Genomic DNA, 72,089 nt, shown 5'->3' with positions numbered 1-72,089 from the left:
ACGAATTAATAACAATGTATACCTTTTCGGAACAATATTTTGGGTGATTTCCAGCTACCACTAAGTGTATTTTATACCGATATATACGAATATATAAAAGGCAAATCCCTGACTAACTCATTCCTTAATTATTCTATAACTTCCCGACAACCCAACAAGTTTAAATTTGCCAATCGTATACGTCATGACATATAGAAAAACTAAGGTATTTCCATAAAGATCAAACGTCCCTATGGATTGAAATGGGGTTGCAACACGTAGAAGTCATTTTTGTTTTTAAAATTTTCCAATGTCTTAGGCAGATATAATATGACACACACGCCTCATCACCTAAATAGAACAAATAATTCTCATATAGATCAAACCCTTAGGGGATAAATGGCATTGCAACCCCTATAAGACTTATACTTTATGTTTTTACAACTTTATAATGCCCTACAAAAATTAAATTTGACACACACACTCTTCTCGTCATCTATATAGAAAAATAAAATCACTTTCATGAAGAGCAACCACCCGCTTTAAAACCCCTAAAAGAACTATATTTTGTTTTTAAACATCTAGCAATCATAGGAAGGTGAAATTTGACACATGTGTATCATGCCCGGTACAGGCTATTAACAGACAACCGGTATAAAAAAACCTTAAACCGGAAGTAGGTGTATATATATATATATATATATATATATATATATATAAGTAGAAATATATATTTTCTTAATCGCAACAATGCAAACACTGCTACACGGCACCGGGAGTAGATTCCAACCATAGTAAATTGTCACTTTTTGACCGAAGTAGACTTTTTAAACGATTATATAGTGCGGGAAATACCTTTGACCGGAAGAAGATTTGAAATGTAGATGTACTCTTTTTGAGTGAAGATTTTTAGACGTATGCATGTGTATACAGGGTGAGTCAGAAATATGGTAAAATATTTTAATACGTGATTGTAGAGCTAAAAATAAGAAAAAAATGTTATATAAAGGTAGGTCCGGAAACGCTCCATTACTGAGTAATGGCTGGCGAAAGATTTTGCTTTGTTTTCAGTTCACCTGGTGAAATTAAGTGATTCTTAAAGGTTTTTTTCTTACTTTTTAACTCAAATAAGATGGATTTATAAGGAAAATCACCTGAAAAATCAAATAAAACCACTATAGAGGTTTTAGCGTGAACAGTTTTTGAGAAAAAGTATGAAATTTGCCAAAAATCTAATAACAAAAATATCGTCTTAAATGTTTGATGTCGAATAACATTGTTAAATGACCAATAAACAAATTGTTTTTCCTAATACAGATTGTAGAGAATTTAATTCTGAAAGCAACCATAATAAGCAAAGTTAACTAAATGTGTAAAAAAGTTATGAAATTGGCTCCTCGCGTATTACACTACACAGCAAATTTTTACTGTTTTTATAAAAAGGAATGAGTATCTGATTGGTAACAGCTGATGAAAAAGAAACATATTTTTAGTTCAAAATTTTATTTTTAAATACAATAAATATCTACAATCGCTTTAAGTCTCACCGGAAGATTAAAAATGATGCTCTAAATGGCCTCCATTGTTCAAAATGCACGCGTTCAGGCGTCTTCTCATCAAGTTTCGGAGCCGTTCAAAAACTCCAGGTGTCTGCTTAATGGTTTCTATTCCCATTAGAAATGTTTAATCGGTGTTCTTCAATGCTATCTATTGGGGAAGAGTAAAATAATGTTTTTAAATGTCCCAAAGGTAAAAGTCCAAAGGATTTAAGTCCGGTGATCTTGCTGGCCATGAAACTGGTCCACCTCGGCCTATCGATTGATTTGTGAAACTCTCATTTAGGTGTCCAAGAATAGCCAGAGAGTAGTGAGCAGGTGCCCCGTCATGCATACGCCACATGTTTTGGCGCAAATGCAGAGAGTACATCATCAAGAAGGTTAGGTAGCTCGTCTCTTAAAAAGTTCAAGTACACCACGCCATTAAGCCTGGGAGGAAGCACGAATATTACTAAATGATCTGCTAAGATTCCAGCCCAAACATTTACTGAAAACTGATGTTGTGGGCGATTAGGTTTGATAGCATGAGGATTTCTGTCTACCCAAATGTGGTTGTTATGGAAGTTAATGATAGCTGTTCTTGTAAAGTGAGCCTCATTGGTAAAATTGTATTTAAAAAGTTTGGATCAGCACATTTTAACAGAAGCCATCGACAAAAACAACATGGGGAGCGTAGTCTTGTAGCAAAAGAGATTGGACATGCTGGAAGTGGTATGGGTGTAACTGGTACTCGTGTAGTATTCTCCGAATACTAGATTGGCTGACATTGAACTGTAGTGACAATTCTCTAGTGCTCTTTTCAGGATAATCAGAAATTTCATTAAGCACCAACTCTTCTAATTCAACAGTCCTACATGATCGGGTGATGTCCCTAAAATTTTGGATGGAGCATTACTACGCTCCGAAGACCTCAAAGAAACCTGTTTCAGACAGGCGTTGATGAATAGTGGCAAAAATCTTACGCTTGGACACCTGCGGTTAGGAAAGTTCTCTTGATACAGACGTCTTGCTGAAGTACTATTGCAGCGTCCCAAACCATACATTAAAATGCATGTCTGCTAATTCAGAGTTTGAATTCTCATGAATATTACCTTCCATTTTTAATAAATGAAACACACAACACAAAATCACTAATAAAATGGATGGAAATAACTGGTTAAAATACTTAACACAAGCACATAGTATCTTTACAGTTTGTTGTTTTGTTCAACAATGAGGTGACATATGTCATCTAATAATAAATGCCCAGCTGATTATTTATTATTTAAAAATGTTTAATCAGTTGTTGTTTAAATGATTAATTATTACCAGCTGTTACCAATCAGATACTCATTCCTTTTTATAAAAACAGCAAAAATTTGCTGTGTAGTGTAATACGTGAGGAGGCAATTTCATAACTTTTTTACACATTTAGTTAACTTTGCTTATTATGGTTGCTTTCAGAATTAAATTCTCTACAATCTGTATTAGGAAAAACAATTTGTTTATTGGTCATTAAATTTAACAATGTTATTCGACATCAAACATTTAAGACGATATTTTTGTTATTAGATTTTTGGCAAATTTTATACTTTTTCTCAAAAGCTGTTCACACTAAAACCTCTTTAGTGGTTTTTTTTTTTTTATTTTTCAGGTGATTTTCCTTATAAATCCATCTTATTTGAGTTAAAAAGTAAGAACAAAACCTTTAAGAATCACTTAATTTCACCAGGTGAACTGAAAACAAAGCAAAATCTTTCGCCAGCCATTACTCAGTAATGGAGCGTTTCCGGACCTACCTTTATATAACATTTTTTTTCTTATTTTCAGCTCTACAATCACGTATTAAAATATTTTACCATATTTCTGACTCACCGTGTATATTCTTGATCGAGGCCACAACACATCAAAAACATCTTAAACCGAAAATAAATTATAATTACGAGATATAGTTTTTTTAGTCAGAGCAACAATGCAAACGCTACTACGACACCGGATGTAGACTAAAATGACCGGAAGTAGACGCTTTTTGATCACATAAGACTTTTCAGAACTATGTATATTGTATGTATATATTTTCTTGGTCGGGGAAACAATGCAAACTCTACTACGGCACCAAAAATACTTTAGACTGGAAGTTGGTTATAATGCCTGAAAGTAGAAGCCTAGAAACCGAAGTAGATTTTTCAAGACCGAATATATTCTTGATCGGGGCAGCAATGTAAATGTTATTAAGTCACCAGGAATAACTTAGACCGAGAGAAGATTAGCAGGACCGAAAGTAGACACTTAAAAAAAATAAATTAGGCTTCTCAGACCGAGTGTGTGTATATGTTTTAATCGCGAAAGCAAGGAAAACTCTACCATAGCGTGCGTGTAATCTAATTGATCCGAACCAGAAATGCTTCTTCACACGCTAAACCTCAAGTAAGAACCAGTGGACATTCTGCTTACCCTTTAACCTCTTGACAATGAACACTGAATTAATACGTAAAAAAAAACATGTCTACTTCCGATTTCAAATCATTATAGAGCTCCACAAGACGTGCTTGCATTAAGATTAATACGGACTTACAAATTGTACTACGATTATTATATTTTCCTCCATTCTGGCATTAAAAATTTCAAGTTTTATTAAAATTGTTGAAGCTAGTCATTCAAATATTATAGAATGTTGCAGAGGAATGTGTGTATTTCACTGGTATTCACAAACATTGTTTCACTCTCCGACTTTCACGGTTTTAAAACAATTGCTCTTTAAACTTAAATTTGAATTATTCTGAAATTAATCACAAGAGTAGAATGTATTTCAGTGACAATCAATGATTTTCAGGGGTGTTTATTACCTCATTATTATGGGCGTAGGCTACCTGTTGTTAAGTAAGAAATCGCGTACAAAGCAGAAGCAAAAAATGCTTATGTTCGAACCTTGCTTATAATGTTACTACTTTGTAAACTAAGTATTACTACATAAGTACTACTTTTCATTTAATTAATTTTCATTGTAGCAATACGTCGTGAACTGTAGTTCGATATCTTGGATAGTGTGTTTTTATATTTGAAAAACTATAAAAATACCCATTTTACGAGATGAACGCAGTTAGTTGATAATCATACAAAAAGGTTGAGAAAACTGTATACTAAGCATAAAATACCATTCTATAGTCTTGAACACTCAAATAATAATGTATAAAATTGATTTTATAAATTGAAATAATGAGATTTGGGGCAACTTTGTTTTCCGTTTATCTATAGATTCTACTTTAAAACCGTCCTCTGCATGAAAGTACAACAACTGAACATTATCCAACTCTGGATTAACTTACTTATGTTGAGTTTACAACGGATCTGTATAAACGAAAAATGTAAATAATGCCTTAGAAATAACTTAATAGTAAAAGAAAACAAAAACAGAGTAGGCCACATATAAAATTGTTTTGGATATATTACAAGAAATCTCATACAACTGTGTAATCTGAAAGTTCCAAAGAGTAAATTGACTACAAAAATTATACGCCGTTAAACCACCACCACCGTATATTCAGGTTTTATAACCATCAAACAACTGGTGACTTCATCAAAGCGTGACAATTCAATAAACTCGTTGAGTTCACCGTAGCGGATCGGTGGCAGTGGCATGGACAACAATGTGATCGCGGCAGCTACGGCGAGCAACAAGTCTGCTATCCAGCTGGCAGTAGCGTTACGTCATCCCATGACGTCATACGATGACGTCAGCCAGACTGACTCACCGCCACACCGCAGTCGAGTCCGCGACCCTCCCTATTTGCCTCTCCTTGTATACTGTATGTCTGTCTATTGTTTTAATTTTAATAGCGGAACGAAGGACAGGACAGCTCAAATTGGTTACTTATTTAGTAGTTTTGCTTTCCAAAATAATTTTGAATGAAATCTTCTACGTATAACATTACCAGAATTGAATTGTGGGGCATCAAAGTTACTCAAGTTTCTCAAAATCAAAAAGAACTGTTGCAGTAGCCAAAGTTCATAATGAAATAAGAAACTAATTAAGTAAAATAGAATTTAATGTTCAAGAAAGATACCTTTAATTAAAATTAAATAGTATAGGCCTACACAAGAGACAAAATTACAAAAATCTAGCCTTTACTCCCATGGTTTAGTGGTATTTTTTTAAAAAGATATCAAATTTGAGTGTTTATGTAAAAGTGTTTCTGTTGCAAATATTGTTTTTAAAAGTATAACACTGCACTTCAAGCTTTAGCGTTCTTTATACAGCAAAACATGATAATTATTTTTCATTGGGTGAAAATCACAATTTATCACATATAAATATGTAAAGATTTCATCATGATTTCAATTGTACATTATCAAATATTAAGTCTTATTAAATATTTAGTGTAATCAAATAATCTGCATACTAAGTTAGATCAAAATTGATCTGCTCGTAATGATCTCGGTGATACTTATATAAACACACATACAGATGATGAACATTTTGTAAAGCCGACTTTTTTATTCGGTCAGACCTAAAATAAAATAGTTCTACTAAAAACGAAAATTAAATATTTTGATAGCCATAACACATTTTTTCCATACTACATGCATAAGGAGGAAAGTACTGTACAAACGTGTTCAGTTCCATATTTGAAAAAATTTTCAAATTTGTTGATTTTAAATTCTTGATGACATGGAAGCAAGCAAATATTCAGTAGCGTAACTAAGGAGAATAGAAGCCACCCCCCCCACAAAAATACAGCAGTTAACTGTTTTACTTTGAAGTATGGTAGGTCTCTTAATTTATTTCAATTCGGTTTGTTCTGTACTACCCGGTGTGGTGTGCTCTTCAATCAGATTCACTCCCTCCCCCCAACCGAGTTAGTTAGCCTAGTTAGGCTTCTGCACATATCATAAATTTGGTTTATATTTTTTCCATACTACTAATAATCATTTAGAGGATATGACAAAATTAATTAATTTTACAGTATTTAGTTTGTGAAACTTTTAGCATGGAATAAGTAACAAAATCATTTACCATCTTTTTGGAGAACAAAATAGAAAATTTCAATGAAAATTGCTTGGTAAATGATTTAGAGAAATTTTTCGAAATCGATGAGATTTTAGCTCTTTTCTCTGTGAAATGTAACTTCTGACAAGAGGAGTCCTCCCCAGGAGGGTTCACTTCTGGCTGATTTATACCTTCCAGTTAAACCTACACTGAGTGCAGGAAAAACCAAATAAATATGGGAAACCTTATGGATGTCCAGGAGTGGCAAATCACTAACGCAAATGTCAATATATTGGAGTACAAAGGTAGATCGACAGGTCTAATCTACTGCGGGTGATGACTGTTGGAGTTGGAGGGGCTCCCTAATTGTTAAGGGCTGTTGCTAGTCTATAAAAAAAGGACCACAACCCCCTGCCTACTTTAACTGGAGTAGCAGGTACAGAGCTAGCTTCCCCTTCATCCGAGGGGACATAACTGAGATTAATGCCCGGAACCCTTCCTCATGATCTTGATAGGAGAAGGCCCCTACCCCCAAACCTTACCCATCTAGAATATCCTCACTCCGAAAGCAGCACAAAGGTCTTTTTAGGACTAAGTGGAATTTTTCAGCATCTTATCCTAAGAAAACAACTTTGATAGTTTGAGTTTAATGCTCAAAGGGCTAAATAGTAAACCCTCAGATGGCTTATATAACAAAACTTGAGTGTTCTTTCTGGTTTTTACAAGGAAATTGTGTTGCATTTGTTTATTACAATCTATGATAAAACAAAATTGTTCGAACATTCAAGATTCCCTTCATTATATTTTGCCATCTAGTTAACATTGAAAGTCAATTTATATCTGTTTCTTCAAAAAGGGATTTGTCATCCTCTCCCTGTGGCACAGAGGCTAAAGCCCAATGGACAGCTTAGGAGGGGGTCAAACTTAAAGCTGTGGAAGAGTGGAGCATCCATCAACTTACCAAAGAGCAAGAACCATTCTACAGAGGACATCCAACAAATAGTCAAAAGCTTAAGCTTTTTATTGATACATAACACAAAACGAAAATTCCCTTCAGTATAATACTTTGAAAATAGGTAATTTTTTACCATTTTCGCAACTTTGCAGCTGGCACTAAACATGCAACTACTTCATAAGTTACTAAAGTGAATTAAAGAGGTTTATCGGGAATTTCAGTCACTATTTGGAATAGTTTAGTTTGTTGTCAATACATAAATATTATATTTGTGGGAGTTAAATACATCATAGAAGCGGAGATGACACAGTGACTCAATATGAACTTAGAGAAACTCAAAATAAGTTACTACCCGGTAGAAGTGTTAAGTTGTATATTTCATTTAAATAAATTAAATTCTTACCTTTGAAGACTTCAATACTATTCATCATAAATATAAACCATCAACATCTTCAACAGTGTCATCACTCTTTCTTTATTATCTGCATAACCGCTTACATTTTCATATTATTTAGGTAAAATGAGAAGTTTAAGCATCTGTGAATTTGAAAGTCTTCTCTGTATGTTGTTTATCAACCTTGTTATGTAAGAGCCCAGATAAAACGAATAGATTGTTCAAAATATCTACAATTGGTCTAGATCATTTTCTTGAGTAGCTTCTCAAAATCATTTCAAATCTTTTTGTCTGGTTTCTTATAAATCCTCCCTCTTACAGTTATCCAATTGGACTAAGAAAGAGTTCCACTATTGTGAGGCTGTGTACTCTATAATTTTAAAGTGGAATTACAAAGTAAATCCATATTTTTACTGTCAAAAATTCATATGGTAAATTTTATAAGTCATTGAAATATATTCAAAGACCATGCAACAATTTTTTATATGCTAAATATGTTTTAAAAAACATATTTGGTAAAATAAGATAAATACAAATAATGTAGAAATATTTTGAGATTATTTACGATTTAGTTACAAGTATGTTATGTGGTGATAATAAGTTTAATTTGAATCTCCTTGTACCTATAAAGTTAAGTAACAGAATTTTACTAAACGACGCTCAAACAGTAAAATTCGTCTTAATTCAATGGGGAAGAATGGGCAGGTACCACTGATATACAAACATCATTGGGCAAAGTGAATAAAAGGTAGTAAATTCTCAAACTAGGCAATTGTTAAGTAGGCTATATTCTACGTATATGTTACATCAATCATCATCATCATCATCATCATCTGACGTTTCCGTTATCACGGGTCGTCGTACACAGCCTCCTCCACTTTTGTCTGTCATTCCAGGTCTCCTCTTCCTCCACCTGCATCTTCTGTAGTCCCCTTCTCTCTATGTCTTTCCACACTTGGTCCTCCCATCTTCCTCTCGGTCTTCTTCCTCTTTCCTCCTTCTCCAGTGCTATTCTAGGCATTCTATTATCTCCCATCCTCTTCACATGCCCCATCCACTGTATTCTTCTTCTTTCCATTGTCTCTTGCAGTGAAACTACCTTCAATCTCTCTCTGGTTATTTCGTTCCTTATTCTATCTCTTCTTGTAGTCTTCTCTATCCTTCTTAAAAATCTCATTTCTGCAGCATCATCTCATTCTGTTACATCAATAAAACTTAAAAAATATACTACCTCTAAGATAGTATTTTCTAATTTCTACTGGATAATAAGAATATTCAAAAGCTTTTTTTGGTGAATAAGAATTAGTTTGTACGAGGGGTATTAGAAAAATAAGGTTCCATATGCCGCCGAGACAGAATGCAATATGTTGGAAGAAATCTGGCAACACGTTCTTACTCATCAGCTATCCCTCTCCCTATCCATACCACTAGCGCCTGGTTACGTCCAACAGTGCTGGCCTAGCTGCCTTCGAAGATGAAGCTCCCTATCGTTGTTACCGCCAGATGCGAAATTCGTGCTGTGATACGTTTTTTAAATGCAAAACAGATTTAACCTATTGAAATTAATCGTCAGTTAATCGAAGTTTATGGGGAAAACATGGGCGTTTCACTTTACCCCCGAAACCAAGCAGCAATCACGTGAATGGCGTCATTCAACTTCGCCTAAAACGAAGAAGTTCAAGCAAACAAATTGTGCTGGGAAATTCATGACAACCATCTTTTGGGACAGGAAGGGCCTGCTTCTGATCGACTTTTTGCCTCATGGAACAACAGTAAACTCTGACAGATATTGCAACACATTAAGAAAACCGAGACGCGCGATCCAGAACCGCCGTAGAGGAAGATTGTCCAGTGGTGTGAGGCTTCTCCATGGCAAGGCTCGACCTCATGTCTCACATCAAACTCAAGAACTGCTGACAAATTTTGGCTGGACTATTGTGCCCCATCCCCCCTACAGCCCAGACCTAGCCCTAAGTGATTATCACTTATTCCCTAAATTAAAGGAACACTAGGATGACCAACGCTTCAGTACCGATGATGAAGTCAAGGAAGAGGTTACTCAATTCCTCAAAGGATTGGCGGCAGAATTCTACAACATGGGGTAGAAAAGTTGGAGCATCGTCTACAAAAGTGTTTGGACAGAAACGGTGATTATGTGGAAAAATAGCTTATATCTTTGGAGGTTTAAATTGATGTATAACACTAAGTAGAAATATAGAGCTGTCTATAATACCCCTCGTACTTGTCAGAGTTAGGATACTCTTAAAAATTCTTTAAGGTTAGGTAGGACAGATTTGGATTCAGTTGCAAATATGGCGTTGTCATGCAAGTTCGTCAAAGAAAGATACACCTCCAAAGAATAGTTAATTGTAAAGAACTTCTTAGATTCAAGGATCGTTGTGTTTAATTTTTGGCATCTGAGGTTTAGTCTGTACATGAGGAGACAAGATCAGACCCTCCTCAGCAAATGGAAATTCTACTTTGATGATCCAGGTAAGTTTAAACCTTGACATTTTAGTTTGATATACCACTTTTTGATAATCGTAACTATGATAACAATCATTACTTTATAATAAAATACTGTTGCTTTTATCAAAACACATATACACACTTTTTGTTGCAGGCTTCCAGAAAAGGTAAGTTATGAGGCAGTCTACAGCAGTACTGTTACAAAAACTACCCACTGTGTAATTCACAAGAAAGTAAAAAAAATCAGACAACTAGATTCAATTCCCTTCCACTGTACAAGATATGAATGGTGTGACATGTGATAGTGTTCTTGAATTCTCATGCTTGTGACTTGAATCTTGTGCAGTGACAACGCCTGGGCTCATTTCTCCTATCTGGACTCCAGCAGTTTTCGGGTATGCTAACCCATTTTCTTTCTCCTTTTTATGTCTTTTTTTAAATAGACTAAATATTGTTTATATGATGAAGAGGATAGATTTCAATTCTCAAAACTGTGTTATACATTTTGTAGTATGTAATGATGGAATATGTCTGAAATCCTATTACTATTATTCTTTCAAACTAGTTTACTAATTTTATTCACATCACTCATATGATGATCTAGAAATCTTCAATATCGTTAATGTTAGGGTTCTAACAATTTTAGATCTATACAATTAGATATTTTACAAATCCTAGACGCTTTACGGACGTATGCAGATATATTCGCTAAATACCGTATTTGCAGTGGATAGTTTGGGGATATATCATTCATAGAAAGTTTGCAGAAGTATCCGTAAAATCAGAGCAAAACCATACCAATTAATGCTTTAAATTAAAACCATAATTATCAGACACAATTTATCAAAATATAAATAAAAACTTCCGAAACAAGAATTTAATGATTATTTTTAAGGAAACAGTTTTATGCATTGACGACACTGCAGTCTTACAGCATGCCTTTTTTAAGGTATAATACTGTCAACACAATTATTTAGTGCTAATTTACTATAACACACTAACTTTTATTTCGAAATATGTCAGAAAAAATGTTTATATACATTTTTTCCGGAGTCGAAAAAACATGATGTATTTTGCTGATTTTTGCCTTGGAAACTTTGATTGAATGTCTTTGAGTGTGTTCTAATCATTTTTTTTTCTACCACGAAATTGGAATAAACAAGAATGACTGATATGGTTACAATAGTTACACTCTGTTTGCTAAAGATATAGTACTGTTAAAAAATGTAAAATAATTTATTTGTCTTATAATTTTGTTATATTTTTATTTAATTTAAGTATAATTTGGCATGTTTATTGTTCTTTTAGAGTACTATAAAAAAATATCTTCTCACACAAAAAATATTTTAGGTTCTGGTGCTGTAAAGAAGCAAACTTAGAAATTAAACCGAGAAGATTGTTTTGTATATTCAATAGGGTGGCTCGAAAAAAAAAAACCTTTTTTGGAGTAATCAAATTCTAATAGCGTAAAAAACTTGCGCATAGACGTCATTATTAAGGAAAAAATATAAAATTAAATCATTTTCAAAATTTGAAATCGCGCAGAGGGCTTAAAGTTACGAAAAAAATAAAAAATTTTGGCAATTTTCGAAATCGCAAAAAAAATCTAATTTTTAATTTTTTGTTTTTGTTTTAATAGTTAAAAAGGGTCTTATAGAATAGCCTCAATGAATATAAATAAAATTTAGACTAATTCCCGTTAAACCGAAATCGCGCAAAATGCCTATAGATGCGGGGGTTTTTTCGTAAAAAATCGATCTTCCATGATTATGATAATTTTTGTGATTTTCAATATTTAACGTGTTGTTTACATAACATATTATATTTAGGTTTGTATTAAGACTCTTGCAAGTGATAATCAAATAAATTTATTAGCCAATCACATCATATTACATCATATTACACATTATGCATGTTATTGTGATAGGCAAAAGGTTATTTAGATGGAAACTCCTTTGAATTGTGACTTGAAATCAAATGTGGGCATCAGCTGTCTTGATTTTAAGGTAGCTCTAATATATCCATCTCGATTTTCTTGCCCGCACACTTTTTCTGCTGATTCTGTAACCAGTTTTACACACCTCTCAACTGCCTGGGTGTGGCATGGGAACTTGAGGTAATTAAACTCCGGTAAGGCCTTTTATTTCAATAAAGAAGCAATATGTTCAGTTGACATCTTAGACAGAAGTGGCGGTGGTGTTAACTTACAGGTAGACCAATCAATTAGTTCGGTATAGTTGTTTGCACTAAAATTGATTGAAGGTATGATGAAGTCTCTAACGAATCCTTCGGCTAATGGCTCATTTCTGGATTTTAGGATCCTCCTGTATCCGAGTTCTCTAATGTTTGGGTTCTTATCCATTATCATAGCCAACATGATATTTTCAGGGTGACAGAAGAATGCGTTCCTTTGAATCACTGGATCAATGATATTCTTGATACTTTCTGGCAGATATCTGGTTGATTTGACTACCTTCAAAATATGCTTCGGTCCATCTTTCACAGTCCAGTTTTTCTTTATATCAAACCACACAGGCGCATATGTCTTCACTATGTAATTTGCAAGAGTTCTGTAACTCAATTGTTGGACTAGTTTGGGAGACATATAATCTTAAAACCCGGTTAGCACAGGTAAGCCAACGAGAGTGACTGATGGGTCCCAGGATCCTTAGCAGCCAAGTCTGGATTACAGATTCCTGTGTTGACTGCTCTTACAATGTCTAAGAGGTACTGCTGATCTTTAACTCAGATTGGATTTAGTAATATCAATTACTTCTGATTGTATCGGCTCAAAATCTACAACAGGAAGTTTCTCACAGCCAGGGAGTTGTTTTCCGATTGGGACCACTGAATGAAGCTGGCCCTATTGTAGTTCCATCCAAGTGTTCAAAATAAATGCCTATATGGCAACTCATTAAAATGTAGCAAACATATAAACCATTGCAACGAACGGCGACACTTAAGTTCTATTTTGTGTATAACAACCATTTCTCCATCCAGTGTTTGTGGCTGTTCCATCACATCCGACGGCCTCCACTGCACTCATATCAAATCCCTTACTTTCTAAGTGTTCCCAAATTACTGTCCTGCAATTCCATTCCCGGTCCCGTTTTTTTGGTGTTACATGGCCAATGTATTTACCACCAGGGCTCACTTATTCACACTGACATGTTCCTTTTTATAGTCCTCCGGTACATTTTCGATCCAATCTTCTCCTGAGTTATAGTTTTTGTCTTTTCTTCCGTCAAAATAGATTGCGTTTACTTCTTTCATCTGGTTGTCTTCTTCCGTAATTACTTTTCGAATCTTCTCTTTCTCTCTCTTCTTATTTTATTTCTGTCTATTACTTTTGCCATGTTTTCATCACATATATTCCCAAATCGTGCAAGACACCAGTAGCTATTGCTGCGGTCGCTCTGTCCGACACCCCGAACCTGTCACTCATCAAGGATGTTGTTGTCAACGTTGAACGCATTTGTGTAGACGAAGAAGGCAACAAAACCCCTACATCGCACTCAACATCTGGTAAATTTTTCTTAATTTTCTTTTTTTTTCATTACTGCAACCACTTATAGCACCTTTGCTTGTACTGGGAGTACTAGGCTCAAAAGAAGTTTGCGATTCTTGAGACAACAATTGTGCTCTTCTCTCTTCTCTCTTTCTTAATTTAGTTGTTTCTTGTACATCTAAACTACCAATAGCCATAATTCTGGTTGTTCTTTGATCATAGATAAATTTCAACTCAATGTCTGGAATTTTTCTAGTTTTATATCACATTTACAGGCTACACTCAAAGGACAGTTGCCCTTACAGATGACAGTACCACATGTGCAATTCAAAGTTACTTTGCATTTACACGCAGCAATATCAAAAAGTTTGCTTTTTGCATTCTGTATGAAAGCCCTCAATTTTTTTCTTGTAAAAACCTTTTTCACAATCTCGGTTTATAAGATTTTTTTAATTGCATTATAAGAGGTTGTAATATGATTGGATCAATTGGACCACACGAGTGTGTGTGACTGTTGGAACTGTGGCCTTGTTGTAAATTCCAACTACTTGAGTAGCTACACAATCGGCAATTGCTAAAAATCCTAATTCTTTCTTATTATTTAGGGCTAAATAACAAAGAACGTTTATACTTCTCATCCAAGCAACAGAGCAGGATGTCCTCGTATGTTGGCAGCGACAATCCACTTAAGTTCTTTGGGCACACCGATGATAGGGCACGCAATAGTCTGTCTTGTGACACGGGGAAGCGTTTGGACATGCCATTTCAAAATTACAACATATAAAAAACACTTTATCACAATGTTCATCACATCACTGTTTGATTGCACTAACAACGTAAGCAAGCACTAGCAGTAACGCGGATGATTTGCAACTGACCGCCCGCGTGTCCCGTAGCCTGGGCGAGTCTATCCGTCCAAGCGGAAGGGGAGTATGTTTTGAGGAGAGCTAACTAGTACCCTTTACTTTCGGCCTTTTGCGCGAATACAGTTTAGGGATTATCTGTTCGGAAAGTATGTTTTCCGTGTTGGGAGAACAATTTTTGAATGGTTTTCAGTCTATTAAAATATTAACTTACTAATTTTTTATATTGAGGCATATATTTAAAAATCGTTAAAAAATCATGAAAGATCGTTTTTTTACAAAAAACGCCTCAACTTCAGGCCTTTTGCGCGGTTTCAGTTTAAAAGGAATGAATCTAAATTTTATTTATATTTATTAAGGCCACTCTTTAAACCCTTTTTTAACTATTAGACCCCAAAAAAATTTAAATTTGAATTTTTGCGTGTTTTCGAAAATTGCCAAAATTTTTATTTTTTTTCGTAACTATAAGCCCTCTGCGCGATTTCAAATTTTGAAAATGATTTTTTTTTAAATATTTTTTCCTTAATAATGACGTCTATGCGCAAGTTATTTGCGCTATTAGAATTTGATTACTCCAAAAAAAGGTTTTTTTTTCGAGCCACCCTAATATTCAATCTCTCTCAAAAAACCAATATTTATTCAGATATACTTAAATACTAAAATACAAAGGCATTTTTTAAAACATTTTATTAAAAGAATTATAAATATATTCCTTTTGTAACTGAAGTTTTTAATTATTTTGTAGATCTCAGGAAATTGATCATTTTGGGTACGGTCTTTTCGCTTATGCCCAATGCAACTTAATAAAAAAATTCTTCAAAAGGTTAAAGAGCCACGCCCTTAAAGGGTTAAAGTCTAATTAACCTGGTAAGAATAAGTATCTATATATTTAGTTCCGTAATAATTTCGGTCCCAGGGAAACGTCTCGAATGAAGAAAACAAGATAGTAGCTTTTTGAGATTTATTATACAGCTTGAGTGCCAAGGACAGTGGAAAACATCTCAGATATGGAAAAAATTACCTGGGCTCCGCCCAAGAGGCCTCTATAGTCAAAGAAATCTCAATCAGAAATGCATTCGTGAATAAATTTTGTCTGAATTTCACATAGAGAGAGAGAGAGAATATCTTTATTTTACAATCTTCAAAATTGAAAATGGTGTCACTTAATACAATACATTTGTCATGGTAATTTCAGTCCAGAACTTGCTTTACATATTCGAAGTAATTTTTGCATCACCACAGTGGTTTTATTAATAATCTGAAATATACCAGAAGAAGATAATGTATATTATTGTTTATTGATGGCAGTGTTTTATTTAATGCCTGAGTTTGAGTAAGAGTATTTTTATATTTTCAACACACAGATACGTGATTTTAAGGGACATGTTAATTTAAATCGGCAAACATGGAAACCTCCAGTCACACCAATAAATATTTTTATTTTAGAACTTGATTATTAACAAAATAACTAATTAATAGAGAAGGAAATTATTTAATAATTATTATAATAAAGAAAAAGATGTAAAACTATGTCTTAATATTCCCACTCATAAATCACTCTTTAATACGTCGTATAAAACAGATGATACCTACTATATAATGTACAGTGACTTTTAGTACACGGAGAGCCCATGTGAACAGTGCATTATACAAAAAGCTATATTACAATTTGATAAACAAGACTGATTACTAAATTTATGTATCACTAAAGTGTTACAAAGAACTGGATAAGCGTAGAAAATTGTAAATGAAATTACATTTGAACTGTAAACTATTAATTCCATCATTCTAACAAAAGGTTATGTAAACATTGCATATATCATTATTTATTGATTTTAGTGTTCTGTTTAATTAAAATGTATAGTCCACAAATTCATGTAAGAGTATTAAGGAACATTGAGCAAAAAGCAGCAATTACTACTACGAGGCATTAGTTTCTACTTTAAAACCGCTGTATAAAAACACAATTTATATTAAATTGTTGGTAAATCTAGGAATTTAACTTTTTTCTCTCAAACGGGCAAGAATGGGCAGGTAAAACCTGCACCTCTTGTATTAACAAGATTTTTGAATCACTAAAACATTTCACTTTCAGGTTCCAACAAGCTCCAAAAAATTAAAATAAAACTACACAAATTTGAAGATGAAAAAACTAATCTAGAAATTATTACACGTTAGAAAGGGAAATAACATGAGTCACTCTGACCTCCATTGTTCAATTCCATACTGTAATATCAGAAATATTAATTTCAAGATTAATTCCATTAATTTCAATTTAGTAAGCAATTAAAAGAAAGTGAATATAAGAATTGTATCATTTCAATTGAGACAACATTTCAAAAGTTTAGAAAATAGTTCACAAATTCTTCAAAAATAAACATTTATTTCCAAAAAACGAATATTGTTAAGTTTGATACATTTATATACAGACTATTTACACTAGGTGAAATCTTGTTTGGCTTAAAATAAATTATATACAGTAACTAAAAGACAATGAATAAATCTCTATTTTGACAAACAAATATTTGCTAAAATACATTTATTATAAATACATATCTTTTAGACCTAATGAGGAAATGATTATGAAAAATAAATAGACAGCATATAGTCACAGGTAAGAAGTCTGAGATATTTAATGTAGGGTCTGACTTAAAAGGTAGCATCAGTTAAAATTGAATGCGTTAACTTTTTTATTTATACTACGTACCTAGTTCAAAAATCTTAACTTCATAGATGAATAAATAAAACAGTTTTATAATTAAAATTAATTTATTATAATAAATTCTAAATGTTTCATGAAATTTCATAAAAGCAAAACTCTAAATGCTGAATGTTCAAGAACACATAGCTCAATGACAAAAATGTCTTAATTATTAGGATGGAATTGAAAACCTGAAAGTTAAATTTATTACATTTAATACTAGCAAATAATATTAGTTTTTAATAAGTCTATCAGTTGATAAATTTTAAACAATTTCATATAAAATCATCTCACAAAGACAGGTAATATAGCTTTACAATAATCTTGTATAAATAATTGAATTAAAATTTATTTCATTTAAAATTCAGTACAAAAACTTATATTATAAAGTACAGTACACATTTCACATCAAAAATATTTATAGTATTAATATGCCAATAAAACTGCCTAACAAATGAGGGTATACATAAACAATATCAGTAAAAACTTCAATTTAAAAATTAAAAGATTTAAAATTCTTAATTATAAAATTCTACACGTTCAATTAAACACTGTTACAAACTTTGTGACTAAATTTAAGATATTAAAGTGGATAAAACTAACAAACATATTGAAAACTAATATAAAGAATATAAAATGTATTTATCAATGTAAAAAATATATATATAACTTTAACGATTTAATAATGTCTAAAAAATAATCGTGTGTAACTGAATTTAAATACCAGTAGACAAACATAAAATTAAAAATCCCAACAATAATTGACTTCACAAGTAGCAATCTCCACTAAAGTCCTGTTCAAAAGAGAAAGTTGTAATACAACAAAAAAGATGTAACAAAACCTATATTCTATTCAAATATTGTAAAGAAATAGAGTAAACAAAACATTGAACAGTATCATTCTTCCTTATATTTAAGATTCACTCACATTTGTTGAAATCGCAGCTAAATAACTTAAATGGTATACAGAAAAACATTTAAAGAAAGCAGGCGCCGTTAAAACAAGAACAACATTAATTAACATTAATAACTTAACTAGGAACTTAATGATACTGTATAAAGATTAACTTAACTAATTAAAATAAAACAACAATGAAATCAAACTTACCAAATTACCTAACTTGCCAAGATCTGAAAACGAAAAATTATTTCCTTTGGTACTATTGTAAACCACAGAGTAAAAGAAGAGTTCAGAACAACTGTTGTGGAAGTTGTTATCTCTATGCAACAGACGCAAGGGATGACATCTTGCTAGAAGTGTCCAGGCTCAGGCAGCGACAGGAGCAAGCCGTCACTGGGCACTCCGAATGTTCCCTGTAAACAACATCATATAACAGGATTGATCTTTATAAATGGGAAGAATTGGGAGATTGAAATAGGAAAAGCAGAAGAGGGTTGGCAATTTGAAGATAATGGAAGATGGGGAAACAAAGGTAATGGAATATATAATTGAACAATAGAAAGACTTTAGGACAATTGTAACTGCAGTCTTATTATACATCTTGGAGATAATTTATTTCGCTCTAAGATCTTCCTTTTCAAGACACATCAGTATCCATAGCTACTTCACAAGGCACAACATCAACTTTAATCTTCTTACCCACAGAACTTCCATCTTCTCAAAAAAGCCCTCATACAGGTATGCTGGAGCAAAGCTATTTAATATGCTTCCACAGTCAATAAAGGAAAATCCACCCTCCGCATTGAAGAAGAAGCTCCAGCAGTGACTTGCAGACACTCCATTGTACAGTCTGGACGAATTTACTACTCATGCAAGCCCTCATCTCGACAACGCCACTCCATATTAAGTTGCATACAAATGAATTGTAATTATCAATTGTTTGACACCATTCTGTGCTTGAGACTCATGAATAAAATTATCTGTATCTGTTCACACCTCCTAAATTAAAAACATGTTGGTTTTTTAAAACAGGATTATTTTATTGGGCAGTTAAAATTATTGCACAATCGGTGATAGAACTTGGGAACAACCTTGTTGTGTTGAGCGAATGAAGAGGAAAAAGTACAGGAATGGCTGGATACATGGATAGAAGACATGACACATTATGGGATGAGGTTCATTGATAAAGGTTGACTGTAAAGTGGAAAGAGCGAGTATTGGTAAGTTGGAAGTACACAATCATAAACTGCAGGAAGAGGAAATTGATGTTGTAGGAAGAGATGAAAAGAGAGACAGTTTCAAATACCTAGACTTTGTGTAACAAGTCTGACTTTTATGATGAAATAATGATTTTGGTTTCAATTTTTATTTGTTAATAGGAGAATTTGTGATAGGTTGATCTTTAAAAATTGTATATACTCTTAAAATTGATACATTTTAAAATTTTATTTTTGTTTTGTAAATTTAAAGCTCCATAAATTCCTGACAAATTTTTACTCGACAAACCTCTGTATCACATTGTAATATATTTAATTGAGAAAGACATGCAAGCATTTGGTAAAACAATAATAACAATTTACAGATTTATGTATTTATTTGTTTAAAAAGTACAAAACAGACTTTAACCATAAAAATGCAAATGTCGTTGGATAAAACATTTTAGAGTATATTATTATTTTGTTTGAATATAATGTGATATAAATACAATGCTACTTGCTATAATACATTTTATATAAATCAGAAAATAAACTTAATTTTTTTCATTGATCAAAATCAAAATAAAATACAAATTTGAAGTTATAAATGTTCAACTTAAGTAGCAAATACAATACCTAAGTATTTTCTCTTAAATTAAAGGAAAGTCTACAGTAAATGACAGTTTTTAGAAGCTTTAAAACTTATGTGATTAAGATAAAATTATAACGATAATACTAATGGCTGCAGGTGGCTATCATCTAACCTCAAATGCTACTCTTTTATGGATAACGCAACATTATTAAACATTAAAATTACTATAAAAATTGCAATAACATAACAAATTATGTTATATTCTTTAAGAAAATACAGTTCTGCATAAATCAGTACTAAATTTATTGATATTAGTCAATAAATGGATATGTACTGTACCTAAATAAAGGCTTTTAGTGCTCGACGTCCGACCCTGGCGAAGCCTATATATGGGCTCTTGGGGTTTCACCAACAACCTAGCTTGAGCCTAAATAAATGCTCTTGGCGTTTTATGACTTTTGACAGATTCGGCCTTTATATAGGCTGTTGGCACTAAAAGGGTTAATTTAAGATTTTTATAACGGGTATTTTTTAAATAATATGCATACAGGCAAATATGTTACCAGGGTGAATTAATTATGAATTATAAAGTCACACAACAATGTTTTTTATCATCTCTATTAAGGTGATGTGAGGGGGTAGGGAGGAAAGGTTTAAGTAAAAGATGGTTAAGAGGGGATAGGGCACCATGGAAAATAGTATAAACCTAAAGGGAGCCAAGAGTCAAACACTGGACTAGGGGATAGGAGCAGATTGTACAAGTTGTAAGATGGAGTTAAAGAGGAATAGCTATGGACTCACTAAAAGATACAGAATGAAAATTTAATTCTCTAGAAGAAGAGTCAAGGAAGAACCAGCGTTGGAAGGGGTTGATAGGTGGTGAAGGGTAGAGGCTGAGGTGATTTAGAATTTACAGAACATGATGACACAGAATGCCAAAGAAGATTACATGAAAGAAGAATTAAGGAAAGATACAAAGAGGAAACCTTAAGACAACTGATTGAAGGGTTATAAAGATAAATGTGAGAAAATAGGAGATAACTGGATGAGAGTGCTTAAAAAAGGACTATACGGAGACTGGAAGTGTGTCGCTGCACTGAACAGATCTAGTGATCAGTCATGATAATGACTTACGTATTAAATGAGATACAATCCAAAAATTCCTGGAATGGGTCTGTTAAAAAATATTGAAAATAAGTATATTATTTTACCTTATTTTTCTTCAACTTTTATTCTTTTCTTATACCTTGTACGCTCTTCTTGCATTCACACACTTATTTCTCATTTCATACAACATTCCCCATCACTTTATATGAGTCTATAAATTCTTGTCAACAATTTATTGAATGATATCCATATCGGATTACTGGATGGTGTCCAAGTCCGTCTACTACGAATCCTTAAGACCAAACTGGGTTACTGCTTTATAGGGTTTTACCATAATCGAGTTGGAGCACCATTTCCACCTAGAGTCTCTCCATCTTCGACACACAACCTCTGATCTGCTCTTTTTATACAAGCTGGCCAAAGGTCCCAGCTATGCATGTTACAGTGAAGTTGAATGGTCGCAGAGAACTGGAAATGTATTTCCTGGTAGCACGGATTTTTTCATGAGACATTACCATCTTTAAGGAGGGAGATTGCCCAGCAATAAATATAATTTGCTCTTTATTACGGTCATTTATTGTAACTTATACCTAATTCGAGTTTGTAGCTAGTTAACTGGCAGATTTGGGAAGGGAGACAACAGAGAACGTTAGCGCATCCAGTTATAAATAGGAGTTTTCACCTCAGGCTTTTATCTGTTGTACCAACCTAGGGCCTTTACTTAACTAAACAAAAAGCAAAGTTTATGTATGTATACATTTTGTAAATCTAATCCATAAATCAGGCCAACCAACCCTTTTTCTACGACTCGTACCCACACATAGGCTTGCCTATCTGGTATGCCTTTTTCACTATTGTAAGGAATGTGTTTTTTGAATTATATTACAAAAATTTTAATTTTAATTAATGTATTCTAAGATTACAGTTTCTTTACATAAAAATGAGTTAATTTTTGTAATTGACTGGTATGCATTGTAAAATTGGTATATACCATTTGAAGCAAATAAACAAAAAAACTGTCCATACAGTGAGTGTTTTAGTGCGTCTATGCCACATGAAATGGACATTTCTCCCAACAACCATGTATGACTGCAGGGTAATTTAACATAGAAAATAGTACCTGATGATATACCAGTTGATGTTCCAACACAATGTAACGGGACAAAATTGGTTGCAGGATTGGGGATTTCTCTAAATAAACACTAATTTATCAGGACTTCCAACCATCCAAATAAATGTCCCTAATGACTTACTATTTGAAGCCCATAATTTTCTGAACCTAGTTTGGCTGGATGGTAAATGTAATGAGTATTTATCCCCATCTTCATAAGTGACCTGACTATTACATAACAATATCTATCTGTTACTTAACATTCTTCGTAAGTCTGCAACATCAATGCTGTGTCACTATATTGAAAATTATGGGTTACAGATACTTGGGGACATACAATTTTTAGGTATATTATATGACAGATGTGTGAGTGTGTGATTTTTTACCATGATTTCAGATAAGTTTTTAAGAAAAAATACAAAATATTTTTAAAGACGAGGCCTATTATATGTAAGGCCTTTTTCTGCCCATCCTTGTTGCCCGTTGGCCTGTGCAAGATCTTATCAAACAGATTAAGGAGGAGCAGTCTATTCAGTAGTAGCTAGTACTGAAAAAAGGGGTACGGTCACAGACAGGATTTAAACCCACTCTAACTCAGATTCGATGTCTCATGTCTTAGACCGCTCGGCCACCAGTACTCCCAAAAGACTTAACAAAATTACCACTACGAAAGGATTTCACGGACATATTAGAGTACAGCTTTTTGTTGATCTAATATTGGCATTCAGAACTCATTTTGGTATGATCAACATTGTGGTTCCAATTTGTTTCTGCATATTTAACTACATACATAGGTTTCCCACCTAAGATGATGATCTAATACCAGATCACGAATGCTTGTTTCCTCTTTTGTGTAACACAGTATAACAACAAATATCCATGAGAATCCTGTAATCACATAAAATATTATCACCAGTGTAGTCCAAAACCAATGACGAGATGATCTACTGACCTGAACCACTGGGTGATGTGAGAGGCGTGTCCACCGTGTCTGCAGGTCTGGCACCAGGTGTACCAGGAGTTGAAGGGGGAGAGACGGAGGGGTGTGGTCGAAGGACGGGAGGGAGAAGGTGAAGGGTTCCCGTCATAATAAGCCGGGGTTCCCATGTTCACCAAACAGACTGCACAGCGTGGTTGGGGTTTGCGACAGTTGGGGCATGATGTCATCTATAACATGACAACGTTACTTAGTCAATCGCAGTGACTGAAACATCAAATATACATTTAAGACTACAATATGTATATAAGGACCTTTGCCCACTTTCTGACTTAACTTAATTAAATTGACTGCTTAACAACTTAATTTCAGGATATGTTGGGTGATGACTTACAGACAATTAGTATACTAACAAGGAACATGTGAGAAACAATGGGAAAATAAAGTGTATTATCAGTATTGGACTTTAATATTTGGAGTTTTTTAAATGGAAATTGCAATTCAAAAATTAGATTTATATATTAATAATTTTTGTAAACAATTAAATCTTGCAGTTGAAACAATTAATAACATTTTAAGAATATACCTCACATTCAAATAATTATTCTTAACAATTTAAATCTGCTTACACTATATTTTTCACATATTATGCCAAATTTTATTTTTCGTAACCAATTTTTTAGTGTTTCAAACTAGGATTATTTAGTTTTAAACTAATGAAACTGATTTCCCTTACGTATTTGTAGAAAATTGCAAATCACATCACAACAGTATTTATTTTCAGGTTCTTATTTGTATTTTACTGCAAGACTAACCAAATTGCTTGGAAAAATATTTAAATGGGGGAGATGTATGCCTTCAAATTTGATTATGACGATGCATCTACTCAAGCAACTATCTCGTTGTGTTGGTTTTTAGTAAAAAAAAAACTTTCATAAACTCCTACTACCCAGTAGTCACCCACTTAGTTGAAGGGCCAGCTCCTTCACCTTAAACCGTCATGTTAAATCAAATATGAAAAACCTTCGTATTTGATCAATTTGTATCAGTAATTTCCAATAGTGACAGCTCAAAGCCGAATCCTGAACCATTAATAAGGGATTTGTGAATCGATCAATGGGAATATCTGAATTTGGCTATACCATTAATTACTGGTTGACCGACATTACGCAAATTACGGATCAGTAGAAAGGGTTCTTGTTGTATTTCTAATAAAAAACTATTGTGCTTTTGTGAATAATACGAGGTCTGTCCAATAAATACACTGACTTGTTCAATCTAGCAGCCATGATGCGGACTAGTTTCATGAGACCCAATAATCTGTCAGTGTTTGGTGGATCGTCACACTGTGCATATGGTGCTAGTTATGTTAGTTTCTGTTCTTGTTTTTACTGATTGTCAAAAACGGAAATTGACGAAATCATGGAGTAACGAATCAATATCAAGTTTTTGGTGAAGTGCGGTAAAAGTTATCAAAAATTTACTGAAATGTTGATAGCTGTTTATGGTGATTATGCTCTGAAGAAAACATCCGTTTTCTAGTGGATTAAATGTTTTGAAAATGGCCAACAAGACACCACGGATGATGCAAGGGCAGAACGACCTTCAACCACCAGTGTTGAAAACTACATTGATTGTGAGCGGTCCCTTGCCCCTACCAATCGTCGAAAAAACTGTCCAAATGATAGCTGACGAACTGAATTTAGGAGAATTAACAGTGCACACTATTTTAGCCAAACATTTGGGTTTCAAAATTAGAGCCCAAGGTGCTGACACCAGATCATAAGTTGAATGAGTTACTAACTGGAAAAATTCACTTTAAACAATGCTGGATTTGTCAATAGGGTAATTACCGTATTGACAAATCCATTTGTCAATAGGGTGACGAACTGTGGTTTTATGAGTATGACATTGAACTGAATTCGTAAAACAAGGAGTGAAAACAAAATATAAATCTAAAACGACAAAATCGAAAAAAGCCAATTTATAATCAAAGTCATGCTTCTGAGTTTTAATGTAGTTTTAAGGTGTTGTTCATCAATTTCTTCCTGGAGGATGAACGGTAAATGTAGACTTCTTCCTCACAGTTCTCAAGTGTATGAAAAATTGTGTGCAACCAAATTTGATTCAAGGCGATGGATGGATCCTTCACCATGACAATCCACCTGCACATTCAGCATCAGTTGATCGCCAGTTTTTGGCAAAAAATTCAATCACCATCATCCATCTAATCAATCAATTCAATCATCCTCCTTATTCAACAGATCTCACCAGCTGCGATATTTTCCTTTTCTCAAAATGCAAAAATGTGATAAGGGGGTATCACTGGGAAGATTTGGACACAATAAAGCAAGAAACAACAAGAAAACTAAAAAGCTTAACTGCCAATAACTTCCAAGGATACTTTAAACTGTGGAAAAGAAAATAGAATAAGTGTATAGCAAGAAATGGAGAGCATTTTGAAGGAGACAAAATCAATGTAGACTAAATCTTACAATAAAGTTTTTATGACCTCACACATATTTCACATATTTACTGGAGACCTTGTATTTCATTTGCTTTTTCTATTTTCTGCTTATGGTTGAGCAATGTCACATGTCTGCTGTATGTATGCATGGATGTCAGCAGTAAATTTTTGTTTTATTCACAATTTTTGTAGTTGTTTAAATATTTCCTCTATAACATATATTATGTTTATATTTCTTTATAATGACTAGATGTGGTTTAAAATGTGTTTAATAAGTGATTAAAATTTATGTCCATATTTTTTGCAGATTAAAAGCATGTATTCTAGAAGCCCTTTGCCCTTATGACTTTGAAATGAAAATGAAATGAAATGAAAAATGACTTTATTGAATACAACGTAAAAACATATTCAATTGGCGAGGTTAGGACTATTAAGTCCTCTCTTACACCTAACCATAAATTAATAAACTCTACTATTACTGTAAAATAAGAGCCACAATACAGTTTACATTACTATTTTACAATCGAAAATTATAATATCTATTTATATAAAGTAATAAAATGAAACAAAGGTTTTCTATGAAACTAAAAATAAATACATAGAATAAAACTTACAAGGAATTTAACAGACATTCATCCATCACCATTCATACAAAGCCATCGTCCCATACCCTATGCCACGATATCGTCAACCCGAAGAGGCCCAAAACAGATGGTCCCTAAGCACCCCCCGAAAACCGTTCCCGACTACGAATACCTCTAATATGATCCGGGAGATTATTCCAAAGTCGACAAGCAGAGACTGTGAATGATTTACTGTAAATAGAGGATCTATGAACAGGAATAGATAACAGAGAGGCTCCACGTCGAGTATTCCAATTGCTTGTTTCAGAAATGAAAGAAAAGCGTTCAGACAGATAGGAAGGGGAATGATCGTTATACAAAATAGAATGTAACATGCTGAGAATGTGGAACTGACGGAGTAGATTCAACTTTAACAGATGTAACTGATTGATGAAGGGTGTTATATGGTCATATCGTCTGAGGTTGAAGATAAAGCGAACACAATAATTTTGAGCACGTTGTAATCTGTCCGAAAGCTCAACCGTCATGTCATTTATAACTTCGCTACAGTAATTGAAATGGCAGAAAAATCAGGGTCTTCACTAGCATTACTTTCAAATTCAAAGGTAAATAAATAGCAAATTGCTTAAGACTATGAATACCAGCAAACACCCTGCCACAAGTCTCAGTAAACATTATTGGCCCAACTAAGAGTTTTTGTAATAGTCAGTCCAAGACTTTGTTCTCTTAAAATATAGCTGTTTCTCTGAATCTCTGCAAATCCCTTTACAACAGAGTGGTATCCATAGATTATTTTTTATATTATCAGTCTCTAAAGGGTTAAGAATGAAAGAAATTGGATTTATTGGCGATTTTGTTTAAATCATAGTTAGGTTTAAAAGAAGCTATTACGATTCGAAATTCACGAATCGGGAATCAATTTTTTTTAAGATTTGGAATCGGATTGAAGAGATTTGAAAATTCACAATTTGTTTATCACTAACTTCCAGCGAGCATTCGTATCGCAATACTTGGAAGCTATAAGAGTAGGCCTATAGTTGTAATTTAGAAGTGTACAATTAATTATTTGGTCTGGTCTGAAACCCATATTTTGTAATTATAAGCATTTCAATATGAACATCATAGAAATCTGTAGAAATTAAATAGATAAGACTGATCTGGTTGTATCCTTTGTCTGCTAGGTTAATAATAAAAACACGCATGTGTTATATATAAGAAGAATCATTAAAGATGAAACACAGATTCAGTGTTACTCATAAAAGGCTAGGGAAAGTAGCGCTCATGATATTTATAGTAATATAGTGTTTATGGGTATGAATATAACTAGGTCAATGATAAAACAGATATATAATGAAGTATAGGTTATTACTAACCTTAAGTCGATTGCTGGTGGCACCGAGCCTAGCGAGCTGGCCTCGGCTTAGTGAAGAAGCCTGCATATACGCCGATACACTTTTACCGCAGAAGTTACACGACACAAACACCTGCTGCACAGGCTTGGTGCCAGGGTTTCGTGTGCTGAGTGCGATGTCCACTCTCGCCCGGTGGTTCCACATGTGCCAGCTGTTCAGCAGGTTGCGATAACTGTCAATAACCACACGTGGTTTGTTTACTGATAATTTACCCAGCTTCACTTGGTTATGGTACACTACGGGTAAAGAAAATAGGTTCTGAGTGCAACGTTTAAAAGGCACTAACATTTAACATTCTGGCTGTCAATACCAATCTTACTGGACAGGATGTCAGACCAGAACAACATTGCTGCTGGCCGTATAAGGATTAACAGCAACTTGTACTCTTCAGATCAAAATTTTAGAATATTCTCCCACAAATACAATCACGGTCTATTTTTCATTATTCTCGATTTGTAAGTTCTAAATAAACTGATAATTGCATCTCTAGTGCATATTTCATACAGTTGCGGAGTATACCCTAACAGCAGCCGATACACGAGTTTATTGCTTACCATTTCAATAAATGGGATAATTATGAGACAAAAAAAAGGAAAACTGGTGTCAGTGTGAGTTGACTGACTAAGAGGAGGTTTCAACACCCACTAATTTAGTTAACACTTAAACTAACTTTGCTGTTAGATCTGACCAACAGAAACAAGGTTAATTTTTAAATTAATGCTAACAAATTTTAAAGGGAATAATTGACTTAACCCTCCGGCTGGCAACGTCGTAAATTACGACTCATTTTTTCCTGCCGTGAACTGGCAGAGTCGTAATATACGACTCATTAAACATCGTCTACTAATTACGTCATAGTTCCGATAATTACCGCTCGAATCGCATAAAAGTTATATCACTTTAATCACAAGATCCCAAGCCTTCTAATAATGTATTCACTTTTATATATATATATATATGAATATTTGTTATTTTACTGGCCGCTAAAAGCTCCCGACTACTTCCGCGTGACGCGACTCGGCAACTGTTAGTGCTTGTATATAGTCTTGTTTTTTTCAATTGTAATTTCATTTGTAAATAAAAGTGTTTATAACTATGTATTTTCTTTTTGTGCATAATTAAGTGAACATTATGCATATTTTAGATTTTTAAATAAAATTAATTTTGAGTTTTTTTTTTAATGGCTTAATATAAAAAATGTTTTTTGAAAAAAAAAGTTTTGAGTTCTGACCATCAAACATCCACCATTATTTAGGCAAGTCAAATTATAATTATGTTTATATTGTACAACATATTCTGCAGAGTAATTTGATGTATAAAGATTTTTTGTTTTCTCCAATAATTAATTGTACAGGATAAAAAATTAAAAACTCTGCACGAAGCTTCAAAACAGTGTGCCAGTCAAGGCTCAAATGCGCGCCAGCCGGAGGGTTAATCTTTACTTTAAGTTGAATAAAAGCCTTTTAAGGTAAGCTCCATTGAAATTAGTTCGATTTAATGTCATTTGAATAAGATCGGTTTTTGCAAAAGCCTCGGACTTTGAGGACACAAAATTTAAGTAGGGGAGGCGCAAAGGTCCTTTCAGGGCTAAGTGCAGGGACGAACTGTCCTTTTCCCTCAGCTAAAAAAAATTTCATTACAATGTAGGTCAGACCTGGTCGTCACCAAAATTTTTTTTTTTAATGTTGTATTGAAAATAAAGATGCTGAACACATCTGGCTGTCATTTATTTTACTCTACCGCTAGTATTTTATCTGATGAAATAAAACATTATATTGTTAGATGATATAGACATCATCAACAACCAGCTGTCTTCTGCCATCTGGTTTAAGCAACCATATCGTCTACCAAGCCTAGCATTAAACGAGGCGCTTTACCAGCAATACTTCTCTGCAATTTAACCATGGGGACAACAATAGAAATAGTGTATAAAAAATTATTACTGGTAGATCTTAAGAACCACCAGAGGTTGCAGCACATTCCTGACAAACATTACATAAAATATTTGTCTATTTTACAGTTGCCAAACAGACATGACTTAAATGGCAATTCAGAGAAAAGTAAAAAAGTATATTTGGTAGTTAACGTGTTAAAGAGTGCTTTCTTTTTGTTTTCTCAATAAAAGGAAAGAAAGTAGCTAAATCATACAGAATGGAATAATGTAGTACTTAGGTTCAGTACTCCTAAATCAAATTGATAGCTTAGTTCTACTTTAACACATTGACTGCTGCGTAGTTTCACCCCGCTCTAGCAAGTGGCTACACCACACTGAAACAGTAAACAAGCGGTAGAGCGCGCGGTCCCCGATGACCGTGCCGCTACCCAGTGGCGCCACATGGCGGTCACTGGTGACCGCGCCGCACCCAATGTGTTAAATACAGCCAAGTAGCAAAAGTTACACATTTTTAAATGATCAATCAGGCAATGATACTCATTTATTACTGGTAAAGATAACATGATAATTTGCCATACATTGTCACATTGAAAACATCTTGTTGTACAATTCAATGTTAAGAACAGAGTAATAATCCTACAGTGCTCTTAAATTTTCTAAAAGTAGCAATAAATTAAAATTAAATAAATAAAAACCCCTTTGGAAATCATGATAAAAGAATTTTTTAAGATTAACAACAATTTTTTAATTCAAAAGTCATCCCAAAAATATTATCTAATGTACAGAATGGATGATCCAAGAGGAAAAACCTAATTTGTCTTTTGAATATACTATATGACAGTGATCTTAAACTATTTGGCAGTGCATTTGATAATTTTGGTCCAAGAGATAATATTGCTAATGAATATTGTTTGGAAGTCAGCTTTTTGGTTACAATACAATATGGTGAGACTATCATATAAAAGGAATATCTAACCACACCTTGCAATCCACTCCTGGACCTGACTGTCCTTATCGAGCAGCTGTGAGGGAAATGTGCAGGCAGCGATGAGACAGGCGCTCTGCACGTCTCCACTGCGGTCCAGGTAGTGTTGTAGCAGCGACACACATTCGCTCCCTGCCCCGGTCAGCAACACACCACCCAGGTCACCACTCGAAATCAGTGTCTCCGTCAGCTGGCTCAAGTATTCGTACAGCCGTGCATTGGACAAGTACAGACACGCCAGAGCCACCCGATCCTCCACTGCCAATCCTGGCTCGTTCTGCAACATCAATACATTTATTACATTTCTTACTCCAATATCAATATTTACAGTAAATTATTTTGTTTAATTCCCTAATGCAACTGGTAAACTGTTCCTTAATTCTATTTAACATTTAAAATCAGAATTGTGACCAATACATTAATCATTCCACTTCAATGATCTGTTGTCCATGTCAGAGACGTTGTTCAAAATAATGCATATTTTGCCTGTTTACTGCATACAAATGTATTTCTTCATGGGTTCCATTTCTATAAGGTTTGTGGTTTCTTTCATGGAAACAAAACTAATGAAGAGATTAAGTGTAAGTAAACATTTATTACAAAGTATACCTTAAAAGCATTATTTGTTACTGAATTTAAGTAACTTTATAAAAGTGTATAAAAAACTTCAACAAAACTCTTGACTCATTTCAAACTAAAATAAGAATAAAAGTAAACTTTTTCAAGTGGTTTTTATTTAACACATTTTTTTACAAAATTATTGACAGGAAAAAAATAATGCTAGATCAAATATTTTGTGAGTTTGGATAGACACATTAAGGACTTAATTTTGTCTTTTAGGGACATTATCTAGGTTCAAAAATGTAGTAAAAGTCATTTTTTCAAACTTCAAACAGTATATTATTATTAGAAACATTAAGTTATATGTTTTATTGGCACATTTATTATTCATTGGTGCTATGCGTTGTATTCATTAACAATCAATCACTGCTATAAGAGGGATAAAATAAACAGGTAGCAACAACATTGAGAAAAACAATTACAAGTAAACAAACATAGAGCTTGCAGCAAATACACCTGCAAAGTAAGCAAAATACCAAAGTAAGCTGACAATTGTTTGGGTTAACAGGTATAATTAATGAACAAGCATATCAGAAAGTTTTTGTTAGCAAAATTTCAGTTTCTATGATTTATTTAGGAATGAAACAATGTAGAGTAAGCAACACATTCCAATGAACACTAGTGACATGGAATAAAGCTTGAAAGACAGAAAACTAAGTTTAGGAGAACATTAAATAAGCCTGAAGTGTGTTTACTGAAGTAATCACATTACTTGGTTACTGTAGCTCGGATCAACCAACTTTACAAAAAAAAAAAAAAGATAATGATACCTCAACTCATTTGTTTTATATGATTCTTTTTAGAGTACACCTTCAATGACCCAATAGCTTTTAACACTTTAAGTGCCAAGTGCTTATTGAGCCAAAGTCAAACCTCTGTGGATATTAGTGTAGAATTCCAACACATAATTGACAACTTTTTCAAAAACTAACATTACATGGGGGATTTTTGTTTTATTATGTATGAGAAAAAGTAGGCTATAACTTGTAATATTTATTTTCATGATGAAACGTTTAAATAAAATAAAAATACAGTACAGTGGAGTCCTGCTCATCAGAACAGGTTCAAGAGGAAATTCTTATATTTATTTATAGCGATAATGCACAGTTATAGCAACTAATTAACTAACAATTGAAAGTGGATGCATCATATGGTAATAATCTTTATTATATAAGCGTACAGTATTTTATTAGGACAAATTGCATATGGTACAGTACAGTACATAAATAACAAAGTTTAAATACAGTACCAAATTTAAACATATAATTTAAGTATGAGTTAAATTAAGAAGTTAAATAAAACATAAACTGGACGTATAGTACTGATATTATTGTTGAGTACAATATTAATGGTTAAAATACACGAATTCAGTAATTGTCTTTTATTGCAATGAAGAGAGTCTATTGGATAGTGTGTAGTTTTTCCCATCATGACATAAACATGATATTGGCAGGTGTAACAGTAGCCTGTTGCTCTAGGTATCTTAGTGCAAGATTAAGGGCTGCTGCACCGTCTATGTGTGGCACCAACTCTATCAATCAGGTTCTCGTCGCCACTTCCTTTCTCCTCACACTCCTCCATCGATTCTTGAGTAACTGTGCGAAGGTCGTCTAGCCTGTCTTTAAGAGTAATAATGATACGCTTTCGCTTACTTGCCATGAAAATCAGCTCTCACACTTTTATAACGCAAAAAAATCACAACAGTGGGGTCGATGTTTGCACTGAGACAACAGGCGACACACTGCAGACTACAGTACAATGTGCAGCTGTTTTTTTTCGCACGCCTAGGAAGGGGTTGTACTGTCTGGTCTGTAGCGCATGGACATGTCCAATATGCACTACTAAAGTGAACCATGGTGTACTGTAACTTACTAACTGTGATTAGTATTCGCAGTCCAACACATTTGTTGCACGAAATACCGTGCAATAACCAGAAAACGTGTTTTAATATTTTGATAATTTTATATCAAAATAGACTCATACTTAATACCGTGTTTTTATCTAATTCTGGCTAATCCGAACAACCGCGTAATCTGAACGGGATTCGGTCCCAATTAGTTCGGATTAGTGGGATATCACTGTAATAACATATTAAAATGTCTTAAGTACTGAGATACAAAAATTGTAATTCTATGATCTATTTATTTTTATCCACTTTTTTATTGGATTAATTATTTGATCCCTGGGTAAATAGAAACAAATATATCAAGTTTTAAACAGTTGTATTTGTAAACTAAGTACTTATTTTTAAATATATTATTATAGCAATTGTTACAAATCTGCACGAGTATATAAGTTAACTTTAATATTTAGCAAATGGTTTTTAGCAGTTGTAACAAATCGAATTAAGAGAGATCTATTTTTATTTCATTTATTATGTATAAAATGAGACTAAGTACAATGCCATACCTCAACATTTAGTAATAGAATAGTAAATATTCCAAAAGCCAATCTAGTCAACCCTTAACACGTCTCAGAATTACTAGTGGGCCGACTAAATTGGCTCTTGGCACTCAGAAGGTTAAGTATTTTTATAACTGTTATTTCGAATAATAAAAATTAAGGATATAAACCCACCAATGTTTTACAATTTTAAAGCAATGTAAAACTTACGAGGACTGTGTCGTAGTTGTCTCCTTCAAGTGTGAGAAAGGCAAACATTGCTCGCAGGTATGGGTTGGATATCTGGGCACGTTGTGACATGCACAGTTCTCGCCACATGCTGCTCCTTGAGTCAGTGAAGCCTAGTTAACACAGTAATCTCATATCTTTAGACTTATAATGATTTTATTTCAAAATAGCTGACTTACTTTCTACAAGGAAACCGGTATTTAAAGTAAACTCCTGACACTATCATTATAGTAACACAGTATTTAGAATTCAGTAATATGAGAAAACTCTGGCTTATAAAAATGAGTACAGTTAAATTTTATTATCTTCTTCATAAATCTTTTATATTGATATGCCTGTTAAAAATTTATACATATACACATACAAAACATAATATCTAAAGTAGATTAGAAATAACGAAGCTCCATTGACAATTTAAGGTACTTTTATTTATTTACATCTTGAGGTGTTCAGCAGATAATGGTTTCTAAACTGAATCTGTAGTTTCAAATATTTTATACAACTAATTATTAACCCCTTGAACAGTTGAGAGTACCTGAGAGAGCCATAGCGACAATGGTAAGTATGTCGTTGTAAGTTTGGGCACCACGTGTTAGGATCTCGATGGCTAGGCGCAGGCGCAGGTTGAACACAGCAATGGCGGCCGCCCTGCACACTCCCTCTTCCCCCTCACTCTCCACAGTCTCCAGGAAAGTCGGCAAGGCAGCCAAGTCCCGATCGAACATCCAACCACACAGCTGCAACGCCTTGTCTCTGTCTTCACTCCTGGATCCACAGAGCAGACGATAAATTATTTTTCAGCCGACTGCTGACCACTAGTTAACAATCTCAAATTTACAACATAATGTCCAACAGCTTAACAAGTGATCCAGTATTACTCAACAGGACACTTTGATAATATTGGTTACTGTTCTCTTGTGTTTGTGTAGGATACCTAAACTGTCAGTATCCTATGTTTGACAAGAGATTCCACACTTATTTAACCATTTAATTTTAAGGCACTGTAAATTTGTGAATAATGACAACAAACGTTCATTTCACTGATATGAGCATTACATAAAAAAAAAATAGTCAAAAACAAAATTTTACACACTACACTTAATTAAACAAAAGTACGCTTAAAATAACAACATTCAAAATAAAAATTGTTTACACTTAAAATAAAAATATGTAAAAAATGTGCTAAAATGGTTCTTTATGTAAAAGAATAAGAACATCCTACTTTTACAAAATATAATTTTATTGTTTTAAAAGACAGAACAATTTTGCAGGAAAGCAGAAATAACAAATTAAAACTTGTATAACAAATTTATTTTCAGTGTGTGTAATTATTGCTATATTTCAATAAACTATATATCAAATAACGAGGTCACACCCCTAGCACTCCTGCGGCTGGTCACACGTATAGGACAAATCTAATATTTGTGTAATTGAATATGACTAGATAAATTGTAATGATAAGTAACACTTATCAGCACAGGCGAAGCCTTCCCCTCCAGTCCATCGCCTTGCTGTCTCATTGTTTTCAGCCAAGTCGCGACGTCAAAGAAAGTGCCGACATTGGTTTTTTTGTTAGTATCCCACTTTTACCTGTGTGATTGTGCTCTTTATTGAATTGTCACCATAGACAGAAGGAACTAATATTTTGATATATTTAGTAGGTTTAATCTATGAATACTGTAAAATGGAAGTTTGATTTCTCTTGCTAGAGAACTGTGCTCGGGACGTCTAAAACCTTTTCTTTCTCTTCTATTCTCTACTTTTTTCATGCATTAATTGCCTCCCCACCTGATGAAGAAAATAGATTCAATCCTCAAAAACATTGTAACATTGTATACATCTTGTAACAGATAATGATGGCAAATGTCTGAAATTCTACTATCCTTTCAAAATTTCTATCACCAATAACAAACTTTAAATAAAGAATTGTTGACTATGTATTAACGAAATTTGCAGTGTCCCCATAATTGAATAGATATATTGACAAACCGTATTGCTCGTACAAGGGTTTTGAACCACTTTTGTGACACAGTTGTTCCAAAAGGAGCAGTACCATCAGTGGCCCAGTGGCTTGCCTTTTTCACTCATATTTCGTACAAAAGCCCAAAAAATGCATTTATCTTAATAAAGTCAGTAAGGATTTACAGTTCTTTTCGGGTTCAAAGTTTAAACGCATCTCTTAAAGTTGTTGGTTCATATAATGTATAACAAACAATAACTGATATTATATTATCAGGTAAAACATCTTACTGATCAGTTACTATTTTGTGGTCTCTGAATTCTCAAACATCACTTGGCCATTTCTTCACAACATTTTGTTTTTGCATTTCTTTAGCTTTATGAACATTCCAATAGAGTCCATTTTTAGACGTAAAAAAGACATTTCACGTAAATTTGAAGTACGTTTCCTTTGTTGGGATGTCTCAATCTGCAAAGAGGCCTGGGCTGGAAGAGATCGGCTGAGCAGCTCCTGTGACTATATCAGAAAGACTGTACAACAGCAGTGCCCAGAAGTGTTAACCATTTCTCAACAGGAAGGGTTTTCTCAGTTGATCCTCTTACCGGCCTACGAATATTTCTACTGATCCCTGTGTCTTGAGAAGAATATAAGACACGTACTTGGAATGTGGTCCTTTGCTGAGAAGTTCCAGGCAAACATTGGGTCAGCGTCCTGTAGAATTTCCAAGGATGTGTACTTGTTCATAGCTTCTTCCCGAACAGTATGTACAGGTTCTTTGTCATCGGACTGCTCAATATTTTATTCACGATACTCAGAATCAGCGTCTGTGTCGAACACATTCCTTTGCTTAAAAAATCATTTTACTAGAAGTTCCTTCAGCCATTAAAGAATGTTGTCATCATTTACGTTCATTGAGGAATAAAACTATTTTAAAAGACTTAATATTCCCCCACACAAACACAAATAAAAACTAAAATTAAGTACGCACATGAATTATTCATACAGTTACGCGGAAGGTGGTACCGTTAGATTGCTCCTACTAACTGCACTCACGTGGTAGGTCTAATGTTAGACACAAACTAACATTTTACGACCCGCCATACTTCCCCCAACATCACCATGCTTACCACTCATTTTATGAAGAAACATTGCTAAATATACCAAAGAACAATTAGAAGATTAACAAACGGGAAACAAAAAAATCATTCAGATGACAGAAAATGTTAGATGTGAGCTCATAGCGTGACCTCTTGCAACAAATTATACAAGAATCATTCAAATTTATTAATTTTCTCCCATACATGACCATAATCTCTCATAAATTTAGGCATATAATATAAATATTATGACTTACCTATAGAGTCTTACTGAAGTCTGAGAATTCTCTGTCCAAGGTGTCAACACCAACTCTGACTTGTTGGCAATCGTTGTGCCGATGTCCATCCCCAACACCGATCTGTACATCAATTCTGCGACTTACAAATGAATTTTTTGTTGAACTACTCATGGTATAAAACTATAAGTTATACTCTCTTAAGTTTTTGTTTGAAATTGGCCACTCTAAAACAATGCCAAACAATGGGGGGGGGGGGGGTGGGGGGGGGGGGGGGTGGGGGGGGGGGGGGGTGGGGGGGGGGGGGGGTGGGGGGGGGGGGGGGTGGGGGGGGGGGGGGGTGGGGGGCTGTTAAGTCATATTGTATGATATACATTTTTTTAACATTGGGAAAAAAATGCTTCACAATAGTGGTTGTACTGGCCTTTGGTTGTGAGTGCCACTAGTGTGTATATTGAATTTAAGGAGATATAAATAAAAGTTAATTTTACATAACTGGTTTATTTAATGTTATTAACCAAATCAATCAGATGACGGAATAATCCATGAAAGAGAAGTTTAAATTTTTAAGTAAACATGTTGTTTGTTGACTATTGACCCAACATAACATGAATTAACTAAGTACAAATATTTGAAACATCTTGGTTGAGATCAACTATAAATTCTTTCATGCTTATAATAAAAAACGAATAAAAAGTGGAAAAGTCCAACAAAATAAATTGAAAAAATTAAATTATAACCAAGAGTCTTTTCAGGTAAGCAAGTCTGTCGATGTGTTCTATATGTATTGCTGCAGCACTGGGAATTTCATTTACTGGTTTCATGTTTGAGCGTTGCGCAGAATGACTTGAAGAGGTTGGTTGCTGTTGTTGATGTATTGTTAAATACGGTCTTGTCTTCTATGGGTAAATTTTGGTCTTTGTGCCTCTTGAGCATCGTCTTGTACGTTACGAAAGAATGGTTATTGTCTTTCATTGGTGTTCCACCTAGGGAGTCTCAATTGGAGAATATATCGTTTGTAAGGGTTAGTCACGTTCTAGTCGTTGATGATAAAAAAATAAAGTGAAGGAGTCCGTACTTCCTGTATAACGAGAATTTTTCCTGGTTTTCCTTCGAGAACGATTCCTTGTTGTTTGAATAGTAGCGGTATTGGACGTTTGATCTTTTATTTTTGTTTCTTTCCGCAGGTTTCACATGTTAAGTTGATTGTCGTGTTAATGGCGGCGGAAAATTTGATTTAATTCAATGTTTATTGAGGTTTTCAGTGGTTAGTTAGTGGTGCTCTTGGTAAACCAGTCAACATTTGTGTATTCTCGCTTGGATTTTCAGTTATTAACTTGAAGGGTCTTGCAAAACAAGGACTGATAAAAATATCCTACTGAGAATACAAATAGCCAAGGCCTCTCTGGTCAAACCTGTGAGTGATTGTTCAGCTTGGCGTAATGGTGACTTTTGTGCTGAAGGCAATGGGGTCGCCTCTTTTCACCTCTGGTGTATGTTGAGGGCTGGCATCGCAGGCAAGTTGAAACTGGTAAGGTTGGGTCAAACGGTTGTGTTTTTTTTTTTTGTAAGAGCCGTCAATCACTGACCAAATTTTTGTTCTTGCTTGAGTCAATTGCCAGTTGAACCTGGCATTCTTCTTGGCTAGAAGTTGTTCGCAGAGGTTGCTGTGAAGGGCCTGAATAAGGATTGAAAATAAACCGTGAATAATAGGTGCTTACGCATTCCCCTTTTACAATATCTTCTTAATCTTCTTAAATTGATGTAGGATTGTATTATCATTTTCAGTATTGCGGTTGATCTTCTCAAGTGATTTTAAGATTTTGTTGGTGTTCAACAACGTGGCCTAGATACTCTATGGGTTCTTAAGAAAGAAAAAACTTTTCATTTTCAAGACAATATTCTAATGTAGTATTTTTAACACCTGGTTGAGATACTATAGAGGTTTATCCTGTGTAACATTGACACTTCCTCATCACCAGTATCAGCTGTCATATAAAACACAATTTTAGTTCGTCCTAGTCACAAAAATTAACCAAGATAGCTTACTTGCATGGCCACAACTGTCTGATATCTAGAACTTTTCAAGAGCACTAACAGGCCTAATATGACAAACCTGTATAACTACTGTTGGTATACATCACTCTTACTCAGGAAGAATCTTGGCTTTTGTATTCCGGAGCATATAAACATGTATTCTGGGAATTATAATATCATTCTACAGCATAATATAATATTTTTTCTGTCTCCGTTGCTGATTAGTCAAGGTAATAACCCTCAGTGTAGGAGGGTACCTTCCACTATAATTGCGGAGCTTTTAAAGTGTGGAAAGAAGTTCAAGGCATTGCCATACATGAGGTACACAATGCGATCTTGATAAATTCAAAACTCGCCTCCAGGCCCCCAAAGTGAACTGCTCTTAAAATTCGGGGATAGGAGTGTGAGTTTTGGTTATAGGGATTAAATATTGGACATGTAGGTTTAAAGTTTACACATTCCCTACTGTGGTTCCTTTCATCGTCGGGGTTGTAATGCTTCGCTAACGCTCAGCCAAATTATGTGAGATATTATAAAAATAATCAATGTTATTTCGTGCGAAAAATTAAGTGAACGTCATAGCAAAAATGTTATGAGACAAAAGAATTGGGTTGATAACCTAAAATCCGAGATTTAGGTTTGGCAGGAAATATGTAAAGTAGAGTGGTTGTAATTTTTAACCAAAATTTTGAGTTAGAGGGATCTTGTTTTGTGGCTTAACCGTTGGAGGATACGATAAAAAGGTCAACTGAAAACCCTTTCCTGTCGGAAAATTTTTTATTCTGTTCTTTCGATTGTGGCCCGTCAGATTTGATCTATCGGACCTATGGTTTAGTCGGTACAAACGCTTGGAATAAATGTTCTGACACTGGTTCAGGCTATTGTGTGGACAGAGTTAGTGTAAAGAAAAGAAAAAACTACATTATCAGATTATTAAGTAGAATCCAGGGGGTGTAATTTTAATTAGGAGTTCATCTACCAGGCAATTCCAGTGAGGGAAGGGTTAATGTTCTCGGGGGGTTTTTAAAGAACGCGTGGGTACTTTTCTAGTAAAATGTGTGGCTGGGTCACGAGGAGTTTTTTATCAAATTAAACGTTGATCAGGGAGGTTTAAAATTACTTCGGAAATTATCATTCCGACGCCAGAGTTTTGACAATGAACCCTTCTTTTATTTCATAATAATTAAATAAAAAAAAACACCTTGTCCCTAATCTACTATTGAAGCTTCACTTAACGGCTTAGCCAAACGTCCCGATGATGGAGGGGGAGGGGGTTTTAGTCACCTCGTTAGCACGTTAGTAATACAAGGGTCAATCTGGAAACCAGCATGAAATCCGCACTAATTATAACGTTTGCAGAAATTTAAAACACCTAAAAGGTTGTACGACAATGAATTTGCAATTTTAGAGCATTAAAATTATATCAAGGGCTTACGGGGAAAGATAAAACGATTAGAAAGCTGCCAGGACCTTTTTTTGTATGATTCCTATCAATAAGCTAGTTTATAAAAAATTTTACATTTAAAGCCTAGGGCAAACGGTTCGGCTCCAATATCAAGGCCCGGAAGGTAAGTTATTTAAGTGAAATTTTCAACATAATCACGTTTTACGGTCTAAGACCATGGAAAAATAGAGTAAAATAATGTCACCAAACCCTTTTTTGTAGATATCGCCTGTATTTTGTATTGAAATCACATTTTTATTTTTTGACTAAACCTAAAACTTCTGCGCTGACATTGTAGCCCAGAATCACAATTTTCACGTAAAACTTGAAAAGGTAATGTATTTAAGCGCGTTTTGGCGGCCAAACACATTAAGAATAGGGCAAAATGTTACGTTGACCTTTTTTTTGTAGATCCCGCTATTTCCTAAATCCATGTTGAAATTTTGTGTTGAGTCTCGTACGGGACCGATGGTGTCGGCCGCTATCGAGAGAGCCTGGGAAAGTAAATGTATTAAGTGAAAATTCTGGATAAAGTTTTACACATAATTGGCCGTTTTTGCGGCCAAACCAAATGGGAAATTGTATAGAGTATTGAGTAAAAGTTAACTAAAGCTTTTTTGTAAGATCACCGTATTTCCTAAATCACCGACTTCTGTTTTTTATTTTTGATGTCCGACCAATGGGTTTTCCGCAACCCGCTATCTCGACCCCACAAAAACAAAAATTTCAACGTTAAAAATTATCAAAAATAATCTTCTACATTAAATCACGTTTTTATTTTTTTTCGGCCAAAATCCACATTGAAAGATAAGGGTCAAAAAGTCACTGCACCTTTTTCTGTATGATCACGCAATTTGCCTAAATATTGACTTTGGGTCAATACAGATTTGAGCTACGGGAACCGTGTCGGTGACCCCGCGCTCTAATCGAGCTCGAAACATTATTTTTTAGTGAAAAAATCTCTGGGAATGTCAAATATTCTAGCCATGTTATGTCGCTTCTCTAAACCATGGAAGGATAGAGCACAAAACAGTTCACACTGGACCTTTTTTTGTAGTTTACGTTCATTTCTTTGACCTAACTGATTTTCCATCAGAATCCCGAGCTAGCTCAACGGTTTTCGCACCCCCCCGCTATCCGCCAGGCTTACAAATAATAGGCACCTGCAAAGGTTAAAACAAAATGTGCGTCTTTTTTTGTTTTAAGCGAATTATTTTTGATTGGGGTTTTTTAAATGTAAAAAAATTCCCGGTTTTCAGACTTTTCCTGTTTGGTGTATAAGGTCTCATAAAGGTACCTGACGTGCTAAAATTTTCAAGTTTCTAGCACTTCCTAGAAGTATGCGTCTAAATGTGCAAAATTATAGTCTGGGGATCCATTAAATATATCACTTTATATAAAATATGGTTTACACAGTGTCATGTATTAACACTCAGTGACTAGTTTACTTATCAGTCTCAGTCCAACAAGCACAAAGAGGCAGAAAAATCAACCAATGTTTCTTCTTACAAAATAATCCCCCCCTGCCTGATATCTTGATTTGGGAAAAAGTTGATTTACATCTTTTATTTTAACAAGTTAATTTTTGAGTTTGTGAAAACTATAAACCATATAGCAGTGATAAGGAATTAATTGCTTAATAACTCACTCCTATTTTGAAAATTCTTGTGTTTCAACCCATAACTAAAACTGATTGTTGCTGACTAATTCAAATCTATCTGTTCACAAGGGGAGGATATATTCATTTATTCATAACTCTTTAATGAACAAAATGGAGAAATTGCAATGACATTTAAAACAATTGAAAATTGGCTCGTCTACTCGCCCAAAACTGAAAGAGAACAAAATATATTTTCTCTCCATGAAATAAAATACATGACCTTGTGTTGGCGCTGTGATTTAATTTTGTGTATATATTTATTTATTTATATATAATTGTAGATATTATATATTTTAAATATTACAAGTTTCACACTGCTCTGTTAATCGATATAAATCCACTATTTTTTTAGCTACATCATATCTTGTTTTACCTTTCATTTTTAATGTAGATATTTACTCTCGACATGAAAAAATGAAAGGAATAGAAAACAGTATAACTCAATTAAAAATTGTTATCCAAGGAGATTGTTAGCTAAAAGGCTGGTGGCTTTTATATAGATTAACAGAAGCATGAACTTATTTTTATATACATTACGATCTTCAGCATATTAGAAGTTTGTTGAGTATAAATACTAGCTTCCTTTTTATATACTACACACATTAAAAGAATGGCTTTAATGTTAACTTTCACAATCACAATTAATAAAACAGTGGAGAAATAACTTCTTTTTTATAATAAAGTAACAACTCATAAAAAACGAAAGCACTGATTATTCTTGCATGGTCAATCAAAAAATAATTCGGTATTATTAATCTCACATGGCGGGATCTGCTCGGAGTGACAGTAAAGCAGTGGCAGAAGGAGATGAGTCCCCGAATCTATGGGGATTCCCCACAAAACTCAGGGACCAGGCCTAACAATATTGTTCCCCTTGTGGAACCTTAGGGTGCTGGGGATGGTATTGCGTGAATTACAACAATCCATCACCGTGGTAGACGATCCTTTATGTACAAGTTACGAACACAGATGTTGAAGTGGACAGCAAGGTAAGTCAATAGCTTTATATAAATATGTGCCAATTGTATCATATGGAGAAATTTTAAGCATTAAAATTCTACCATCATGTTAGTGTTCTGATCGTGATAAATGTAATTGTCTCATAAGTAATACAGCTTCATGTTAGTCCCCCTTTGTTCGCAGGCTTCAATAATAAGAAAATACTATTTATTTTATAGGATACTCAACATTTCTTTATGTTATAGCCTTACGTTAACTATTAAGAGTATTATAGTAATGGTTGTCCAAATTTTAAATTTGTAAAATTGGTGGGGATTTTGGACAATTATGGCAAGTAGCATTAAAGTTACAAAAAAAAAGTTTAGAAAGTTGGCATAGTATAGTTAAGTTATGATAAGTCATTTTTCTTGGTGTTTTGTAGCTTTTTTTGTTATTGCAAGGTAAAGAATAGTTGTTTTTGGAAAATTTTGTTTATGCATGAATACAGCATTTCCCGGTCTCCTCCCCCGAACTGGAAACCATAACTAGATTAATAGCCAAGTTGCGTATACCACGTTTGATTATTGTATTAAGGAGAGATAACATCTAAAATGCTAGAGTGTTGTACCGGGATAATGGTTCTGTAGGAAAGTTTAAAAAGAATGCCACGATATTACATGCACAATGAAGGATGGTTTATTAGAGTGGGCCGCAACCAAACGACCTTAGTAATATAGGCTGGGAAATCTTCCGTGTAGTATACTTTAGGATATTTCAAATTTTTTCCTTTCCATCTCAATAGCATTTATAATTATTAAAAGACATATTTTGGCCAGACTCCTTTTAATAAATAAGAAGTGAATTGCCAAAAAACATCGTACTGTTATTTTACTCATGATGTGGTTTGAGACTAATTGTAAATAAAGGATTGACATAATTATGTTTAGTTAGAAGTTCCATCTGAATGGCGGTTGATTCTCAGGTTTACCTCCACTGATTGAAGTGGAGTTTCTTCTTGGTTTAGTTCCTACCATCCTGTGCTCGTGACATGACCAAGCCACCCCTTCCCCCTTCCTCAAAATAAAATATGCTCATAACAATGCATTGGAGCAATATTAAAACTTGGCCCACGACCTATCGTCCCCGGACATCTTATTTAATTGAGGTGAATAGAAAGTAGTATTTCTAACAAAGACGTATGTAACATAGATAGCACAGGTCCTACAGCCATCCGGTCGATCATCTAATCACTGGTCACTGCTCGAATCTATGGCTGACAAGTTTCGAACCAGTCGCTCAATAGTGTTTTTGTCCAGATCTTAGTGACAATAAAATAAAAATTAAACTCCTAGTGATGTACAGAGAAAAATACCAAAAAGCTTGGAGAAGAAAACAGGGAAAATCACGTGCCCAATTTAAGTAATCTAATGGAAAAATATGCTTTCGGAACCGAATGAAATCGCAGCGGGAACCTGAGTCATGGAATCATATTAGGCTCGGAAGACCGAATACCTTCCCAGCCGAGATCTAGGCTCAGCGGGGACTCGGTATACCATGAGATATACGCTAAAACACCCCGAAAAAGCCATGGCCGCTTAACCTCTAACAAAATACTCGGGTCGGAAAAAATCTGTAGACGGGGATAAACTTCTCTGAGAATCAAGACAGCCGCTTACTGTAGGAGATTCTACAAAAAGAAATATCTGCTAAATCTTAAATCGTGGCCTCGAAAGTGAAAAATAATTAGGCACAAGCCATAAAACACTAAAAAAAAGAATTTTTACCGGACTTTTGGCATGTTTCAGATGATACTCAAGAAATCAAGTAACACTATCGTTTCGAAGATCTGCAATCTGAATTCTCTTACGTTCAGGTAAAGATACTAAACCCTAAGAACTAATATTTAACTATTACTACGGCTTAAAATAAAACAATACTTACCCAAAGCGTTGTGCGGCAACGCCCTATAACGTCTAGGAATCCACATACCATCACATGTTGTGTGTTCATATTCAATACTCTATAAACATGCACTGTGAATTAATAACAACTATACATTACCACTAAATCATTAAAACCTTGCAACTACGGAAAAAAAGGTCATCAAAATTAGCAGATCCTTCCATATCTCGGTTTTCTTTAAAACTTAACACCACTAACGAACGTGTCCCTAGCAGGTCTAGACCAAAATGCGATTTTAAAAGAAGTTCATCTACTCGCAGGAACCAATAGATATAACGAAAAGGTGCCCCATTCCATCGTCCAATTCACCTTTTTTGTACCCGCCATCATCTTGTTTTAAGCCCATGCCGACTGACCGATCACCATTGGCTAGACCCTCTGGAAAAGGTAGCCAAAGGAAACAAAGTAGGTAGATATAAAGGACTTTGAGTTAGGTAAACACCTTTCACGAGTCCTATGGCTTTTAGTGTTGATTAAATTGGTATGAGTAAAGGAGTAGTAAATTGAAAAGCTTCAAAATTAAGGTGTAGAGTTTTCTTCACAAGGGAACTATTACAGAGAGACACAGAGCCTTGTAATGGCTTCCGAGTGGGCCTAAAAAATATGTCACACGCTTCAAAGCAGTGTTTTTTTTATTCCTTTGGATCGCCAAAAACCATTCATCTATGAGGTTTAGGGGCAAAGGCGTATAGGCGCTTACAATAAAACTCTAAGCCAAAAAAACACACCCGTTTAAATAGGCATTCCAGAAAACCTGTTATATAGCTACCTTAGCATATAGCTCAATCATTAAATGGTGCAATGTATGAGAAACCCAAACTATCATGTTTTCTGTCCAGTATTTAATTGTGAACTTTAGCATCCGTAATGGTTTTATGTCGTTACCCGAGCAATGGCTGCGTATCGGAAATCTCTTGTGAGAGTTATGAGCCACCATAACAAATAGGACTCTGTAAAATATTATTTACGTACTGGGCTTAGCGTTGTTTGCCGGTTTCAAATATTAAAAAGTCTCGACAAACGAATGGGAGGTTCTCGCATGTGTATCGTACATCTCATCAGTTAACCAACAAAGAAATAAATTATATCTAACAAATTTTGTGAAGTATTAAACCCTGGAATTGTGGGGACCAGGGCGGCTGTGGAGCTCTTGGATAGCTCAGTTATCGTTACTGATGTGTCGGTGTGTAAGTGTTACGTATCTAACGGTATAGGAAATTTCAATTACTTCTTTGAAACGAACTGGAGTGGACCTGTCTTCTGTTGGACTGTTATCTATCCTTCTTAGAAAAAAAAGAAGTGATTGTAGGGTATGCTGGGGGGGTGGACGATTTTCAATATACATCTGGAAACCACATCCATCCGAGGAAAGACGGCTTAGCGAAGGTCTATTTGTGGCAAATACGGCTCCCTACCAGAGTCGATCCACTCAATGTCCTCGGGTACACTATGGCATGACAAATATACGGACTCATGGGGACTATAAAGTCTCAGTTTGGTATTAACCCTATGGTCGAGCTGTACCATGACGCAGCGGTTGTTTGATGGACTTAAACTATTCCATGGCTCCAGCCCACATACTGAAGGTTAAAAACTCCTCCTTGCATGGCAATTATGAATGGACTACAATTTTATTAAAATGAAGGACAGTCAACACGATGTCCAGTTACGCCCTGTCTATCATTGGCAATTTTAGGTCTAACTGGGACTTGGAGGAAGCGAAATGCCATGAATTTACTTGGTTCACTGTGGAACCCCTCGGAATCATGTATTTGCATAATCCATTTTTCCCACACTCGTTCATGGTTTCTTGAATTTAATTGCTACATTCTTTTCCCAGCTTAAAAACAACCCACTTAGTAAAAGAAACTACGGCCTCACTGCCAATAATTGTGACGGACAAAAACATCGTAAAACGCCAGAAAATTGGCGTTCTACCACTTAAGTCTCATTATAGTGGTTGCAGTCTGCATGATCCGCTACCACAATCTGCCATGTCAGTGGCAGAACTAATCGCAAAACATCTAAACTCGACCTATCTTTAGAACAAAACAGACTTCTACAGGTCGAAGGTTACTGGACGCAAAAAAGGCCCCACCCCTACAATGTAAAAGCTTCATTGAAAAATTCCCCCAAAACCCCTTCCACAAGGCTGCTTGGGAAGTGTGTTAACGACTCATAGATCTAAAAATTTGTCTGTTTACTATACGAGTCACAGACTCCTTCTTTAACAACTTTTTTGTTGACATTGTAGTAAGAAATTTGTGCTGTCAAAAGCCATAACCAGATGCAGTACAGGATCACAAGTTTTAAATTTTAGAAACTATAAATTGAAGTAAGCTCATGGCCAGGGCCCTTGCCTGAGCCAACAATTGGAAACGAGGTGACCCCATCAGAGGTGGTCAAAAATTGTAAAAAAACTTCAAAGACAATCAAGTAGCCTCTGACATCTACGGAGTGTCATGCAAGGTATTAAAGGCGGTGTGGGGGGGGGGTGGGGGGGGGGGGGGGTGGGGGGGGGGGGGGGTGGGGGGGGGGGGGGGTGGGGGGGGGGGGGGGTGGGGGGGGGGGGGGGTGGGGGGGGGAAAAAATCAACATTTAAAAAACATAAAAAATTTTAAATTGGCAAACTGAAACAATAAAATTGATTCACCAAAACGCCCAAAATTGCAACCAACAAGGGTTGAAGAGCTAGAGATCATGTGTGAAGAGCTTAAACCTGATGTGTTTATAGTCTCAGAAACACGGTTTTCAAATCCGATTCAATACATCTTTTTAAGATTCAAAATTTTGAATTGGCTAAATATTTTTGTCGAACCAGCTGTAAAGGGGGCGGTGTGGCGATTTTTATGAAAAATTCCTCTTAAATTTGAAGATTTCAGAATTAAAAACAGTTCGGACATGAATTTTTGAAGCTGAAGGCATCACAATCTTGTCCAACTCTTCCACAAGAATAACTATCATTGGGCTTTATAGATCCCCCAATGGTTCTAGAGATTCTTTTTTTCGAAAGCTTGGAACACCTTCTTGAGTGGTCTCTCTTTTAAATCAACAAGGTTTGTAATAATTGGCGATTTTATAACATTAATGTTTTGGATCACACCGACCCCCTTACCCAGCGGCTTCGCGATCTTTCTAAATTCTTTCAATCTAAATTGGTCCGTGAATTTGGCCAACACGAGTGACAGCCACGACGCGTACTGCCATCGACAATGTTATCACCAATATTCCTAACACAACAGTCTCTGTATTAAGTTCTGCGATCTCTGATCACTTTGCGCAGGAAGTCGTGATTCATGGATGCAAACTGGAAAATCAAAATCCAAAATTTAAATATTACTAGGGCAATTACTTCCCAAAACATTTGCCACCTGAATAGATGTTTAAAAACCGAGTCTTGGTGAGTCCTTAATGTGGGTGTGGAAATGTCGATGACATGTATCAGTCATTTAGTGACACCTTCAGTCACTATCTGGATGTTGCATGCCCGTTCAGGAAAACAAAAAAAAAAACAGTAAAAAGCTGCAAAATTCATGGATAACTAAAGGAATTCTTATATCTCGAGAAAGGCTCCAATTCTTCTATAAAATCTTCACCAATACTCAAAATTATGATTTCAAAATGTTTTTTTAGAAGGTATCGGAGAATCTATAAGAAGGTCATAAAGAGCTGCGAAAGCCTATGACATCAATAGAGCCTTGGGTACCTGTGAAAATTTTTCCAAAACGGCTTGGAAAAATAATTAATAACTTTTCTCGAGATGGAGGTTCCAAGAAGTGTTCCAAATCTATTGCAATCCAAATTAATAATGAAAAATTGTTGAAGATAAATTAAAAGTGGCAAACGAGTTCAACAAATACTTTTCAAACTTTTCAAACCGTTGCTTTTTTAACGAAATTCGTTTATTTAAGAATCCTCAGTCTCACGGAGAAGAGACTGGGGGGACCAGTTGCGTCCATGGCTTTTGGCTCCTGTGTGTGAAGACGAGGGTAGCACGTGTCATACAGAGACTGAAATCAAAAAAGACCGGTGACGCCAATGGGATGTCAGTATGGCTACTCAAACGATGCTTCAAGCATATTTTGAGTCCTCTAACAAAATTGATCAATTTTTTCGTGGGAGACTGGAAGTTTTCCATCTCTTTTAAAGACGGCCAAGATCACCCCAATTTTCAAAAAGGACGATCCTTGTCTTACAAGCAATTATCGTCCAATATCAATTCTTCCAGTTTTTCCAGTAAAGTTTTTGAAAAACTTTTCTACGAAAAGGCTTGAAAGCTTTCTGGAAGAATTCCGAAATTTCTGAATCCAGAAACAATTTGGATTTAGAAAAAACAAATCCACAATTGACGCTGTGAACAACCTTTTGGACAATGTTGTCGATGGTTTTGGATAGACGAGAGCATGTGCTTAGTATATTTCTCGATTTGTCCAAAGCCTTTGACTGCGTGCACCACGAGACACTGTTGCACCAGTTGGAGAAATGTGGCATTCGGGGTGTCCCGCACTTATGGATCGGTTCTTACCTTAAGGATCGACATCAGTGCGTGGAGATTTCGAGCGTTCATTTCAAACAAAATTAAAATAGCCCACGGTGTTTCCTCAGGGTTCTATCCTTGGGCCTCTCCTGTTTTTAATTTATGTCGGCGGATTGAATACAGTTATCCAGCATGGAAAACCGGTTCAATATGCCGATGACACGACTCCTTTGTTTTAAAAGTAAATCAATAGAAGAACTAGAAATCACCTCATTCATGGAACTGAACACTTGCATTCAGTATTTCACTGAAATGAATCTGAAAACAAATCAGTCAAAAACAATCGTAGTAAAATTTCGGCCTTCGTCAGCATGATCGAGTGGTGCGTCCGGCCGTATTTATAGATGACGACCTTCTCGAAGAAAATAACTCCACAAACTTTTTGGGAATGATTCTAGACAAAGGACTGACCTGGAGCGATCATGTTGACAGGGTCTGTGCTAGAGCTACCTCAGGTATATATGCTCTGCGCAATCTAGCAAAATTTTGTTCCCCAGAAGTTTTAAAAATGGCCTTACTATGGCCTAATCCATGCTCATTTTGCGTATGGGATAAGACTTTGGGGAAGTTGTGCAAAAAACAAAATGGAGCGCGTCTTTAGACTCCAGAAAAAAAGCTGTTAGAATCATTAAAAATTTAAATTATAGAGAGTCGTGTAGGGAATCTTTCGGGGAGTTGAGATTGCTGACTCTGCCTTGCCTCTATATTTTTGAGGTGATCGTGTACTGCAGATCAAGGTGCACTTTGATTCGTGGCGGGGACGTTCATCAATATGAAACTAGAGGCAGGGACAAATTTCGCACGCATCAACACAGATTGACATTAGCGCAAAATCTACCGCAAGAAGTTGGTGTCAGATTAATCAACAGGCTCCCTGAAGAAATCAAAAATTTCCAATAATCAAAATCAATTTAAAACGCGTCTCAAGCTCCTTTTGGAGTCCAAGGCTTTCTACTCTGTTGATGAATTCATGTCAAGCCGCTGGGATATTTGAGATTGCTGGATCTGAGGTCAATGCGATTGTGACCTGAATGATTGCAAGAATTGTGAGTGTGAGGTTGTGTGAATGTGTGGATGATCTCGTGTAAATGGACTTATAAAAACTGTTGACGATTGCGATACGATGTTAAAAATTGTTAAAAGAATGCAATAAAGAGATTATTATTATTATTATTATTATTATTATTATTACTGTTAGATTGCCGGAAGAACTTCTGTGCGGATACGTTTAACCCTTAACTACTACGGACCGTCTCTGGGACCGCACGGGAAATTTCGACAGGGATTTCTCCCTCACCTTGCAACTCCGGAACCCTCACTCCACAGTACCTTCCTGACCTTGGATAGTCAGTCTAGTAGTGGTGTCGCGCGAACAAAGACCAAACCGGTTCTGAGTTATCGATCCGTTGCGGTCTGAGAGACGTTCCGTAGTGTTCATGTTAGTTTTTGTGAGGTCCATTAGACGTTCCGTAGTGATTGTGTTACTTTTATCAGGACTATTTAAATATTTATAAATACTGTATCTTTTATTTTTGTTGTAATAATTTAACATGGATAAAGACCAACATTGTTCAGAAATGTCATCTGTACCTTCTACTAGCTCTACAGAGGTTAGAAGGAGCTCTCGACCTCACGTAAGGCGTGTTTTTGGACTCAAGAACAAACGATTTCTCGGACAATTTGTACGATTTGGTTCATGAAACACTTGATGATGACCTTGAAGACGATATCGACGATAGTGATCAGGATCCAGACTACGTAGAAGAAAGTGATCATGATTCAAAAAGTGAGCAGAGTGCAGACGAGTGCAACATAGAAGAAGTAAGTAAGTCTACTACTGAAGCGGATTTATTGGCTTCAAACTATTCTATTATTACAACCACTTCTGGTTCACTAGGTTCTACCAAAAAGGAAATCAAATACTACTACCAGTTGTATCAACACGCCAGTTATTGTTGATTCTGTGGCGAACGAAGTGACGCCAACCACTGATCCTGAAGGAGACCATTTGATGCCAATCGCCAATGACGAAACACCAACATCAAACACCGTTAGAGTTGGGTCATTCTATTACGGTAGAAGAAACAAAGGACATGATTAAAAAGAAAGTACCACCTTTTCGCTGGAGAAAAAATGCATCAAATCAAGCAGTTCGAACCAGGGCTCACAATATCATTACACAGTTACCAGGACTGAAGTCTCGAGCATCAAATCTTGGAGCAAATCCTGATATTGAAGAAATATGGCAGCTACTGATTTCTAATGATATTCTAGCAGAAATTGTGCACTGGACAAATGTTAAGATACATTCTCTGAGGCAAAAATATGATAAAAGCCACTTTCCTTCTTTTCTTCATGACATGGATGAAATAGAATTAAAGGGCTTTATTGGCCTTTTAGTGTACAGTGCTGCCTTCAAAGCTGGTAATGAATCCGTCGCTAGCTTGTTTGCAACCGACGGAACAGGTAGAGAAATTTTCCGTGTTGTAATGAGCAAGGAAAGATTTCTTTTCATCCTACAAGCTCTCAGATTCGACAACTCAAGAGATAGGGAAGAGAGAAAAATTGAGACGAAGGAAGCAGCAATAGCAAATATATTTTATAAGTTTGTAGAAAACTGCCAGTCCTGCTATACTATGGGTGAATCTGTATGTATTGATGAAATGTTGGTACCCTTTCGGGGTAAATCCAAATTCAAAATGTACATGCCTAAAAAGCCTGCCAAATATGGCCTTAAAATTCAATGTTTGGCTGATGCAAAGACGCATTACTTTTTCAATGGATATATTTATACAGGAAAAAACAGTGATGGTAAAGGCCTTACTGACCAACAAGTGAAAAACCCTCCTTATACCCACTCAAGTAGTGCTCCGCCTGATTAAACCTATTGAAAATAGTAAACGGAACTTGACTGCAGACAACTGGTACAGTTCTATACAGCTTGTCAACGAACTGTATCAGAGAGGGATAACATTTGTAGGAACTTTGAAAAAAAATAAAAATGAAATCCCAGAGAGCTTTCTTCCATCAAGTACAAAAGAAGAAAACAGCTGCATGTACGGTTTCACTGAAAATATTACTTTGCTCTCTTACGTTCCCAAAAAATCAAAAGCAGTTATCTTGGTTTCATCGATGCACCATGGTCAGGCTACAGATGACATTAGTGGGAAACCTGAAATTATCGCTGAATATAACCGAAACAAAAGGTGGAGTGGACACAATAGATATGATGTGTTCAAACTATTCCCTCCTCTAGACGCACACAAAGGTGGCCAATGGTAATTTTTTTTACTATTGTAAACATAGCCTCTGGAGTAAATGCATATATTCTGTACAAATCCTACAGAAACACAAAACCTATGACCAGACTTGATTTTATGAAGTCTCTTGCTCAAAAGCTTGTTACCCCTCTCATGCAAAGAAGACTTCAAAAGGGACATCTGAGTCGAGATATGCAGATGAGTCTCAAGCGAATTCTTCAAGTAGAAGACCAGCCTTTCCAAGAAGAAAACAACGGTCCAGAAATCCTGAATGTGAAGAAAACGTGCAACATGTGCCCTCCAAGGCTCAAAAGGAAGACGAGATATGTTTGTAAATGTTGTGCCAAACCTATTTGCCTGGAGTGTTCAAAGAAAGTTTGTGTGGACTGTATCAAGGGTATCCCGGCACGGCCATAGATCTACTGAATCTGACAATCAAGTATTATTGTTTTATGTTTATTATTGCTTTCTTATTCACATTTTTCTGTATCAAGTACGTTACATAATACACAAGTAATGTTGTTACTCTTAAAGAAGTCTATGTTTTGTTTGATTGCTCTTCAGTATTATAACCTGTTTTTTGTTCAAACTTTTTAAACCCAAGTGCAATGTATAAACTAATGACATGTATTCTTTACATTTAAAATTTATATTTGACAATAATATTCTTCTATATTAAGTATTTGACATAATACTCAAATAATATAATTTCTTTTAATGAAGTAATCTTTTGTTTATTTGATCCTTTCTTTATCATAAAATGGTTTTGTTCAAAAAATTTTAAACCCAAGATCAATGTATAAAATTAAGGATGTGCTAATGTTTACAGTTCAAAATAACATTTTATTTCTTACTATGATACTCAATAATAACATTCTTTTTGGTTTACACATTTTTTGCAACCTAATTTCGTATTTAAAATAATTTAAAATTTAAATTGCAATTTTTTCACTATTAAATTAAAAACAATGCAAAATGTAATATAAACAAGCTGTATGATTTATTTTTATTTTTTAAGTCATTATAAGAAAGTTAAGAAGAGAGTTCAAAGTATTTTTGCTGTATATGTATAATCTTTTTGTAATTACACATGTTTTTTAAAAGCGGTCTGTGAGACCCCTCCGTAGTAGTTATGGGACAAAAAACGTCCGTAGTAGTCAAGGGTTAATCGTTTGGGACTGTTTGCATTTAAAACCGCACATATTATCACTTTTACAAGCAATTGAAGGGACTGTTAGATTGTCCGGAAGAACTTCTGTGCGGATAAGTTAAATCGATTGGGAATGTTTGCATTTGAAAACACCGCACAGATTATCACTTTTACAAGCAATTGAAGGGACTGTTAGATTGCCCGGAAGTACTTCTGTGCGGATACGTTTAATCGTTTGGGACTGTTTGCATTTAAAAAAACCGTACAGATTATCACTTTTACAAGCAATTAAAGGGACTGTTAGATTGTCCGGAAGAACTTCTGTGCGGATAAGTTAAATCGATTGGGAATGTTTGCATTTGAAACCGCACAGATTATCACTTTTATAAGCAATTGAAGGGACTGTTAGATTGCCCGGAAGAACTTCTGTGCGGATAAGTTTAATCGTTTGGGACTGTTTGCATTTAAAACCGCACAGATTATCACTTTTACAAGCAATTAAAGGGACTGTTAGATTGTCCGGAAGAACTTCTGTGCGGATAAGTTAAATCGATTGGGAATGTTTGCATTTGAAAACCGCACAGATTATCACTTTTATAAGCAATTGAAGGGACTGTTAGATTGCCCGGAAGAACTTCTGTGCGGATAAGTTTAATCGTTTGGGACTGTTTGCATTTAAAACCGCACAGATTATCACTTTTACAAGCAATTAAAGGGACTGTTAGATTGTCCGGAAGAACTTCTGTGCGGATAAGTTAAATCGATTGGGAATGTTTGCATTTGAAACCGCACAGATTATCACTTTTACAAGCTATTGAAGGGACTGTTAGATTGCCCGGAAGAACTTCTGTGCGGATACGTTTAATCGTTTGGGACTGTTTGCATTTAAAACCGTACAGATTATCACTTTTACAAGCAATTGAAGGGAATTTTAGTTTGCCGGGAAGAACTTCTGTGCGGATAAGTTTAATCGTTTGAGACTGTTTGCATTTAAAACCGCACAGATTATCACTTTTACAAGCAATTGAAGGGACTGTTAGATTGCCCGGAAGAACTTCTGAGCGGATAAGTTAAATCGATTGGGAATGTTTGCATTTGAAACCGCACAGATTATCACTTTTACAAGCAATTGAAGGGACTGTTAGATTGTCCGGAAGAACTTCTGTGCGGATACGTTTAATCGTTTGGGACTGTTTGCATTTAAAACCGTACAGATTATCACTTTTACAAGCAATTAAAGGGACTGTTAGATTGTCCGGAAGAACTTCTGTGCGGATAAGTTAAATCGATTGGGAATGTTTGCATTTGAAACCGCACAGATTATCACTTTTATAAGCAATTGAAGGGACTGTTAGATTGCCCGGAAGAACTTCTGTGCGGATAAGTTTAATCGTTTGGGACAGTTTGCATTTAAAACCGCACAGATTATCACTTTTACAAGCAATTAAAGGGACTGTTAGATTGTCCGGAAGAACTTCTGTGCGGATAAGTTAAATCGATTGGGAATGTTTGCATTTGAAACCGCACAAATGTTCGCTTTTATAGCAATTACAGGCACTGGTTATTGCTTTTATGACTGTGGATTATTATACAGATCAGTGTGTCAAGTACCAAACCAGGGATAGTAAAAGCCGGAGAATAGACATCCAATCAATTTCAGGCACGGTAGAAAAAACAATACTGTGACAAAAATTTTGGAGAACCACTAGTGCTACCATAATGACCCGAAGCAATGTACGAAGTCTGTATTATTCATTCTTTACCTTATTAGAAGTTTTATTAGTTCGAAATTCAGTAAAATTCTAAAAAATCTCAACAGAACAATTCTTGTTTAGCAGTTACATGTTGTAGTCAAATGGATCTTCATTTGTCTAGCTATAAGAGTCAGAAAATCATTAAGTACTGTAAAAAGATTTTCACTTTAAACATATCTCTGCAAGAATGAGAAAAGTTGTCTCTAATGGTAAAGGCAGTCTCTAATATACACGACCTCTTTTTCAACTAAACGGATAGATCTACTAGAAATCCGGATTTGAGAGAGCAAATAATGTGTATATATATATATATATATATATATATATATATATATATATATATAATTATATATATTTAAAGTAGCAAACTAAAACTATACCATTGGGACTTTAGTGACATACGTATGGTTATAACAAATACAGTCACGTCAAAAACACAAACAGTCTTTGGCTCTTTCAAAGCGAGATTTTACAAATAATAGATTTAAAATTTGACTCAAAGCTAGTAAAACTCATTGTAGATGGTTTTGTTTACTAGCTATATCCGAGTAGTTTAAAAAGAGTTCGGGCATATACATAAACACAAATACGTATACAGATAATTTATTACATTTTATGATTAGGAGTTTTTATAGTTTGTTGTACGAGTACGACAAAATAAAAATATATGGTTCCGATCTTAAAACAGCGTAAATACATAGTAATTGTAGGAATTTATAAAAATGTGTATAACTAGAGGTATAAATTATTTCTAAAGGTGTATCAGGGTCGTCTGGTATATACCAGGTTATAATAACGATGTTATAATCCTAATGACTTCCTCTTGTCGTTACCTTGAGTACCAAGCACCGGTAATGGAAGTATGGCGTCTAGGGAAGTGGTTATGCTGTAGTTTATTCGTGAGTTAGTTTACTTCATAATTTATGTAAATGTTTACGTTTGGTAATGTATCTTTACAATTCTCGTACATAAATTTAATAATTTCAAACATTTATTGAAGTAGTAAGACAATTAAATATCGTATAACTCCGTATTTATTAATAAGCTACTAAAAAATTTATTTTTATCAACATACTAAACTTAATCTTCGCATAATTATATGTGCAATAATTTGCTTCTTTATTTTCTTATCTTCTTTATTGTTATTGGGTTGAAACATTTCATGTTTGTTTGTACACACGAAATTTTGGAGTCAAATCAACTTATGGACTTAATTATTGTTATAAATTTCATTTCTATGTAGGCAGTATCATCTTTTATGAGGGTGTATGTCAATGTTTGGAATTTGGCTGAGCATTAGAGAACATGTATACATTGATATTATGGGAAACCATGATGGCAAGGAAAACTCGCAGAATAAATAGTTGTACAAAACTGAGTACAATCATATTATGATATTTTCACGCACGATTTAGATCTCTAAAACAACTTATGCATAAACCTAAAATGTTGCAAGAAACTTCTTTTCTGTATAAAAAAGAATGATTTTTATGATGTTGCATGTCCAACCATGGAATTTGGCTCAGCGTTAGCGAATATTTTTACATTGCTCATATAACCATGAAGGAAACGTTAAAATAGCATAATAAATCAACTTAGTAGAATCATATGAGATCTTTACATATGACATATTAACGCAATATGTAGCTTATACATACTCTCCTTACCTCGCCAGAACTTTTATTATTTCAACCCTGCTATCAAACTCAATGAACTTGAGAAAGAACATATGTTAACTTTTAATATTGTTTGACATTTCATTCCTACATAGACCAGAATTAGTTCCGTGGTGGTGCATGTCGAAACATAGAATTTGGCTCAGCGTTACTGAAGCCAAACAATTACACAGCGTTACACACGTTGACGCAATTATTCTTCTCTTTGGGGATGCACAAATTTCTTTTCTGTGTGATGTCTGTATGTCCGCCGGAAAGCTCGAGAACGAAATGAGCTAAAGACTGAAATTTTACATCCAACCTCAGCGGAGCCTGTTAAGCGACATGATGTGACGTACTGCCCTGTGCTTAGGTGTTAATTTGCTTTATATACAAGTACTTCAAAAATATCTTTTTGTAGAAGAACTTTAGAAATTCTATTCAAATTTAACCCAAAGTTATTAAAATCTGATAGTTTTCTACACAGAATTTCGATTCATTTGATATTCTTTTAGAATTTCACTATAAACTAAATAGCATTTAGTGAAATGCAAATTTTGCTTTTTGTGTTTGTGGAATTTTTCCTTCAATGAGTACATACTTGAAAATTACAGGATGTGGTGAAATATTAAATTAACTACACATTTTAGTATAAAAAGAAACCAGCAAATTATTACTATACTGTTTGTTATATAAATTTGAAGAAAATACAGCAAAGAACAGTTTCCATCTTTTAAGCGGTAAATATTGTGACTCCAAAACTTAAAAGTTTTAATTTAGTTCACGAAATGAGTTATTCTTCTGGAAAACTGGGACACTGCTCACTTGGTGTTTACTTCCCAGAAGTGATTTTATTTAATAGATTCCTCTTTAATTTGCTCTCTGTGGTTAGTTATCTTCCGTCGATTAATTCTTTGCCAACTCTGAAACAAAATTTATTCAAACATTCTCACTTAATTGAAATTTATAATTGGATCAGTGTTTTATTTTTATTTTTAACACGAGTACAGTATTGTCTGAAACTCAAGGTCTGATAAAACATTTCCAATCTCAACATTATTTTGACTGCTCTGACTTGTACAAGAAGTGAAACTTTTTTGTTTGTTTTACGCTGATCTAGTATCTGCTTCAATTTTCGAACAGGAATATCGGTTGTAGGTATTATGATACAAATATCATATTATTACTTTTGATGAATTATGAATACTTAATGGTTACATCAGTTACTCAATACCAACTGTTAACTTCATTTTGTTGATAAATGCAATCTTTTATTTAATTTCTTATTAGACTTCTCAAGTATAATGAGGGGAATAGCTTTAAAAAAAATAAAAATGCCTAAAATAAAAATGCACTTCACAAACAACAAACAGTATGTATCCTTTTGGTTTCTGGTGCATTTAATACGAACACTATTTAATATGCCGGGAATAGTTAAAAAAAAAATAAAAATGCCTAAAATAAAGATGTACTTCACAAACAACAAACAGTATGTACCCTGCATGTGGTTTCTGGTGCATTTAATACGAACACTATTTAATATGCCAAGCATTGGATGTAGTTCAGATGTAGTTCACAAGGAAACTAAAAATCTTATCAGATGCTTTTGTTTGCACATCGATTATTTGTTTAGACCTACCTTTTTAAAAAGAAATGCAGCGACATTTTCCGTCTTTCATTTTGCGTTCACCTATCTAAACATTTTCATCATATCGTATTCGAATTTATCTGATGACATGAAGGTGGCACTTAATCCAAGTTTTCAATCGGTATGCTCTCTTCTGAATTTTGTTTCTTCACAGGTATTGGTGAACATTGGCAACTTTACCCATTTCTAACTTTGTATGTCTAAAAATACAAAAGCATTGCACAGTGCCTGGGAAATGGTTTTCTTGACATTCTGTGAAATTAGGCAAGGTATGGATCAGTTTTACAGAAAGTTGTTTCTGTAGCGAACATTTTGTTGACATAAATTTTGTCGTTCTTTGAATACGGTCGTAGTAAAATCATCTGTTTGGATGTGGTCGGCCTGTTGCCGTGCACTTCTACTTAATGAATTCCTTTCTTTCATTGAAGCACCTTTTCTCCTTGCCGTTGCAATGGATCTTCCAAAATATTCAGGTATTTCCTGATGTATCTAACATTTGACTTCCTCATCTTTACGCCTAAAAATCATTAAGGTAAACAAAGCACATGAGCCAATGAAGAGTTGCCTTCTGCGAGCAGCTACTCATTATCTATCCATTATCTGGCTGATCGGACTTTCACACAGAATGATAAGGGAAGAATTATAGGTACTATGAGCTTAACAACAAGACCAATGTGGTTTTGATAGCACATGTGCCAATGAAGAGTTGCCTTCTGCGAGCAGCTACTCATTATCTATCCATTATCTGGCTGATCGGACTTTCACACAGAATGATAAGGGAAGAATTATAGGTACTATGAGCTTAACAACAAGACCAATGTGGTTTTGATAGCACATGTGCCAATGAAGAGTTGCCTTCTGCGAGCAGCTACTCATTATCTATCCATTATCTGGCTGATCGGACTTTCACACAGAATGATAAGGGAAGAATTATAGGTACTATGAGCTTAACAACAAGACCAATGTGGTTTTGATAGCACATGTGCCAATGAAGAGTTGCCTTCTGCGAGCAGCTACTCATTATCTATCCATTATCTGGCTGATCGGACTTTCACACAGAATGATAAGGGAAGAATTATAGGTACTATGAGCTTAACAACAAGACCAATGTGGTTTTGATAGCACATGTGCCAATGAAGAGTTGCCTTCTGCGAGCAGCTACTCATTATCTATCCATTATCTGGCTGATCGTACTTTCACACAGAATGATAAGGGAAGAATTATAGGTACTATGAGCTTAACAACAAGACCAATGTGGTTTTGATAGCACATGTGCCAATGAAGAGTTGCCTTCTGCGAGCAGCTACTCATTATCTATCCATTATCTGGCTGATCGGACTTTCACACAGAATGATAAGGGAAGAATTATAGGTACTATGAGCTTAACAACAAGACCAATGTGGTTTTGATAGCACATGTGCCAATGAAGAGTTGCCTTCTGCGAGCAGCTACTCATTATCTATCCATTATCTGGCTGATCGGACTTTCACACAGAATGATAAGGGAAGAATTATAGGTACTATGAGCTTAACAACAAGAACAATGTGGTTTTGATAGCACATGTGCCAATGAAGAGTTGCCTTCTGCGAGCAGCTACTCATTATCTATCCATTATCTGGCTGATCGGACTTTCACACAGAATGATAAGGGAAGAATTATAGGTACTATGAGCTTAACAACAAGACCAATGTGGTTTTGATAGCACATGTGCCAATGAAGAGTTGCCTTCTGCGAGCAGCTACTCATTATCTATCCATTATCTGGCTGATCGGACTTTCACACAGAATGATAAGGGAAGAATTATAGGTACTATGAGCTTAACAACAAGAACAATGTGGTTTTGATAGCACATGTGCCAATGAAGAGTTGCCTTCTGCGAGCAGCTACTCATTATCTATCCATTATCTGGCTGATCGGACTTGTCACACAGAATGATAAGGAAGAATTATAGGTACTATGAGCTTAACAACAAGAACAATGTGGTTTTGATAGCACATGTGCCAATGAATAGTTTGCCTTCTTCTGCGAGCAAGCTACTCATTATCTATCCATTACCTGGTCTGATCGGACTTTCACACAGAATGATAAGGAAGAATTAATAGGTACTATTGAGCTTAACAACAAGACCAATGTGGTTTTGATATGACCCATCAGCTAAGAAAAACTTGTACGCAAACGACAAGAAACTTTTTAATTGAGATCATATTGCTTAAAACTCTGTAAACGATTAAAAATCGATTACGTACTAAAGTTTGGTTCTTGCAGGAGCTTTGATGTTCCTTTGGTTAGAAAACAGAATTTTAAAGTAGATCTTCATTACGGCTCAGTCGGAAGAAGTAATACGATTTTGTGACAGCTGAAGTATTATAGTTTATTCTCATGGGATTTATATATAAAGTTTATATTGATAAGTACAAAAATAATCACAAAATATTTGTGTTGTAGTTAATGAACTAAGTCGCTAATAAAAGCCATTCTTCCTTTACGATAAAAAAAGTGTCAGGGGCTACTGATATCAAACCTGACCTAACAAATGAAATTTAAAATAGGTGAATTCCATTTTTTTTTTTTGCGATTGGTGGATAGGACCTGGTGGATGTAATCGATCGTGGGGGGCAGCCATGTTGTAAACAACAACCATATGTATAACCAAAATATAATATTAAAACACCATATAAATAACAACCGGTTGTAAATAACATCAGTGTCGCACCCAGAAATATTCTCTTGGGGTTTTCCGAAACACCGGAGAGTCAGTGTTATAGAAAAACCCCCCTCCGCCATACTCGCGGGTCCTTAGGTTGAAATGCTAGGTCCATAAAAATCGTTTAAAAATAGTACTTCTGAACTAACAAAAAGGGAGGGTAAAAAATCAGGTCATGAGTGTATAACGCATTTTCAGTAAAACCACTCCACTACCAATAACCAGGGGAAGCTTAGACAGAGATAATTAACATCTTCTTTAATAAATAAAGTTTATATTATGAGTATTCCTTTTTTTAACTAAAAATTTAATTACAACATTAACAATCTTATTTCTTTTGGGATATAATAGTTAAGTTTAAAATCACAAATCAAGACCAAACCTAAATCTTGATGTCTAACTCTCGAATCAAAAAGTACAGACATCCGAGTTTGAAAGTTGACCACAAACCAACTAACCACTTCACTGCCGCTTACTGGGGGACCTAACCCTTGGTGGACATGATAGCTACTTTTTCTGATAGAACACTCTCTCTCAGCTCACTCCCCTACAGCTTTTTAAACGAGTTTCCTCAGTAACTTAATTACATTTAAAATACACAAAACCCATACATAAAACAAAAATAAAAGTTGAAATATTAGTTTGTGTTTTAAATGTAACTCTAAGTTATGTAGCCAATACAAGCTCCATATTACAAACGGTTCCTCCATAGTTTTAATGCAGTCTTTTTACAGTTTAACAATATATTCAAAATTACTTATTTAATTATAAATTTAGAGTTGTTACCGCTTCGACCCGAAGTCCATTATTTATATAGTGAATTTCAAGAAGCACTAAAACAGACTTCTTTTTATTTATTTTTCTCTACTTTTTCTAATTTTCTGCATCTTTTTTGTATGATTTTTAATGGAAACGGTTAAAAGCAACTAAGTGCCCCTTCTCAAATGTAGTTATTAGTAGCCTATGTCAAAGTTTACCTGTAAAAATTTACTAGAATAAAAGTAATAAATTCATATAAATAACTGTACTCAATTTTTTCAAAAGCATTCGAAATACATTTTTTTTTAAGATTGTTTATAACTCGTGAATTTTAGGAAATATTATAAGCATTCCAGAGAAAAGACTTTGTTTTGTCTATTTGGTCAAAAATAACAGATTTGTGAATTATTCTAAAAAAAAGCTTTAAACGGCCGCACTGTTGAAACAAACTGGCATACCAACCTGGCCAACGAACTTTAGCTGGGACATTTATAAGATCAATTTTTGCACCCAGTTTCAACCTGTTTGCGCTTTTTTTGGGACATTTGTCATTTCTATACAGCTGCATTGTGTGGTGTGTGTGTGTTTTGTGTGTGTGTGTGTGTGTGTGTGTGTGGTGTGTGTGGTTGTGTGTGTGTGATATATATATATATATACAGTATATACGCCTTTTGAACATTTGTTATAACTGTTTTGGTAAGTATTTGAAAGTAAAAGAAGTAAAATGAAAGATTAAGTGTCTCAGTTTTTCTCTAACAACCAAAAAAAAAAAAAGTTTATATGTTTCCATTTGAAAAATTCTGTATTTGATAATCTTTGAGTGTCCGCCATTTTGTAATGCGTCAAGCTGTTTTACGGTCAGATTTGTCGCCAAAATGTTTCTCTAATTAAAAGAGCTTTAATTGATGTACGACTCGACATGTGCTTCTATTTAAGAATTTTTCACCAAACCCCTAGCGTGACGTCCCCCATAAGCAGGATATCATTGTGAAATACATAAAAATAATAGTTTTATATGAGCAAAAGCTAGATGTAAATTTTGGTTCTTATATTGTAATTTAGTTCAAAAGTTTATTAGACCGTCCCGGGACTTTTCAGCACCCCTGTATATATATATATATAATTATATATAATATATATATATATATATATATATTATATATATATATATATATAATTTTAACGGAGGTGTTTTTTGTGCTCTAAGGATAATTTTCGGTGAAGTTATGAAGAAAGTTTTTCCTTAAGTGCCACATTGAGGACAATTGCAACAGATTGATTTACGTATAAAAATCTACTTCACTAAGTATTCTGATTGAAAGCTTGAAAGACTAGCTCTTGATTTTTTATACAAGTAGCCTAACTATGATACAATTTTAATACGGTTTTAGTGAAAATTTACATTTAAAAACGGGTAAGGACACTGATGAGACATTGAAAATGTTTGTGTTTAAATGACTTGTACACATCACTACTATGACAAAGGAACAATAAATAATTAATTACAAAACTGTGATTTTACTGTTTTCTCGATAGTAGGCTTCTAAATATTACCTTTCCCCAATCGGGCCTAAATGCAATAATTGAACATTCTTAGCTTTAACTTCTGTGAAACACTCTAGGCCAATATGTTACTGAACTCACAAAGATCTTCAAAATATGTTACATAGGATCTACTTAGTTTAATATCCATTCCAATTAACAACAGATAGTATTAAGGGCCCCAAAGAACAATTATTTTAATAACTATAAACGTTATTCAAAACTACAATCATTTCATAATCCACGTACGTTTATACAGCATAAGTATAATAATAATGTGAAAATCATATTTAATTTTTTTACATATATTTATATATGATTTTCATATTTTTCACGTGATATAAACACATAAATGATACAGCTTTTCACTAGAAAAAATAATAAAAGTTATTGTATATATACCAAATTTGTTAACACTACCTAAGGCTATTTTGAATCTGTGATGAGATATGAAATTGTTTGCTGGGGTAATTTACCATTTATTGAACAGAATTTCAAAACTCAAAAGAGCAATCCGAAAGGAAACTTAAAAATTTAATCAATCATTGTAGAGGCCAAGTATTAACTCGTAATGGAAGTTTCAACTCCAAACTTATGAAAATAATACTGTCCACGCCCTTATCTCCCATGATAACTACACAACCACATAATATGTATTCATTCTCACCTGTGCCTATACACAGAAACAAACCCATTTAAAACATTTTTTTCTTCAACAGTCAGCATTTAATTTAGTAAAACTACCTTTAGCATGTAGTGTGATTCCTACATCAAAAACTAGGGAGATTACCTACATTTAAAAGAGTTTCAAATAAAAGGTTAATGATGCTTGAAAACTGAAATTTATACTTTTGATGATTTTTGTCAGAATTTACCAGAAAATATTTAAGATTGGAAAATACTCTGGTTTTATCTATAGATTACTAGTGTTTTAGTTACTTCTTTAAATTGTTATTTAATATTTTTTGTTTTTATTACCGTTTTTAATATTACTCACGAATAAAATTAATGTATGATGTATTTTTACTGGCTGTAGTTGTTTGTCTTCTTTAAAGTAATTTAATTATAAGTATTTCAACCATTTTAGTCAAGGGAAAAGAATAAAACAGTGTAGAGAGAAAGAGAGCATTAATATTAAAAGTACAATCCATTCCTGGTTGTGAACAAGTTGGAGAAGTTTGTGGCTTTGCAAATAAAACAGCTCGAGAATCAAAACTCAACTTAAACTTTTTGTTTACTCAACCAGGTTGTTTGTAGTAACATTTGTGTTGTTTTATTTGATTTACTCGTGTTCTGCTTTTGTGGGTTGGTAAACTTTTGTGACTTCTACCTTTTGTGGTGGTTTATTATTCTACAGCAGGATATGTTGGAAAACAAAATGCATAAATGTTCAGTTTTAAGTGTTAAATAAACAATACAAACATTAAATTGAAAAACTAACTAAATTTGATGGATGGTGGTGGTAGTTATAACAATTTGAAAACTAATAAAGTATAAAACATGATTATTTATTTTGGAAATCAAAACAATAATAATGTATAGCAATAATCTATTGGCAAACATTACTAATTATTGTAATCGATGAAAATAAATAATATACAGATTTAGATAGATTTACACTCCAAATTTTGTTTTTCTAATCATAGAAATGTAATTATGTACATTAAGAAAAGGAGAGAGAGAGACAGCCTCTGACAAAATGTTACAAAAAAAAACTAGAATAAATAAATTATTATTAATCAGTCTAGTCAAAGGCTAACAGTTTCACATAAGGGAAATGCTCAAATATTGACTATAAATGGAATATAAATAACATCTTCTAAAATGGAAACAAAGCGAATTTTTAACAAGTTAATTAATTAGCTAAATTTGTTCATCATTCACTTCACAAAAATTAAAAGAATACATAATCATCAACAAAAGGCTTTAATGTTGTAAGTAAAATGATTTATGAGTATGGTTTTGGAGAAACTAACATATTTCCAACAGCATTAATATAATTTTACCTTGTTCATATGTTTTGGACTGAAATTCTCGTTTGAAATTGCATATTCTTTATTTATTTAATGCCTCATTTTGATTAAATTTAAGCTAGCAGTAGCTGAACACACGCTCAAAATAGTCACAATTTCAATCAGAATAATTCTTGACAAATGTATTTCATTCTTTCCACGGATCATTTACTAATAGTTAACTAACTAATATTTACTGCCCGTTACATTTTATCGAAATTGGGGCTTTTCTCCTTAAAGTATTGAATCTATAATAAATATCTAGTAGTGTTAAATCCTACTCATACTACAGTATCTCATTTAAAATTCCACAATTCAGGATAATGTTATCATTAACAAACAAGAAAAACAGAGTCCAAAATATAACCTTGAGGCAATTTTGAGTTAGACACATCTCTAAGAATAAAATTGATCCTCTCAGAAAAAGCTCTCAGAAAGAACTATCCTGTTGGTAACAGGAAGAGACTCAATCTAGCCTGGTAGAACTCTGAATGTGCAACACTGAGTTCTAATTAGAACTACTTAGACTTCATTCTCCTTATTAGGAGTATTAAGAGATGCTATTATTATACAACCAGAATATTTGTACAACCAAGATATTAGCCTGGAAGAAATTCTATTCTAAGATAAACAGTGTGGCGGAATGGTACAAAGCTTCAAAAGCTACCTGCAAAACCTTTTGTGAGTGGACATTTAATTTTTATCCCAGTAGAACAACTTAAACCGTAAACCATTTCCCCCTATTCATAGTTGTTGAAGTTTCCAAAACGGCTGATTTTAAATTAATTGTTTATTTACCATAATCCAAATGTCATTTAATTGTTCCAACAAAAATACAGTTAACCAAAATAACCTCTTCTTTTTAACGAAAATCTTCAAATATGAAAACTCCAACCTTAATTTTTTAAAGCAACAAATGTTTTTAATTTTTTTTTGTACCTATGAAACAGCAAAGGTATATAAATTTTTCACTTAATATACTCTGTGTGTGTGTGTGTGTGTGTGTGTGTGTGTGTGTGTGTGTGTGTGTGTGTGTGTGTGTGTGTGTGTTCACAGTTCACAGTTCACAAACTCTTTATTCATTTTAATATAAGTCACAATACATTGTCCCAATGCACCCTGCAAGGTGCGTGCGGGAAACCTAAACTAAATAATTATATGTCCATTTACTGCTGACTTGCTGTATTTTCTTGTTATGATATTTTAATTTATATAAGTATAAGCCTGTTTCCACTGCAATCAATACATTTTTTCTCTGTTTTATAGTTTTTCAATAATTACATTTGGTTACTGAAACAAGAACAAAAAAACTATATTTTACTTAGTTCGCACAACACAACCGCATACATACACATGCATTATACGCATTTGCATACACATACATATGGCACTACAACAAATAACCATTATATAAACTATGAGAATTTACAACGATATAAACTGTGAGAATGTATAACAATGTAAACTATGAGAATGTATAACAATATAAACTATGAAAATGTATAACAATATAAATTAGGAGAATGTATAACAATATAATATAAATAACAATTAAATAATAACCAACAACATATGTACACAACCAATAAATTAACAAACAATCAATAACCAGACAATTATCTTAATATGTAGTATACAGATATAACAAATAAAACTACAAATATATTATCACAATATTTAACATATAACCAATCATAGACTTATATATGAAGCATATGGTAACCTAACCTATACAAATGGATCACATTTTTATTCAGGGATGTTTGTCGGAAATAAACGATATTGCTTTCATTTTGACCTTAGGCTTTTTTTCAAAACATTAATTCATTGCCGCAATCCATAATGAAACGGTTAAATAAAACTTGGACCCAGGTAGCATAACTGACGTTTAGAAGTACTTGTAGTAAAAAAAGGTGTTTCCAATTGTAAAAATTGAGCACTGCGGGTTTAGTCTGTTTGCAGTTCTAATTTTAAATTGATTTATGTATTTATGGATATGCATTAACGAACAAAGGTTTATACAAGTGATTAAAGTTTAATATGTTTTTTTCTTTGAAAATATAACTCATTCTATCCATTCTTCTAATCCCATATATAATAACGCAATGCATGCCTCTGTGCCATTATAATTGGCTGCAGTAGTGTTCGAAACGTTCCTCCATAATGAATTATTCCAAACCTCAGTATACTCTCAAAACCAAGAAAAATAAAGTTGTTTCATATGTCTATCTTTTATATGCTGCTTGAGATGAAATAGAGAGTAAATTTATTTTCCTAAGTCTTTTTGAAAGGTAATTAATATGCTGATCCCATTTTAGATGATGATCAACATACAAGCCTAGGTACTTAACACCTTCTACTGTTTCTATAGTTGTGCACCTACATGAATACTTACACTGATGCGTGTGACAAACCAAATTTTAATCTGTTTCTCAAAAAGGTTTTGATTTGCAATTTTGATCGAAAAAAAGAAGACACTTTGATTTAGAAACATTGATTAAAAGTTTATTGTTGATCATCCACTCGGATATGATATTTAGATCCTGTCTTTACCCTAGTAATTAGTGAGTCCTTATTAAATGCCGAGCACACTAATGCCGTATCGTCCACAAATGAAAATATGGATGAGTATAAAGGTAACTTTAACATGTCATTAATATATATCACAAAGAAAAATGGACCAAGTACACCACCCTGAGCTGTTCCATGAAATAACTCTAAAATTTCACTGTATACGTTGTTTAATCCTAACCATTTGTCTTCTTTTGGTACAAAATGAATGTCAACCAATCCAGAGCAGTCCCCCGCCTATACCGTAACTTCTAAGCTTATTAATTAAAATATTGATATCTAAGGTATCAAAGGCCTTTTGAATATCAAGATAAACTACTAGTGTGAATTTACGTTGGTCCTTAGAGTAAGTTATATTTGAGACATGTTTTTCAAGTGCTAAGTCTGTCCCCTTCCCTGGAAGAAACCCATATTGGTGTTGAGAAAATAATGAATTACTGTTTAAAATAATCCATTAACTTGTTTTTAACTATTGTCTCAAATATCTTGACTATGGTATTAATGACTGAGATAGGACGGTATGATGATATCTCGGACGGATCACCAAATTTAAAGATAGGGGTCACAGAAGCTACTTTGAATTCATCAGGAACCAAACCCTGAGAAAATGATTTTTATATATATGTTATAAAGTAAGGGACCAAATACATCAATATTTTCCTTGATAGTCAGTATATTCAAACCATCGATACCGCAACTACGTTTATTTTTCATTTTTTAATAGTATCAAATACTTCTTCACTTGTTAACTCAAACTGAGAATAAATACAGATCATAATTATTTTGATCCTCTAAAAATAAGTCACAGCCAAATTCATTTGATCGTAAGGTGGACACTATATTTGTAAAAATAATTATTAAAAATATCTGCAATCTTATGTTCATTCCCCTTTACCTCCTCCAATAAATTTCCATCTATCATTAGTTTGTTCAACAGGTTCTTTTATTTTTTCACAATCTTTTTTACAATATCCCAATATTTTTTTTTGAGTTTACCATTCGCTCTGTCAATCATACTTGAGAAATATTCTATTTTTGCTTGCCTTATCTTTTTAGATACGATTACTGAAAAACGTTTTGTATTCCGCTCCTAACACTGCATTGCTCCTGTCTCTAGAGAAAGTTTTAAATAGATAATTTTTTCGATTTATTAAGGAAACAAGATTATCTGAGACCCACTCACGTCTTCTTTTATTTTTACTATTTAATTTTTTTAGATAAGAGAGACTTCTCTACATTCATTAAATATTCTATAAAATTCAGCCAAACATGCATTTAAATTATTTTCACTAAAAACCCTATCCCAGTTAGCCAATATTAATTGCCTGCGGCAGCATTTTATGGTCTAACACTTTAATAAAACAGCTACTATTGTTATTCATACGTTGTACATCAGACAATTTTTAAATTCTATGCCAAAGTGATCCGTTATACATTAAATATCCAATACATTACAATTAAGTTCTATATTTCTGGAATTCCTCACAAACACATGATCAAGACAAGAAACAGAGTTGTTATGAATTCTAGTTGGGGTATTAATACAGCTTGTAAATCCATATGATGACAAAATATTCAAGTAGTCTTTACCAGAACCATTATTTTTTAATATACAAAATATTCATGTCACCTACAATAATTGTTGGGATTATGAGACAGCTTTAAAATATTTTCGAAATCATCTTTTAAAAACGGTTGAATACAAATTTACAACTTCTATAAACACCATTATAGTGAAATATCCATCATTGAATTATTGCAGTTGACCTGAAATGTAACATTAATAATCTCAGCTGTAGGCAGCAACATAAGGCGGTGACTGTAGTGAAGGTCGCAATCCACATAGATAAGTATTCCGCCGGCCTGGTTATCAGGACGATCTTGTAGTATCAGGTTATAGCCCGGTAGCGCGTAATTTGCTTCCTCACCCCCCTTTATCCATACCTCAGTCAACACTATTATTTTGTATTGATATGGTAAACCATGGCAAATATATGATGAGTTCATTAAAGTTCTTCCTTACACTTCGAATATTTAGATGAAAAAATATGAAAGTCGTTTAAATTACTGTTATCCATGAAAAAAAGAAGGAAAACGACAGACGGTGTGTTCCTCAGAGATTAAGTGGTCTAGTTTAACAGTCAACCCAAGCTGTCTCAAAGTCCCCCAAGGAAGAAATACGTATCTTTGGTTCCTCCTCAGACTTTCTAACAAAAATTTTTCCCTCAGTCACCCACACAAATTTGTAGCCCATTTCCCTGAGTTTTTTGGCATGGTACAGAATATCTTTGAAGAAGGGGTGTAAGATGTTCATTTATATACACTCGTGTAGAAGGGACTCCCCCAACTATGGCAGTTGACTCAATTTTAATTTTCTTGCTAGATTTTAAAAAACACATCTCGGGTTTGTCTGTTTGAAAATTGTAAAAACTATTGGCTTAGGGCCTCTGTCCCTTTTTGTTGGAATTCTGTGTACTGACTGCACATCGTTCCCAAAATCTATCGGAACACCAACAGATTCAGAAAGCTTCTGCACAATCTCACACATTTTTTCATTAGATTGTTCAGGAACGCCCATCAATTTGAACATTTTTGTTTCGGTTGTATTGTTCGAGATTTTTCTAACTGCATTTTACACAACGAGAGTTCTTTTTTTAAGACAAGAGTTTTCAGACTTGAGTTCATTTTGTGATGTCTCAAGAGACTTGACCTTGGTAACAAAATCATTGATTTTCAACTCATACTCATCAATTTTTGAAGAGAAAAAAATTCATTGATTCAGTAAATTCAGAAATTTTTGTATTAAATACCTTTTCGTAAGAAGCAAACTGTTCTTTAATGGTCATTTCCATCTTTGCCAGAAACTCGTTATGCATTTGACTGATTACATCTTTAGGTATCTTAACCTTAACAGTACAAGACTTACACTTCCAGGAATCACGTCTGGTCTGTCCCATACGATTCCAAGTGGATTCACTCAGGATCAATACACTCAAAGTGAAAATAATTCTTACATATTGAACATAAAGCACATTCATTCTTCTCTTCAGGAAGTGGATCATTACATACTGTACAATCACTCATTGCAATAGTTATAGGTTAGGTTTCAAGACAAGGAAAACAACAAACACGTCTGCACTTTTCAGCTGCCAGCCACACACTGTGTGTGTGTGTGTGTGTGTGTGTGTGTGTGTGTGTGTGTGTGTGTGTGTGTGTGTTCCCAGGGATAAAACTTGAATACAGCTCTAAAAGAAACTGAGAAGGCCAGAAATTATGTAAATCATACTACTCAAAAAACATATAAATGGACAATATTTAAAAAGATATACAACC

General features: G+C 34.2%; 1 protein-coding gene across 1 annotated transcript; it reads right to left on the bottom strand.

The window, feature by feature from the left end:
* Window positions 1–17,053: 17,053 nt before the first annotated feature.
* LOC124365854 (GATOR complex protein MIOS-like) lies at window positions 17,054–37,242 on the bottom strand. Its single transcript, XM_046821923.1, has 7 exons — window positions 37,144–37,242; window positions 34,365–34,594; window positions 33,812–33,942; window positions 30,574–30,854; window positions 27,660–27,870; window positions 23,251–23,465; window positions 17,054–18,705 (listed from the first exon to the last, which is right to left on the bottom strand). Exons 1-7 carry the CDS (start codon window positions 37,230–37,232, stop codon window positions 18,612–18,614), a joined length of 1,251 nt encoding a protein of 416 aa, XP_046677879.1. The 5' UTR covers window positions 37,233–37,242; the 3' UTR covers window positions 17,054–18,611.
* Window positions 37,243–72,089: the final 34,847 nt, after the last annotated feature.

This window comes from Homalodisca vitripennis, chromosome 7 (genome assembly GCF_021130785.1).
Source record: "Homalodisca vitripennis isolate AUS2020 chromosome 7, UT_GWSS_2.1, whole genome shotgun sequence".
NCBI lineage: Eukaryota > Metazoa > Arthropoda > Insecta > Hemiptera > Cicadellidae > Homalodisca > Homalodisca vitripennis.
Note: the sequence above shows the minus strand (reverse complement) of the source record. Positions and strands in the feature narration are given on the sequence as shown.

Bases quoted from the DNA above. Each gene is read 5' to 3' on its own strand.
- LOC124365854 (XM_046821923.1), bottom strand. From the start codon at position 37,232: ATGGACATCGGCACAACGATTGCCAACAAGTCAGAGTTGGTGTTGACA. The intron at 27,871-30,573 runs GTGTGGTTAGAT...GGTTATTGACAG, and splicing joins GTCCAGGAGTGGATTGCAAG to TTATCGCAACCTGCTGAACA. The intron at 23,466-27,659 runs GTTAGTAATAAC...GTCATGTTATAG, and splicing joins CCACCAGCAATCGACTTAAG to ATGACATCATGCCCCAACTG.